Source organism: Garra rufa, chromosome 15 (assembly GCF_049309525.1).
Source record: "Garra rufa chromosome 15, GarRuf1.0, whole genome shotgun sequence".
Lineage (NCBI taxonomy): Eukaryota > Metazoa > Chordata > Actinopteri > Cypriniformes > Cyprinidae > Garra > Garra rufa.
The window spans coordinates 16651563-16704409 of NC_133375.1; the positions used below are offsets into that span (position 1 = coordinate 16651563).

Below are 52847 nucleotides of genomic sequence, written 5' to 3' on the forward strand. Positions count from 1 at the left end.
TGCTTTTGCAGCTTCAACCCAAATCAACACACCTGAACTAGCTAATTAAGGTCCTTACCCGCTATTTCCAGTGTGAATGAACTGAAAGTGCTTTTTCTTATTGGATTCATTAAGTCTTGAAAAAATTATTTATATAGCTAGTGCTTTAGTGTTTCACACTTACATTTCAAGAATTTAAATTCTGTAATATCAACTGCAATTTCTTTAATTGCATACATTTCTGACACTATGGAAGCTCTATACCACAGCAGCACACTATAAAGGCACAGCCAGTTTATTAGCCCATGATCATATTCTCATTAATCATATGTTAAAATTCCAAATCCCCAGAAGTGATAGAGAAGACCTAGAAGAGAACCTAAGAGGGCATTTAGTTGTTTTGCTCGAGGCACACGATCCACCTATGCCAGATTAGACCCACAGTCTGAAAATGTCTGGGTCCTGCCCTGCCACCCTGTTTGTTTTGTCTTTGTTTTTGTCTATGCTTGTCCTATGTGTTAGCACATGGCTTTGTTATTGTTTTTGTCAGTCATGTGCCTTTAGCCCCTCCTCCTTGTTTCTTTTTTTTCCCACGCCCTCCTGTTAGCCCTTGTTGAGTCTAATCACTTTCACCTGTTCCTCGTGTGCTTTCTTCCCTATTTATAGTTCTTGTCGTCTTGTTTTTGCTGGTTCGTTGTCATTCTCACCCTCACCATTTCTGTCTCTGCTTCTGTGGATGTGGCTGAGTATATTTTTCCCTCTTGGCTGGTTGGTCTTGTGCCCTAGTCTTGTCCAGTCCCTGTCTAGTCCTATGTATTCTATGTTTTTGTCTTGCTCCTTGTTTTTTGGGATTGTTTATTTATTATTTTTCTTTTATATTTTAGTATGACTCTAGTCTTGTTTTCTGTTTGCATTTTTTTTTTTTAAGTATTATGTGGTTAATTTGGTAACCATTTTGTTACTTTTTATGTTTCATTTTGTTTATTTTTTTATTTATTGTTTATTCTCCTACCTTCCTTGCAGTAATTTGATCAATATTTTGTAACCCCCTCAGATGTGGAGCTGGAGGGGACATGCATTTAATCTTCTTTGCCCTCCTTCAGAAGTCTCAACCTGAGGGTCCAGGAGGACCTCAGTCAAGAGGCCTCAAGCCTTGTGAGTCCAGAGATGTCTAGTCCGGTGGCCTTGATCTTCGAGACTCAAGTTACAGTTTCAAAGTATTTCCCTGAGCTTCCCAGTCTAATTGACTCTTCTACAGAAGTTATGCCAGAGACTGTTTCTGTTACTTCATGTCCTCAAGTTGTTTTCTGCTAGTTATGTCCAATGAGATTGCTTCTGCCTATCAAGTCACATCCATGGAAGTTGTCCATGTTAGTCAAGTCAGCCCTTTGAGATTTGTTCCTCTCTGTCATGTCACGTCCTCAGAAGACAGTCCTGTCAATTGTGTCAAGTTCACAGAAGATATTCCTGTCAACTGTTTCAAGTCCCCAGAGATCACTTAAGTTTACATAGATGGTTCCTGCCAGTCATGTTCAAGGAGACCATTCCTGTGTCAAGTCACACCTTCAGAGGTTGCCCCTACCTGTTATGCCTGGCTATATAAAGTGTTATACCAACTGCCAGTTGGGTCATGGCCATAGATGGTGTTTCTGCCTGTCAAGTTATGGCCATATAAAATGTTCCTGTCTGTCCTGTTATGTCCTCAGAGTATGGCTCTGCTAGTCACATCCACCTGTGGAGGCTGTTCCCGAGCATCCTGCTCTCCCTGTCATGACCCCTGAAGATGTTCCTGTACAGTCTGTTCCAGCCTGCGAGTCTCTAGAGTTTGCTTCAGCCCTGTGCTGCTTGCTTAGAACACTGACTTCACTCCCCCCACCCACCTCGTTTCCTGTACTATCTGGGCCCCAACTGTTCCTACCCATGTTTGACTGCTGGGATTCGACGCCTGGAGGCGTCCGTTGGGAGGGGGTAGTGTCTGGGTCCTGCCCTGCCACCCTGTTTGTTTTGTCTTTGTTTTTGTCTATGCTTGTCCTATGTGTTAGCACATGGCTTTGTTATTGTTTTTGTCAGTCATGTGCCTTTAGCCCCTCCTCCTCGTTTCTTTTTTACCCCGCCCTCCTGTTAGCCCTTGTTGAGTCTAATCACTTTCACCTGTTCCTCGTGTGCTTTCTTCCCTATTTATAGTTCTTGTCTTTTTTTTTTTTTTGCCGGTTCGTTGTCATTCTCACCCTCAGTATTTCTGTCTCTGCTTCTGTGGATGTGGCTGAGCATATTTTTCCCTCTTGGCTGGTTGGTCTTGTGCCCTAGTCTTGTCCAGTCCCTGTCTAGTCCTATTTATTCTATGTTTTTGTCTTGCTCCTTGTTTTTTGGGATTGTTTGTTTATTTTTCTTTAATATTTTAGTATGACTCTAGTCTTGTTTTCTGTGTGGTGTGTTTTTTTTTTTTTTTTTTTTTTTTTTTTTTTTTTAGTATTTTATGTGGTTAATTTGGTAACCATTTTGTTACTTTTTGATTTATTTTTTTATTGTTTATTCTCCTACCTTCCTTGCAGTAATTTGTGTCCCTGTGGAGCCTTGTTCTGTTATGTCTTGTGGTGTTTGAGTTCCTGCCCTGACCTGTTCCAGCCCACTGGTTCCCTTGCCTTGCATCTGATCCATTTCAGAATGTGCAGTCCACCAGTATCTGAGCTCGGCTCTAAGGTGCCTTGCCCTGTTCCCACCACCTGTCTGGCCTTGCCGCTCCCTCTGCTGCTATTGTATTCTGCCAGTGGCTGTTCCATTGGTCTCCTTAGCTGTCTCTTCGTTTACTGTATTCCTGATGTTGTATTACCTGTGCACCTCACTATCCTCTTGTATCAATCTGTTTTGTCAATAAATCCCTTGTCGTTCTCTCTGCGATTGGGTCCTCCTTCCAGATCCCTGACAGAAAATGCTTTAACTTTAATTCTAAATTCATGCCTTGTGAGAAGATGCAATTTAGTTGACCTGGGATGTGAAAAACCCTTAGCAATATAATTTTTGCCACACTAACTTCCACTCTTTGCATTCCCCCTTGATGGTTCATGTACAAGACATATCCATCCTTGAAACCACATAACAGCCTCACATGACCAGAAGAAAGAGGGTCAAGGAAAGAAATACCACCATCACACAATTTATATCCTGGGATGGTTGGCAACCTCATACACTGAGCGACCTTCAAAACCTGCACACCCAACCTACTGTTGAGGTGTTGGTCATAATGGTCTTGTGGCAACAGACAAAACCCAACAAGTCAAAAACTGGAGTTGTAACAGGGTCTGAGAGCATCTGCTTCCACAGAAAGAGTTTGCATAATTAAATAACAACGTCCTAGCAAGATTAATGAAAAATTGCAGGTGATCCTGCCTGTGCACAAAGTAGTGATAATGACAATGTCCCACCCATTGTAATCCATGGGTGGGACATTTGTGGAGACAAAAAAGACATTCCAGAATCAGTAAGCATTTTTACTGGGCAGGAATGTTAAAAGTCATTTCTGAACTTTGATTGTCAAAGTAAAGTCCGTAGACCCCCTAAAGTGCCCCTAATAACTTTGCCAGCTTTTCCAGTGGTTGGGCATGGATATTGTGGGCTTATCAGAAAGAAGCAAAGCATTCCATAAGAATATGCTAGTAATTATTATAAGACAGGCACATTCACATTAATCTTTTAAAGGAATGGTTCCCTTATGCAGGGTTTCTCGAATCTTAGAGGGCCCATGCGCTGCAGAGTTTAGCTCCAACTTTGCTCAAACTCACCTCCCTGTAAATTTGTAGTATTCCTGAAGTCCTTTATTATCTTATTCAGGAGTGTTTCATTAGGGTTGGAGCTAAAATTGTCAGGAAAGTGGACCTCGAAGTGGACCTTGAATCCCTGTCTTATAGGGAAAGTGCAGTTGCTAATCTGAAGAGTTGTGGATGAATAAGAAATGGTAGAATAGAACCTACCTATTATTCAGAGTTTGCTATTTGTCAGTTTTAGTCATTTCCCTTTAAAATGCCAGAGAATGCACTGAGATTACCCTCTCTGAACCAGCCCTCATTGCAGATAACTAATGAAAACCCCAATTCAGTATCTCAGAAAATTTGAATATTGTGAAAAGGTTGAGTATTGAAGACACCTGGTGCCACACTCTAATCAGCTAATTAACTCAAAACACCTGCAAAGGCCTTTAAATGGTCTCTCAGTCTAGTTCTGTAGGCTACACAATCATGGGGAAGACTGCTGATTTGACAGTTGTCCAAAAGACAACTGTCTTTTTTTGGGGGCAGCTGTGGCCTAATGGTTAGAGAGTCGAACTTATAACCCAAAAGTTGCAGGTTCGAGTCTCAGGTCCGGCAGGGATTGTAGGTGGGGGAGTGAATAACCAGCACTCTCTTCACCCTCAATACCATGACTGAGGTGAGTCCCTTGAGCAAGGCACCGAACCCCCAACTGCTCCCCGGGTGCCGCAGCAATGACTGCCCACTGCTCTGGGTGTGTGTGTTCACTACTGTGTGTGTACACTTGGATGGGTTAAATGCAGAGCACAAATTCCTAGTATGGGTCACCATACTTGGCCTCACTTCACCTCCTTTCCTTTCCTTTTAAGACGACCATTGACACCTTGCACAAGGAGGGCAAGACACAAAAGGTCATTGCAAAAGAGGCTGGCTGTTCACAGAGCTCTGTGTCCAAGCACATTAATAGAGAGGCAAAGGGAAGGAAAAGATATGGTAGAAAAGTGTACAAGCAATAGGGATAACTGCACACTGGAGAGAATTGTGAAACAAAACCCTTTCAAAAATGTGGGGGAGATTCACAAAGAGTGGACTGCAGCAGGAGCCAGTGCTTCAAAAACCACTACGCACAGACGTATGCAAGACTTCTGCAGAGTTTCAGCTGTCGCATTCCTGTCTAATAACTTTTTGAAGATATTCTAATTATATGACCAGCACCTGTACAACTAGAGGGTGATGAGCTTCACCTTCAAGCCCAACATCTATTTGACATCTGAAGACTATGTGGACTAAGATGAAGAGAGACAGTGATGGGCTTTACTGTCACGTCTTACCCAAGATCCTGTCCGCATTACAAGGGCTCAAGGCAGAGAATGCCACATTAAAGCAAGAGATCCAGCTGACAGCAACCGGCATAAAGACTCCTTGTGGATTAGTGACACCAGCATCAGCCCCCTTTACTAATGTGCCACAATCCACACGTAGGCAGCATTCACTGGCCAGCCAGAGTGAGCATCTGACAAGGCAGATGAGGGATCACACTTTAATACTTTCACCCAGGTTAGAGCTGACATGCTAATGTAAGCTATTGTCTCCACCATACAGAGGTCTTATACCTAATCACCACAGCCTCCTGAGGCAGTCTATTATGAGGATGTTTCTCCTGAAACCGGACATGGGCTTTATCCAGGTGAGAAAGAGTTTCACCTACCGCAGCAATGTGAGATAACACCTAGAGCCTTAGATAGTACATGTGCAAAAGAAGATACACCAAAAACGCTTACTATACCCAGCTTACATCAGCAGACCCAAGACAGTGTTTTATGAGGCTGTGGATGGCATTAGAAAATCTTCTCCCATAAAATGCAACCGAATGCATCACCTACCAGGTTAAGATCACTAAGCTGAAAGAAGCTGGATGTGTAGTAAAGCTGGTGCCAAGTAAGGTGGAGATCTCCAGAGAGTCCTGGTACATTCCCCACCATTCTCCGGTACTGCATAATGGCAAAAACAGGTTCTTCCAAGACTCACATTAGGTCTATCACTGCTGGCAGTGTTACTCCATTTCCATGAGCACTCCACAGCCATAAGCAACAATATCCAAGGTATGTTTCATCAGGTGGGGCTATTGCATAATAACATGCCCTTACTCTGAGCAACATCCTGATGTGTATCAGTGAGCTATTCGCTTTGGCACAATGTGCAGTCCCTGTTGTGCCACATACACCCTGCAAAAGCGTAACACGGATCACAACCAGGCTGAGGACAAGGGCAGGAAGGTCACTGAGAAGTCATTCAATCTTGGCAATTGTCTACACCAGGGATCATCACCTCCGCTCCTTGGGAGCTACAAGCCTGCAGACTTCAGTTCCAACCCTGCTCCAACACACCTGCCTGTAATTATCAACTAACCCTGAACAACCCTGGGGCTAGAGCTGAAATCTGCAGGAAGTGTAAATGTAAGACTTACACAAGTTGTGGCTTGACCTTTTCAGCTTCCAGAGTTGTCTGAGGATGACTGATGTCAGGATGCAGACCTTTTGTCAGATGAGAGAATACATAATAAGTCTTGAATGTCCAGAGTGCACGTTGTTACCGCAGTATCCCATGAAAATTAAAAGCAGATGCAGTGTGCATGTGAAAGCAGACTAGCTTCATTTTCTCATCCAGGGAGAGCAGGGTGATTTGAGCCTGTGGGCAAGTTGAGCCACCTCTTGTTTCTTGGCAAGCTTAAACAAAACTGCTGATGTGATCACAAATATATGACGAGTAATCCATTTTACCCACCCTGATGTAGAGAGGCCCATGGATGGAATAAATGGTAACTCTATTTAAGTTTTTTGCTTTTCGAAGTGATTTTTGTATATTCAATGTCTCATGCTTCTTTTGTCTGATCAATTACAGACAAATCTGAAAGATTATCATACGTGTTTGTGCTTTAGGAGGTTATGAGGCTATACTGTAAGCGTGATGTTAGCTCTAAACTGGTGGATGATACAAGTTTGTTAAAATGGTAGCTGTGTGGGGTAATCTGAGCTAAAAGTCATAGGGTAAATTGAGCCAGTTGCTCACCCCTTTTAGACCAAACATTTTTGATTGCCCTTCACTGGGGGCAAGTTAAGCCTGGAGACCACTTTTATTGGATAGCCATATTTTAAAAGCAGGTTATTTTAGATCCAAAAAATCATTCCCAGCGATGCACCACATCCTGAGATGTATGTACATATTTAAGTTGGACCCATTACTGTTATGTGCTCACTTTAAACACACTGTCTATAAAAACTGACTCAACTCACCCCGCTCTCCCCCTACACTCTTAAAAATAAAGGTGCTTCACGATGCCATAGAAGAACCTTTTTATCTAAATGCTTCCATAAAGAACCTTAAACATCTGAAGAACATTTCTGTTTCACAAAGGTTTCTTTGTGCCAAATAAGGTTCTTCAGATTATATTAAGGTAAGCAAGAAATGGCTCTTTAAAGAACTGAATGATTCTTTGTGGAACCAAAAATGGTTCTTGCATGGCATCGCTTGAAGAACCTTTTGAAGCACCTTTATTTTTAAGAGTGTACATAATCAACCAATCATGGTATGTGAGAAGGTGTGATCTACAAAGAGCATTCAGAGCAGTGCAAATATGCATACATACATGTGCATCTCAATAAATTAGAATGGTGTGGAAAAAAATGGTCTCTCAGTTTGGTTCACTAGGCTACACAAAATTATGGGGAAGGCTGCTGATCTGACAGTTGTCCAGAAGACAATCATTGACACCCTTCACAAGGAGGGTAAGCCACAAACATTGATTGCCAAAGAAGCTGGCTGTTCACAGAGTGCTGCATCCAAGCATGTTAACAGAAAGTTGAGTGTGGAAGAAAAAGATGCACAACCAACCAAGAGAACCGCAGCCTTGACAGGCTTGTCAAGCAAAACTGATTCAAGAATTTGGGTGAACTTCACAAGGAATGGACTGAGGCTGGGGTCAAGGCATCAAGAGCCACCACACACAGACGTGTCAAGGAATTTGTCTACAGTTGTTGTATTCCTCTTGTTAAGCCACTCCTGAACCACAGACAACGTCAAAGGCGTCTTACCTGGACTAAGAAGAAGAGGAAATGGACTGTTGCCCAGTGGTCCAAAGTCCTCTTTTCAGATGAGAGCAAGTTTTGTATTTCATTTGGAAACCAAAGTCCTGGAGTCTGAAGGAAGGATGGAGAAGTTCATAGTTGCAAGTTGCTTGAAGTCCAGTGTTAAGTTTCCACAGTCTGTGATGATTTGGGGTACGATGTCATCTTCTGGTGTTGGTCCAGTGTTTTTTGAAAACCAAAGTCACTGCACTGGTTACCAAAAAATTTTAGAGCACTTCATGCTTCCTTCTGCTGACCAGCTTTTTAAAGATCCTGATTTGATTTTCCAGCGGGATTTGGCACCTGTCCACACTGCCAAAAGCACCAAAAGTTGGTTAAATGACTATGGTGTTGGTATGCTTGACTGGCCAGCAAACTCAGAATTTATGGGGTATTGTCAAGAGGAAAATGAGAAACAAGAGACCAAAAAATGCAGATGAGTTGAAGGCCACTGTCAAAAAAACCTGGGCTTCCATACCACCTCAGCAGTGCCGCAGACTGATCACCTCCATGCCACGCCGAATTGAGGCAGTCATTAAAACAAAATGAGCCTCTACTAAGTATTGAGTACATATACAGTAAATGAACATACTTTCCAGAAGGCCAACAATTAATTAAAAATGTTTTTTTTTATTGGTCTTATGAACTATTCTAATTTGTTGAGATGGGATGGTTTTGTTAGATGTGAGCCAAATCATCACAATTAAAAGAACCAAAGACTTAAACTACTTCAGTCAGTGTGCATTGAATTTATTTAATACACGAGTTTCACAATTTGAGTTGAATTACTGAAATGAATGAACTTTTCCACACCATTCTAATTTACTGAGATGCACATGTATGTATGCATATTTGCATTGCACTGAACGCTCTCTGTAGATCCCACCTTCTCACACACCATGATTGGATGATTATGTATAAAGATAAGGGTGCTTCAAAGGGTTCTTCAAGTGCTGCCATAGAAGAACCATTTTTGGTTCCACAAAGAATCATTCAGTCAAAGGTTCTGTAAAAAACCATTTCTTGCTTACCTTTATATAATCTGAAGAACCTTATTTGGCACAAAGAAACTTTTGTGAAACAGAAAGGTTCTTCAGATCTTAAAGGTCCTTTATGGAAGCATTTAGATAAAAAGGTTCTTCTATGGTATCCTGAAGCACCTTTATTTTTAAGAGTGTAGGGGGAGTTTGAGTTGAATTGCTGAAATAAATGAACTTTTCCATGACATTCTAATTCACGCAGATGCACCTGTATAATGTATGAAGACTGTAGATGGACTGTCGACATGAAAACAAAGGCAAAACCTGGGACATTTAGAAATTCCAGCCAGGACACAGAATAAGAGAACTAATGGTCACTCTATGTTTATTATTTATAAAACATACATTTTATGGTTACTAAGCAATTATTTATTCTAATGCAGCATGTACGTTTATTCCCTGTGTTGTCTGCATTTTGCCTTTTGGCCTGAATATACTGTGTATGTCTACTCCCTACAATTTGGAATCTTAATCAGGACATTTAGTGAGCGACTGTAATGTATCCCATGAGCCAGGTGTGATTTCAGTGATGTTTGTCATATAGTAGTAGTGACTGTTGTATTATTCAAGAGCATCTCTAACATCAAAGAGATAAGATTAGACCTAATCTTAAATCAATGTTAGTTAATTCCGTCTCTGGTGGATAATGAAAGTCATGACAGACAGACTCCAATGCTGTTGTGTTATAACTTTCATTCTTCTTTGTTAAAGGCAGTCGAGCTCGGGCATGTAAAATATATAGTTTAAATGTACTGTAAGTTGGTTTTGTAAAGGCGTCTGCTCTATGCATGTATGTAAATGAATGTTGACTAATGCGGAAGTCGCTGACCTTTTGAAGGAGGCGCCGGAATTCCGGTGATTTGCGTCACCAAAATCCCATCCGCCCCCAGCGATGTGACAGACTCAACTCCACTCGAGTTTGCTCAAATCTGATCGCTGTCTGCTTCTGTTTCGTAGTGAACGGCTCTGCTGGATGAGGTATACCTGAAACTGGTTCATGTTGTTATTTCACGGCCATGAACAGCTCGTCATTTATCGCTCATGTAGTTTTGGCGTTTGTTTTGTTTAAATGGTCGTTCTCCATACGGGGCAGTCTCAAAGTTAGACAGGTGAGTCTGATTTTCTTCTAAAGTTACACAGTAACGCATAATGTGCACTGAAGACTGAATGCTTTTAGATGCGCTCAGACTTTTGAATGTTTTTAGTCATTTTTATTATTGTATGCGAGTGTTTGTGTGCCTCCTGTAAGAGCTCATGTGTTTACAGGTAAACCTCACATGGACCTACACATGGAAATAACCAGTTAACACACCAACTGTTGTTCCATATCAAACTGTTCAGTTGCTTAAACTTAATAACTAAAATGTCAGAAATTACACATTTTTGTTTATTTATGTTTTTATTTCAATCATTGAGCTGGGGCAGATAGTGATGGCAAAGCAGCATCATGTGGCCAGTATACATGTTTAAAAACAGGATGCAACTCATGACATTGAGAAGTGATCAGAGCTAGAAAGAACCTCAAATATAAAAATATAATATATAAATATATATAACATTTCTTTTTGTTCAAAATTCCCGCAAATTTCCATTTTTGTCATTTCGCAATTTTATGGTGACTCTACTAGACACTGTTCTGAACTGTGGAAAATAGTAATGATGCTATTGATCAGAAACTATTACACATTGCTGACTCAAATATCTTATACTGGACATAAATTTTATACTGATGAAGATTTGTCTTGAGTATATACAGCAGTTCGATTATCAGAGCTGTGGTTTTTACTAGTTACTCAGATAAAGACACGTTGTAGGAAGACTCAAAGGGTAACTCAAAGAGAAAAATGAAGGGGAGGTTTTGGTCGTCTTCAAATTCCCCCTCACTTTTTTAAATGAATTTGTAGAACTATGAATAAAACCATGTGCAAAAAGCACGGTTCACACGGGTCCTTGAAATCATTGAAAGTTTGTAAATCTGAAAACAAATAAATAAATAAATTCAAGGCCCTATGAAGTTTTTTAAAATAAACATACATAGATGTAGGTCCTTGAAAGTGCTTGCATTTATTTTGTGCAAAATGTTTTCTGGAAAAAAATAATATTTTTCTCCACTCCAATGTGTTATTTGGCCAACACTTCCTGGCCTTTGCACACTAGCGTGCTTTTATGCGTTACGTTAAGTGAAGTTTGAATAAAATGCTTTTTTTGCATAGTTGTGTTTTACCCATGACAACTGTTACAATGTATCTCTCAAGGAAACACAGTGTAACCGTGCTCTCACTAGAAATGTGTCCCCACATTAAGTCCTTGAATTTTAGGTTATTGGACCTGGAAAGTCCTTGAATTTGAAGTTAACCAAAATGTGGGAACCCATTTAAAACATGAATGTCACATTAAACAGAAAACAATAATTTTTCCATAATTTGTAGGCGGAAATATAATGTAAATCACTAAATTGTTTTACAAACAATCTTCTCTTCACTAACTGATAGGAGGTGAATGTATGGCAGGAATCGACACATTCACTCTGTATTTTCCTCTTACCTCTTACATGCATTACATCCTATGATCCTGTAGCAGTTACTTCTTTCATGAAAATACTGTTTAATAACATTACATTCAGTATTCCAATTTAATATAGTAAATAGAAAAATAAAAAACCAAATGTTGTTGGACATTTTCATGCACTCTGTCTTTTGTGCTCTGTGATGCTTTTGAAGGTTTTAGAGGGACTCATTCATCATCCGCCTTTTTACAAAATGGAAACTCTGTCTTTTACAGTGTTCAAAGATAACAGCATAGCATTGAAGTGCTGGGTTAAACAACTTTCAAGTTTGTCAAACAACACTCATGGCACACAAAGAAGCCAAAGAATCAGTATTAAAATGAGTTACTGATTATTGAGCAGGCGCTGTCAAACAATCTCTCAGTTTTTGATTTTTTTTAATGTTGTCTTAAAAGATTTGTTCACATGTTGATTATCTGCCCCTTAAACTGTGTGAATAGTGTGCCAGTCGCTTCAATATGTGTGTGTGTGTGTGTGTGTGTGTGTGCTTATTTGAAAATTGTATGTTGCTCTTATAGAGTTGACTTTTAATAGCATATATAACCACAGTATAATTTCATCTTTTTCTAAACAAACTGGAGAACCAGTTCAGTATTTCTTACTGTGGAGGAAACAATTCTGTATTCTTAAGCAAAATGTTTGGGTACCTAATGCGTTTTTTTTACTGAATTGGTTGCTGTCAGATCATGAGAAAAAAAAGTACAAATGCCTTCCCAGAAGCATTGGAGACTAAGCTCTAAAATGAGGCGTTTAACGGAGCACTTTGCTTTCCAGCATTAGCATCATCACGGAAATGAGTTGTATTTGAGTAAGGTATGGAACCATCTGTTTTGCAGATATGCATTTATTTGATCAAGTGTGATGATCGCTCTGTTTGTTGTAGGCTTTCTCTGGCTGTTCTGGCAGCTCCAAACTCTTTGCTCTTTGTTTGAACAGTGACAGTATGATTGCTTTGGATGTGAATACCTTAGCATTACATTTAGAATCAGCATGTTTGATATTTTTAATGTTTATACACACTTTGGAAACAATATTTTGGGGCAGTTGTTCATTCGAGGAGGTCAGTTATGTGTCTACATGTATCTCAGTTTTTTGTTAGTGTTAAAAAAAACTGGCTTAACAAATAAGGAGGGAAATGGTGAACGGTTCAAATCCTTCAATGTAGAAGTAGTTTGTATTAGTAGGAAGATGCCACTTAAATTGGTGGGAAGTGGAAAGATGTCACTTAACGTGTTTTAGTGTGTATTTATGAAATCAGTAAGGTGTTAAATGTTTAGCTGGTAATTGCAGAATGTGTCTAAAATGAACAGAATTGTTGGTCTATATAAGCTGTGTTAAATATCTAGATCTCTCTCCCATCAGAAAATATCAATATGAAGTGAAAATGGATATGAATATTAGGAAATAAAAGAGAATGATGTTTGTTATTTGGCTGTTGAGTACTTTAACTTGATCACTAGATCTGTGAACTGAACTATTGTGCGGCTGACACTGATGCATCATCTGTAAACATGCTGCTCTATTTGCATTAAGCTAAATCTTTCTTTTCTCTCTCTCTCTCTCTCTCTCTCTCTAAAGGAATGGAGGACTGCTGGTAAGTAAAGACACAATACATCCATTCAGAATGTTTGCATTGTTCATGTTTGTATTTTACAGACACGCTATTGACAGTAAAGTATGTTTTTTAAGTGGGAGCATTCAAGGAAGTATTTTGTAGATTATCATTATACTAAACTGTTTTGGAACATAGCATCTATTTTCTTATAATTAGTACTGTTAACGGGACTACTGGATGAAAACAAAACTTGAACTGAAAGATAATGCTGTCTTCTGTAGAGCAGCTTTATAGCTGAATTGAATTTGTTTGGAAATGACAACAGGGTCAGCTCAACCAGAGGTCTCCAGCTCAAATTTTTGACTTTGCCCATATTTATTCTAAAGAAAGATAGACATGTATAGTGATGAAAGCCAACATATTAAATGTCATGGATGAATATTTACTGAGTAATCCACTAGTTTGTATTTTCACCTGAGATTCAGAGTCAAGTTACGGTGGGATAACATGACTTCAGAAAGATCATAATGTTATTTTGGTAGCTCTATTAGTGAAATCTGTTGACTTTATCAATCTTTGTTGCATTATGTGGAATGGTGACCGTTCAAAAATGGGGAAATAGCACCTTTCAAGTTTTTCTCTGGGACTGAACGATGTAGGGACCTGAAAATTAAGATTCTAAAAGAAAGAAGAACTATAATCTAAAATCTTGTTGTGATATCTTTAATACTTCTTGAGTTATAGGCACTCAAACTTTGGAAAAAGAATAGTTATGGCACTCAGACTGGTATGTTCAATGCCGTTGTCTTGCCAGAAAGAAGTGAGACACATCTCTAGTTTTAACATTATTTGTTCTTCAGACATTCCTTTTTAAAAGAAAATAAGTTTCGTATTTTTTCAAACTGACCCACATTTGGTTTTTGACCACTGAAAATGTTCATTTTAATGATTTACTCCTGGAGCCATGTTTAAGTTACAATGTCTCTGGAACCGAATCTCATAGGGCATTAAAAATAAAGATGTCAAAAGGAAAGTTTAAGACCCAATATCTTAAAATATCTTTAATACTTCTTCCCCCGTTTTCACAGACAAGGCTTAAGCCTAATCCTAGACTAAAATGTAAATCTGAGCTGTTTCAACTGAAAGAAACTTGCACTGACTGATCTTAAAATATATCAGTGCCATTGGTAATTGGTTAGGGTTAGGGTTTTTTTCTAAGTAAGTTTTTAATCAATTAAAAATTACTTAAATGTCCTAATTGAACTATGGCCTAATCCTGGCTTATTCTAAGCCCTGTCTGTGAAACCGGGCCCTTGAGTTACAGGCATGCGAACTTTGGAGAGAAACTTGAAAAGTGCCGTTTCCCCATTTTTGAATGGTCACCATTTGCACATAATGCAACAAAGATTGCTAAAGTCAACAGATTTCACTAATAGAGCTACCAATCTCTGTGTAAAAATAAAATAATGATGCTGCCATCTTTCTGAAGTCATTTTAACCCCCTGTAACTTGACTCTGAATCTAAGGTGAAAATTGTCATTTTGTCCTCCCTCTACAAAATAGTGGTTTACTCCATAAATATTTATCAATGACATTTAACATTTTGGCTTTCATCACTATACATGTCTATCTGTCCTCAGAATAAATATTAGCAAAATCAAAAATTCGAGTATTTGAAATTTGGTTGGTTTGACACGGAATGACCCAACACTGTTATGAACACTGTTTATAACTGCGAAGATGCTTTGAAACAAACAGAATTGTATTTAGTGCTATAGAAATAAATTGGACTTGATATCGGTAAACGGAATAAAATAAATCCCGATTTTTTTTACTCCTGAATTTTTCTTTATAAAGCAGAATGAAACAGTAGTAAATGTTAGTCCTTGCAATCTCCAGAGTAATAGTCCAATAACTGTTTATTCTTTGTTTTAAACTGCTGTGGGATGTAAAATAGGTTGCAAGTCTTAATTAATATTATTACCTGTTTGGTTTAGAGGAATTTGCGTATTTGCAAGGATGCATATATTTAGCTGACATTAAATGTGAAGAAATATCATTCTAATCAGTCAGGCATCTTATCATCAATCCTTCACTAACATCTGTCCTCTTTGTTTTCATGTGTTTGTGTCGTGTTGGAATTAAAAGAGCAACGTCTGCCTGAGCTGAGACTGTCCATGCACCATTGCTGTGTCCGTGTGCGGCTCTCTGTCCAGCCCCTGCGTATGTTCCACCTCACCGCTAGTCTTACAGTGATCACAGCAAATCACACACCACTTACTGACTTCATTGTTTGTGTCCTTTGTTTGCAGTGGCAAATGACACGCTGATGATTGAGTTCAACGACTCTGAAACGGGAGACTCCTACGCGCTGCTTTTGTGGAAACACAGCAGCAACACCGTTGGGGTACGTCTGCGACCGCCTTGGCCAGTGGCAGAACTGGTTTTGCTTCAGGGCTTTGATTTCAAGTCTTAACCCAACACAGTTCCAACCTTTTGCTCATTTATAATAATTTGTTAGCAAGCTGATTTGCTTCAAAAACACTATTCACATTGATTATGTTTGACAGTAGGAGCTAGCATAGTTTTGTTAATGATTTTCAAGGCTGAATGAACGTCACACTCCACCAAGTGAAGATTTGCATGAAACACAGTTGAAGTTGATGATTGATGTGCCACTAATCATTTAGAAGTGTTTCTTCTTTGTTGATGAACCCGTTTATTTTGCCATCCTAAATGCATCTTTATATAGTTATTTGCATTTATCTTTTTTTTTTGGATCACAGTCCAGCAGTTGAGAACCACAGGACTGGGAAATGAATAGGATATAAGAATAAAATATATAAGAATAGACTCATGTGATCTTTACTGCCTGCAATGACATTGGCAAAGCTCAAAGTTTAGTTTACTTTTTTAATGTGTTTTGCAATGTACACTACTGCTCAAAAGTTTGAGATCAGTTAGACTTGTAATGTCTCTCTTCAAGGCTACATTTATTTGATGAAAAATACAGAAAAACACAGTAATATTGCAAAATGTTATTACAATATAAAATAGTGTTTTTTTTAATTAATATACTTTACAGTATAATTTATTGCTGTGATGCAAAGCTGAATTTTCATCAGCTGTTACTCCAGTCTTGTAACATGATCCTCCAGAAATCATTCTAATTTGCTGATTTATTATTAGAATTATCAATGAAGGAAACAGTTGTGCTGCCTATTTATTTATTTATTTTTTTTGGAAACTGTGATTCTCTTTTTTTTAGAATTAAAGTAAAAAAGAACAGCATTTATTTAAAATATAGATCTTTTTTAACCATGTAAATCTATGCCATCACTTTTTTGTATTAATTTAACACATCCTTAGTGAATAAAAATATTAATTTCTTTAAAAAATAATACAAAGTACTGACCCCAAACTTTTGAACAGTAGTGTATATTGTTTTAAAACCTTTCTATGTTAAATAAATCGGTTCTTTTTAACCTTTTATTGATCAAAGAATCCTTAATAAAAGGATCACAGGTTCCAAAAAATATTAAGCGTTTTCCAACACTGATAATAAATCAACACATTAGAATGATTTCTGAAGGATTCAACTTTAATTACAGATATAAATTAAATTTTAATGTATATTAATATGAGAAAAACGTTGTTTTACGTCGTAGTAATATTTCACAATATTACATTTTTGATATTTTTGATCGAATGAACACAGCCTTGATGAGCATAAGTAACTTTAAAAAGCATAAAAAGTCTTACTGATCCTACACTTTTGAACAGCAGTGTGTGTACAGGTTTCGTTATCAGCAAGGAATGCAAACACTGTATAGTGTGGCGACCGCTTCTGTTTGCTCTCGAGGTCAAATGGAGTATACTGTGAAAGGAGAAAGTGTACAGTAATACACAACAATACCCTTGCCACACATATGCAGGATTTTCAGTTTTACTGCTTCTCTCAGTGATTGTAAATCGAATCTGTGGCATTATTATATGTTCTTGTTCACCAGTGGATCAGCAGTGTTGACGATGAGCCTCTCACAGCTAGAATTCGGCGTGAGCTACCCCTGACACCCCATCAGGCTTTTGTGAGTGAACTCTGGTGTACCTCACTGTGTGTCCATGTGAACTGTGTTTGCAGTGTTTTTACTGTGTTTGTCTGTCTCCCTCTAGTGGATCGTGCGCTATGACTGTTTTCCGGCCCAGCCTGGATCCACGGTCGGCGTGTTTGTGCACAACCCCAGTCACACGCTCATCAGCGGATCTTACACCGTAGAGCACACAGGTCTGTCTGTCTGTCTGTCTCTCAGCTGTCATAATGTCCAAACTCTGCCCCAGAATAGAGGAAAGCAGCTGCATTCACATGTGTTGTTTTCATGTGTGTTTCAGATTCTCTCTCTGAATATCCAGTGCCCAAAGCCAGTGTCACGGTGGATGATCGTGCTAAACGCTTCACTGTACGAATGGAAACAAACCAGATGGTGAAGATCAGCCTGTGCTACAAACATTCATACCCAGAGTGTGTTGAATTAATCCATTTCAATCAGGTTTGAGAAATAAGATCTTTTTTAGGAAGGAAAAGTCAATGCAGTGAATTATTTCTGCTGTCATACATTAATGACATGCATCTCATTAATATGAAAATAAAACCCCTTTTGTCTAATAATTTGATCACTTGATTTGAAATGTATGAAAAAGTATTTATACAGTAATTTGTGTTGTATGCTTCTTGCAAATAAGAAAATGAATGTGACCCTGGACCACAAAACCAGTCAAAAGAGTACATTTTTGAGATTTATACCATATGAAATCTGAAATAAATAAGCTTTTCATTGAAGTATGGTTTTTTAGAATAGGGCAATATTTGGTCAAGATACAACTATTTGAAAATCTGGAATCTGAGGGAGCAAAAAAATAAAAATATTGAGAAAATTGTCCAAATGAATGCCTATTACTAATCAAAAATTACGTTTTGATATATTTATGGTAGGAAATTTGCAAGATATTTTCATGGAACATGACCTTTATTTAATATCCTGATGATTTTGGCATAATAGACAAATCTATAATTTTGGGCCATACAATGTTTTTGTGGAAATGGCTACTTAAGACTGGTTTTGTGGTCCATATTAAGAAGCTGTGGCCATCATGAAGTGTTGAAGTCTTCAGTAAGCCATTGAGGTGTTGTGTTTGTGTTGCAGGTTGACCCGACAGTTAATCAAACCGTTAATCTGAGCTTCCCTTACCTGATCCCTTGTGTCTGTGTGCAGGTGTGATACTCGTCCAAACTCTTAATCACACACACATATTCACACACACTTTGTTGCACATTAGTAATGTGTGCATTATTGTGTGTTCACAGCTGTGGTTTACGCTCCCTGATTCCAGAAGAACCACACAGTGTCCCTTAAAAGAGAGAATACTGCCACGTGAGTCTGATATTTGTGGATGCAATTGTGTGTTGTTGTAACTCTCCCATTCACAATGCTCAGAGTGAAGATCATGCACAGTTGTATTAAAATTAGTATGTATACAAATTCTGTAATATCCAATATTTCTAGCAATTGTGCAGTTAATTCTCATTGTATTTTCAGAAAGTTTTGGAATATTTGTCCTCTCCTCTCAAATTTGTCACTACTGAAACTGTAATAATAACTAGAAGGGTTAATAATTAGTAGCTAATTATTAGAACAGTTATATTGACATCTACATTGTAAATATATTTTTATGCTGTTTTATTAGCATTTTTTCAGAGGTAAATCAATGACATTTACATTTGTAACAATATTTCAAGTGTAATTTGAGATTTGTTGTATTTTGAATCCAGTTTTTCTTTGTAAAAGCCAAAAAGTTGATCATACCGATTTCAAAGTTAAGGATTCATTAGTCTGAATATACATTGAACCAAAAAACTATCATAACATCTTAGTTGATAATTCAGTATACTTTTATTTTTGACATAACATCCCATATTTCGGTCATGACAGTGCATTTTCAGTGGTGACAGTAATGCTTTGGTAGCGATCGCATTACATAAACTAAAACATACTAATATACAAAAAATATTGCATAACTGTACTAAAATGTTGTTTATTTCCCCCAAATAAGAGTATTATGTGTTCCCTTTTGTCTGATGGAATCTACTCGCACCATGTAGCTATGAGAGAGGGACAAAAGAATATTTCCTGATCATAAATGTATGGGTTTAGTTAAAATCAGTTTTAGCCAATGGAATAAAACATACTATGTTTTGGTACTGTTTTGGTAGTTTGAACTACACTTTTTTTAAAGAAACTTTTAAAAACATTAATGGAAAAAATACAAAAATTATTTCAATATAATTTATATTAGTTGAAATTTAGGGGTCAGGGTTCAGGATAGCCACCTCCCAATTGAAAGTATCTAATAAATTATGATTTTATATAAATATATTAAGCTTACTAATATTTTAAAATGTATTGTGGGTTTTAGTAGATAATAGAATGATCCAAATAAATATACCTAAATGCTTTTAAAATGTGTTTTTGGGTTCTGGGACAACAGTTTGCGCCAGTTCTGTAGAATGGCCCATATTAGATATTATTAGATTAAAGAAATAATCAAACTGACAACTCAACCAGAACGTCATGTCAACTTCTCCATAGGAGAGAAATTAATTTAGCCTGATCCAAATGAAATCTCCATCTGAGAGACAGGTATCGTGCAGATTAAAATGAATGTGCATTGTGTCTCTCTCCCATCAGTCTTTGTTCCATGTGTGTTTATGCCTGAAATTGCTACAGAAGCTTGTTTCTGCCACAAAATGAAAAATAAAAAATAAAAAATAATTGTAATATGATAAAAGAATTCTGCGATATACGCAATTGACCATATGCACGGATTCCTTCCTTGTTTTAGACAAGCCAGCTCAGTCATTTCTGGTCAACAGTACCGTAATAGGAGTGTACTTTGCTCGTTTTCTCTACATAATCCATTCACAATCAAAGAAAAGTTTGGTTTGATTAAGAGGACCAAATGTATACCGTTTTAAGAATGACAAACGCGAGTTTAAAAAAATATGCGGGTAAATCAGCTAAATATTCGCCAGTCATTGCTATGATCGACAGTAATAACCGGATGAAAAAAAAGAGCTGTGCATTAAATGATTCAGACTACATTCACAGTAACAAAACTACAGCAGTAACAAGTTTGTGTTGGTTAAATATAGGCTATTTAATAGCTTTTACAGTTTAAGATGAAGCTTAAAAGATGTAGTTATTAAATTACATAAAATTTCAAATTCATATTGAGTGCATTATTTAACTCTTATACCATTAATAATTAACTTATTCAATTTGTAGTGGACTATATAAAAGTATTTAAATAATTCACCCTTATTGGCTGTTTGTGTCTGAGCTTATTTATTTTAATGACTTTCTGCACTTGCTATACTATATACTTCAGTGCGGTAAAAGTACTACAATTTATTATACTAGTAATTTTATAATAAATCGAAAAGCAAGACATCTTGAAAAAACTAGGGAGTAGAAGTGGCAGCTGCAATGATTGATCCTCTGCTGCCATCTTCTGGTTATATGGGTCATTTCATGTCATTTTTATCTTAAAAAGATGTTTTCCCTGAAAAGACATTTTTTCCATGTGGTCTTTATGAATGAAAAGTGAATCTTTGAAGTAGGGCTGTGCAATAAATCGTTCAAAATCGAATGCGATTCATCCGCGATTTTGAACGCGATATTGCGCAGCTTTTCAGTGATCTACGGCTCAGTGTTTTAAATACCGTGCCATCTGAACGCACATGATGGAGATTTACTACTAATCACAGAACCGGCTTTACTGATGAGATACGCATGACAATCGCATGCGATTTATTGCACAGCTCTACTTTGAAGTGAATTTTATTGCACAGCTGTAGAGTTGAAAAACAGTAAAGGCTTTAAAATATTACAGGATTTTAAAAATGTGTTGATGACTATGAAGGCAAGTTATTGATTATCAAGAATACGATTAAGGTGTCCTTGTAGAGAAGTATCGATAGCTAGCTAACGTTAGCCTAAACACGTTATGATAGTGTTTAGCTGTCAGCATTTAAATGTACAACTATGCAGGTTCTCTCCTGGGATTACTAGACTCTGCATTTAAATGATATGTTGTTAAATAATACCGGCCCAGTATTCAAACTTACTAAATGTTCAAACTGCTATCATTATTTACAATGTTGCAATTATTATTTTCCTCAGTTTCTGACAAGAACGAGGCAGTAGAGGAGTCTCAAGAGTGTCCACCTATATATATAGCACATAAAATGAACTTCAGCGTAAGTTTACGAGCTGCTTATCATTATGTGGAAGTTTTAAAGAACGCTCCGGCATATGGTCAATTGTGAGAAAAAGTCTGATTTGTGAGAGAAAAAGTTACCCTGCAGTTACCTTTTTATTCCATGGAAGAAACAAACATCCATACAATCTAGCTGAATTCAAAGGCAGCGTGGCATGTATCGAGTGAGCTGCTGTGAGTCTGTACTAGTCTGTACAAGTGTCATTGTTGTCTAATGTAAGCAGTGTCTGTGGTGTGGTTGACTGACAGCGTCGTCTCTGTGCTGCTTCTGCAGATGGAGGTGATATCTTATCCTCGAGTTCAGCTAGAGTTCTTGGCTCAGTTCTACATTGGGAGCCTCTCTGCCCCTCTGACCAATCAGATCCCTCCGTTTCTCTGTGCTGGCGAATCCACACGCAGAACTCTTACTGTGTCCCCGCCCCCAACGCCACCCTCTACGGGACCAAACTGGTACGTGACGATCCCTCCAACATCATCAGTGTAGTGATGAACAGTTATGACATACTGTGTATTGTCTTCTATTGGTTGTTTTTACATTGTTGTCACATGCATTTTGTGTAAAAGTGGCCTTTAACAGTCAAATATAGAAGATATTGCATAAATGCAATGGCACTGCATATACTACATTTTGTCATTGAAGTATTTTATGCATTTTTATGCATACTTTGACCAGTATACATACTAGGGGTGGGTATCTTCAGGCACTTTATGATCCAATTTCGATTCTGGGAGTCACAATCCGATTCCAAAACGATTCTTGATCTACAATTTTTCCCCATTTAATTTTTCTGCTGTGCAAATGCATCTTTACAACTTTGCATAAAAAAAAAATGTAAAATTGCAGTTTCTATGCTTTTTGTTTGTAGTTGGAATCTCTGTATGTCAGTACTGCCATCTTAAAAGTAGGGCTGTGAATCTTCACAATCTCCTTAATTATGATTTTCATTATCAACTAAATATCACGATGCGCCATATTCTCAGTTTTCAATATTATATTTTCATATACATTTTATATCAAATTTATTTTGTGCAAAATTTACTTTATGTAAGCAGACTACTTTTTAAATCAATTACTTAAGTATAAGTATCCAAAGTTTACATACAATAGTGGATTTTCTTTTTTCCTCAGCATTACTGCTGTTTGATATTTACTGATGAGATCATAGACAGTGGCAGCTTTAACAGGCTGCATTCAAATTATTGCACGGATCTATTTCCATCTATCAGATGTTTTGTCCTGCTCTAAAAACAGAACTGACTGTGTGTACATCAAATTCGTATAAAAGTGTTCGCAGATGCAAGTGCATTTAACCGCAGATGCAATCAAGCAATCGACAAACAAACACAAAGCGCATGTGAAAGTCTGTCAGTGCGTGAGTTTGGTGCATCGAATGGTACTTCATTCCAAACGGCCGAAATTAAAGCATATCTAAAGTAAAACACGGCGGGTGGAAGCACACGTGTCTCACAGTGCAAATTCTGTGAATCAGTTCTGAAATATTCAGAATCATTGAAGACAGAATCTCAATGCATCGGAGAATCAATTTTTTCCCCCACCGCTAATACACACTCCATTGAATGGCAGTATGTTATGCTCAGCATTTTTTTCAAAGCATTTTGCTTTTTCAACAGAAATACAATGTGTCTGCTGTGGATCAACACCCTCAGATGTGTGTGAAGGTAACACATGCTCAAGCACAAATTAATGCATGATTTAACTGTCTGTGTTTCTCATGAGTGCATGATGTTTTGGTTGCAGTTTTCTCTAAATGGCAGTCGTCGAGTCTTCTGTCCGTTCGAGTCAGGTGAGCAGTGCAGGAGCGAGTGTGATGTAGTGTGGTGACGTCTGTCCTTCCGTCTGACTCTGTTGTCTCTCTGTCAGAGGGCCGCTCGGAGTGGAGCGTGACGGTCGTTCCTGGATCTCTGCATCTGCATGTGCATCTCACATCCAGTGTCGTCGCTTCTTTTGCTGCTCAGCTGTGCGCCAGAGACGGAGAGACATGTTTATCTCAGGGAAGCGTCATCTCAGGGCGGGTGGTTAGTAATAGATTTCCTGCTGTTTAAAGAGTTACATTGGTGCATCACTGAAGAGCATTGCAAATCATCACTTAATGAAGTTTTTACAACAGAGCTTAAGGCGTTGATGCTGATAATAAAATGTACAGTTTTAGAATGTTAAATAGTTGATATTACAGCAGAAGCAGGGCTCTACACTTTTCTTAAATTTACTTAAAAAATTTAGGAGCACATTCTAAACAATAATTAAACAATCTGATTAAAATTTTTCCTTCCTAATATGAGGTTATATTTGACTTCTTAAAGTGATTTACAGGAGAATTTAGTTTTGACCTTTGTAATGGCATTTTTCTAACTATTAAAAGTATATCGTCTTTTATGTCAAAAAAAAAAAATTTAAGCTTTTTAAAATTTCTAATTAAAACCACAGAATGAGAACGAGTAGGTTAAGAAATTAAAAAAATCAACAAAATAAATCAGTATTAACAAAATTAATTTCTACTACAGATGTGGCACAGAAGAACACAAAAGAGTCTTGTAGGTGTATTTTCATGTTTAATGAGGCTCAGAGGTGGCATGAGTGCAATCTAATTCATAAATTCATGTTGAGATTAATGTTTTAAACATAACATTTTGAATACAGAAATATTAAATGATTTAAATAACTGAAAAGATACTTTAAAATGAAACTAAATCTACCAATAGGTGGCGGCAAGACACTGATTTAATTACTGAATCATTTATTTGATTAGTTCGAACAGCTGATTCTTTCAGGAAAAAAACAAGTGACTCTTTATGAATGGAAAATTGAATCATTTCACTAGATTAGTTTAAAAACGCACGTTCATTCATAAACGAAACACCGCTGTGTTTGAATGGAGATGCACAGCGGCTCAGTTGTGACTTGTTTCAGACCGCTTTTGATGACGACATAGAGCAAAATCAGGAAATAGTGTTATAGTCAGACAGTGTAAGTCACTTAATAATAACTTCTTGTTTAATTAACTGTTGTATTAAATCAATATCTCATTACCAAACTCCCTTAAAAACATTAAAAGCTGTCACTCATCTTGGTTCATCACAATCTCACAAAGTTCCATTATAATCAACTCAGCTTTCTATACTGCACAATCAATCTCTTATTTACACTCTCTCTACACTTTATGAAGTGAGATATGTCTGTGACAAATTACTCAACGTTGCAAAAACGGGTAGAAACCTTTGAAGCTCCCCTCAGTGCAAACAAAATATACCGATGGGGTCAGTCACACTGCTGCTGCTAGTTACACGCAGTAGTTTTCAGTTGCAAATGCGAGTGAAATGGTCGCACTGTAGAGCCCTGAGTAAGTTACTCCTTATAAGGAGTCCACTCTGCAGTACTTCTAATAGTCATTAGGTAATGGCAACATTCTTATATAGCTGTTTTTGCTTTTCTACTCATGATAATTAAAATATTAAATTAAAACTCAATGATTAAAATATTAATTTCAACACACACCTGATAAGTAGTCATGTGATAATGTACAGTTGGTGTATACATGGCAAAACAAACCTTCAGTGTGATCCAATGTGCCTCCTGATGATCACCCTGTAAATGAGCTGTCTGACTGTTGATCATCATCTCACACGCTGCACATACTCGTCTTCACAGGATGGGGGCGCCACAGAGGCTGAGCTGAGCGTGCCTTTCCCCTTCCTCTCATCAGGACTGTGTGTGCAGGTAATGCCGCAGACACACATGCCTTTCATACCCAGTCTGTGCATTCACCTTTTGTTTTCTGTTCACACTCTATCACTCAGCTAGCTGTTATACTAGCTTAGTACTCATACTGTTTCTGCAGTAGATATCGAATGACCTGCAAAGAACACTAAGCTGTATCCCAGAGTGCATGAATGAAGCAGAAGCAATATCAAACACTGCTTTAACAGCTCTTCATTAATTTGAATACCACAATGAATAGAAGTTTACAAAACAACTATTGACTTCAATGTAGAATAGCACTGTTTCACAAACAATGGTTTTTAAATGGTAGGCAGTACACACTACTGGTCAAAATTTTGGGGTCAGTATTTTTATTTATTTATTTATTTTTATCATATTACTTTCTGAAAGAACTTAATTCTTTTGTTCAGTAAGGACACAATAAATGGATCAATCGTGATGGTTAAACACATCTACAATTTGACAAAATATTTCCATTTCAAATAAATGCTGTTCTTTTGAACTTTCTATTCATCTGTGAATCCTGAAAATAACAGTTTTCAACATTGATACTAATCAGAAATGTTTCTTGAGCAGCAGATCAGCATATTAGAATGCTTTCTGAAGGATCATGTGACACTGGAGTAATGATGCTGAAAATTCAGCTTTGATCACAAAAATAAATTACATTTTAACAGATATTCACATAGGAAATAGCTATTTTAAATTTAATAGTATTTCGTAATAGAAATTCAAAATTGTTGTCAGTAATTGCACAGGAAGATGTTACCACCTGCTGGGCATTGCTGCCTGTCGCACCTCTTCCAGTGCCCATGGGTCATCAGCCAGAAACCACCATTCACCAACGTTTCGCTCCTTTAATTCTGGAACGTCTCCTGGTGGCGGAGCAGTGACAGTGACGTCTCCCTGTCACCCCCTGCAGCTGATAGCTGTTCTCCCTGAAGCTGTTGTCTGGGGTTAGATGTTCTTCCCCCAACACCTGTCTTTCCTCCTCAGCCAGAGCCAAAAGCTACCTTTCTCTGCCTCCCCTGCCAGATCCTTTGTTGCCCTCCTTAGCCTCCCTCCGGTCACTCCTGCTTCCCTCAAGAGGCGTATGGTTGACAACCCAAGGAAACCTCGGCATCCGACCTCCACTGGGTAGCTGGTAGTCTTCCAGCCAGCCTCCCGGCACTCAGCAGCGAGCTCTGAGTTCTTGGCCTCAATCCCCTCCTCCAGTGCTACAGTGAGCTCAATGAGGTGCACCGATCTCACCTTGGTTGACCACACCACTATGTCTGGCCGGAGAGATGTGGTGGTTATCTCCGTGGGGAACCGGAGCTGCCTGTCCAGGTCAACCCTCATGTTCCACTCCTGGTTGGGGGAGAAGAGCCTTGCTGTTTCTCTTGACCTAGTGCTTCTCCTTACCCCTCCTTCCGACACAAAGATGGTGGGGTCCTCTGCTGATGGTGGTTGTTTGCTACCCTGTCGACACTCCTCCAGTACTTTGGCTAGCTTTCTCAGGACCTGGTCGTGGCGCCATCTGTAGCGTCCCTGTGAGAGAGCGATCTTGCAGCCTGACAAGATGTGCTGGAGACTTGCGTTGGGGGCATTGCAGAGTGCACAGGATTCTTCATTCCCAAACCACTGGTGGAGGTTCCGAGAGCAGGGAAGCGTGTCGTAGGTTGAACGAATGAGGAAGCCAAGTCTTGCCTGTGGGATCTTCCACACGTCTGACCAACTGATGTTCCGGTTCATGATTCCCTCCCAGGTTGTCCAGCTTCCTTGTCGACCCTGCGACACGGCCTTGATTTCGTAGCGGTCTTCCTCCATCCTCGTCACCTCTGCTACCACCATCTCCTCCCTTTGCTTGCGATTGGCCTTGGACCAAAAGCGTGGCATCTCTCCCCATCCTAGCCCTGCTCTTCCTGCCTGAACTCTCAATAATTTATGTTCATAATTTATGTTAAAATAAATAACGTTTTCCAAAACATTGACATTTCTTACCAACCCCAAAATTATGACCAGTAGTGTATTGCAACATAGGCTCATTGGAAATGCATGCCTCTATATAGATTTTTGCAAAACTGAAAAAATATACCTATATGTACAAATCACTGCAGTTTCCAGTTGAAATTAACACTAGAAGGAGTAAAACTCAACTTTTATTCCTTTTCACACAAAGTATGATTTACACACAGAGGTTGACTAATTTTCACACAATGACTTGCAGAATGTTATATTATGGCTTCAAAATGATTTTAACATCCTGTGCAATTTGAAAACTGATACTTCTAATGTTGTCATCACATGCACATACAGGTTCATACGCACACGTTTTCTAATTCTGTAGGTTTGCTTGGTAATTCATGTGATACGCATTGCACTTGAATGATGAAGATCTCTGGTACAAACCCCGTGAAACTTTGGTTCAACAAAAAAGCTCAAATCTGCATAAGTAAGCTAAAATAGCACGGTTGCCTCAACAAATATGTTTTTATACCACCTTTGCATTTGTTAACACTATCAGGTAGGTTTAGAGTTGGGTTGGTGTAGGTGATATTTCCAACACAGTAGAGCATTAACCTTTAGCGACACTCCCTGGATATCGAAATGCATACCTCAAGCAGCGTAATAAAAACACAGCAAAACGTGCCTGTACCAACGTAATAAAAACGTGCCACGGTCACATATTGAATGTGTGTTTTAGGACTGCCGCGAACTGTGCAGTAATGTACGTAATTACAGTGGTGCAGAAATATATATAGAGCCTGGGTTGATATATTGTGCAGTGTGTAGCAATCTATTCTATGTTGTTGTGAAAATACAGCGGGCTATGTTTGGCTGATCCGCTCCTGTCTGTCTGTAGGTGTGGCGCTTGGATCTCCGTGGAAGACGAATCATCTGCCCTGACTGTAAGTAGAAACATCCAAAATCATTAGAACACACTCGCTGACAGATTGATGTAAATACTCATCCTGAACCTTCAGTCACACACAGGCGATGGGGTCTCATCATTGGCACCGCATTGACTCTTCTGGCTATGGTGACTGTACTGATCTGCATCACATGCTACTTCATAAACCACATCAAATCAGGTCAGTCCGTAGACATTTATCTATAATATGTATTGAAAGCAGGCTGTTGTTCATACTTGTGCTGCATACATACACTATTGCATTGTGATTGTGCTACCAAATCTTTCTAAATGCTCTAGTGGCTGTTACAAATCGCATCATTAACCGTAAGAACACTTTATATTATAGTGCAGTTAGTAAAAGTATTACAATACTAAGAGAAAAGATCAGGTTGTTGACGTTTGCCTGCAAAACCTTTGTGAACGTTCTGATGACGTATGCTGTCTGCACAAACAGGGCGCACAGAGGTATGCAAATATTGACTGGCAGGTACAACAGCCTATCGTAATGTTCAGACCAAACTTTTTGATTGGACGAACATTTCTTGGTCCTAGACCTTCCACAGATTATATAAATACAGATAAATACATTTAGACCACTTAACTAGTATAATAATGATTGCTATCGGGATATGAAGAGACTTTTTTTTAACCAGCATAACAAAAAAGTTTCTTAAGACAAAATGACCTGTTGCACCTTTAAACTCCTGTAAACTGACCTAGTTTAATAACACCTGTCAAAATCAAACCGGTAAAACATGACGAGTAAGGTTTTATTAGTGAGCAGTCAGCTTGGTGAAAGTTATGTTTGTGTAAGTAATGTTTATTGAACTTAAAATGCGTCAACATTAAAGAAGTTGTTCATTTCCAGAACAAAAATGTACAGATAATTTACTCATCCCTCTGTCATGATGTTCATGTCTTTCTTTCTTCAGTCGTAAAGAAATTGTGTTTTTTGAGGAAAACATTTCAGGATTTCTCCCCATATCGTGGACTTCTGTGGTGCCCTAAGTTTGAACTTCCAAAATGCAGCTTCGAAGGCCTCTAAACGATCCCAGATGAGGAAGAAGGGTCTTATCTAGCAAAACGATCTTCAGATTTGCCCTATATCGTTGCAGAAGTATCGACCCAGTGTTTACAAAGTTAACATGCAAAGACGGTCAAACTGCCTTTACAAGCAAAGGTAAAACCATGATGTTGGATGATTTTGAAGTTGGTTTTGAGATGGGAGTTTTTTGACATACCCTAACTGTCACGTTGTCACACAGAGCTAGACAACATGAGCATTTGAGGTTAGAAATGAGAAAGTATAGAAATTATAGATTTTTGTTTTAGAAAATAACTGATCGTTTCACTAGATAAGACCCTTCTTCCTCGGCTGGGATCGTTTAGAGTCCTTTGAAGCTGCATTTAAACTGCATTTTGGAAGTTCAAACTCAGGGCACCATAGAATCCCACTATATGGAGAGAAATCCTGAAATGTTTTCCTTAAAAAACACAATTTCTTTACATCTAAAGAAAGAAAGACGTGAACATCTTGGATGACAAGATGATGAGTACATTATCTGTAGATTTTGGTTCTGTTCTGAAAAAAAAAAAACATGACGTTGAAATGAACTTGAATCAAAGGCCAGTGTATTCAAAATGTTTACTTGACCCTGGTTAATGTCTGTGTTTGTTTCTACAGTGTTGCGGAGTGCTGAAAGTCCTGTGCTGCTTGTCTGCTCATCTAACGACGCGGCACACGTCGCTGCTGTCTGCAGTTTAGCCTCTGGCCTGAAGGGGGAGCTCTTCATGGACGTGAGGCTGGCGCAGTGGGCGCAGTGCCGCCCCCAGTCCTCTCTGGCTCAGCTGGGACCCGTGCCGTGGCTCTATGGCCAGTGTAAGGCTGTGCAGAAGGCGGGCGGTCTCGTCCTGATCGCCTGGAGCCCTGACGCCCATCAGGCTTTTTTGAGATGGAGGAAGAGCGATTCGGTCACCGGATCTGAGCTCTGTGAGACAGGCCTGTATAGTGCTGTTGAAAAGGAAGAGCAGATCTGCTGTGATGGAGAATGGATGGAGAAACCAGTAGAGTCATCCTCTATCACTGCTCCTGTGTTTAACGCCGCTCTCTCCTGTCTGTGGTCGGGAATACGCAGAGATAGCCACGGCCGGGGGTTTGGACTGGTGTGCTTCCAGGGTCTTAATAACAACAACAACAACAGCAGCACTTACATCCCAAAACAGCTCCGCTGTGTGCGTAAGTACTGTCTCCCGAAGGACATGTCCTCTTTAATACACGACCTGGCCGGCTCATGGAACGGAGCTGGAAAAGCCCAAGTGAGTGGGGGATGTTGGCCCCGTCTTCTGTCTAAAACGCTGTCGTTCTTCATGTCGCGTCAGCTCGCGCCCAGACTAAAGGCAGGACTTCCTGTGCCGCTCATTCCCAAGTCCTCACGAAAATCAATGAACGGTACAAAACGAAAGATGTGGAGGCAAAAAAAACACAGAAGTAAAGTTGCATCGTTGTCCAGAAAGGAGTGTTCAGAGAAACATACTGTGCCAGAGCTACTAGAAGCTGCACACACGTAGCAGCCTGACGATCAGATGAAGATCAGACTGAACTCAGACTTGTACTGTTGTCTTATTGCTTGCATGCCACTGGTGCTCAGAGGAAATAAAAAAGTGCATTCAGACAGTCCTGCGGTCTCCAATCCAGGGCAGCTTTACAATCTGTCCAGCAAGGGCCAGAAACATCAAAGTCAGACTCACTCTGTCTTCAAATCTTCCAGTGAAGTTCCTGATAAACCGCTGGAGCTGTATGTTCAAGAGCCCTGGTGTTCAGCTTCTTTTGGCAGCTACCATTATCTTGAGTTGCCTGCTGCTTTGGAGGCCCCACTGTTTCTGTTCAGTGATTTCTAACAGATTAAATCCGTCCCAGTTCTAGTTTGTACTATCCTAGAAAATGCTTGAAACTTTGTGATATTAGCACTTCTTGTGTTATTGCCTGCTTAAGATGAATTGCTTGTTGTATTGACCAAAGTGAGTAAGTCCCAACCCAGATAGCACACGTACGTCTGCAAGATGTCTGTTAAAGATCTCTTGATCTGGAAAGCATCTGCTCTGTACAAACGTCTGGCAGACGTCTGTAAGATGGCAATTTTAGGCAAGGCAAGGCAAGGCAAGTTTATTTATATAGCACATTTCATACACAATGGTAATTCAAAGTGCTGTACATAAAAGGAATTAAAATCATAATAACATAATAATCATACAAATTTATAATAATCACAACAATAAAAACAAAATTTAAGAACATTTAAGATGATTTAAAAAAAAAAAAAGATTTAAAATGAATTAATACAGTAAAATGATTATACATAAAATAATGCAATCTGTTCGGACATAGCACAGTGCTCATTCAATAAATGCACAACTAAACAGATGAGTTTTGAGTCTGCATTTAAATGTGTCTAATGTATTAGCACATCTGATCTCTTCTGGAAGCTGATTCCAACTGCGGGCGGCATAATAGCTAAAAGCGGATTCCCCTTGTTTTGTGTGAACCCTTGATATTACTAACTGACTCGACCCTAGTGATCTGAGTTGTCTGTTAGGTTTATATTCAGCATATCTGCAATGTATGTAGGTCCTAGGCCATTGAGTGCTTTATAAACAAGTAAAAGTACTTTAAAATCTATCCTAAACATAACTGGAAGCCAGTGTAAGGACCTGAGGACTGGTGTGATATGCTCTGATTTTCTGGTTCTTGTCAGAATCCTGGCAGCAGCGTTCTGTATGAGCTGCAGCTGTCTAATGGTCTTCTTGGGAAGGAGACCATTACAATAGTCCACCCTGCTGCTGATAAAGGCATGAACAAGTTTCTCCAAGTCTTGACGGGAAACAAAACATCTAATTCGTGTAGTGATAGTATGCTGATTTAGTTACTGCTTTGACATGGCTACTGAAACTGAGGTCTGACTCCAGAATCACACCCAGATTCTTGACTTGATTTTACACACGTTCTAATTCATAAACATCTTAAAGACATCTAATAGACATCTGATAGACGTCTTGCAGATGGGCCAACATACGTCTAGCAGACGTCAAATAGACATCTCCGAGATGTACGTGTGCCATCAGGGAAGTGATTTACTAATGTAAAGTACATGTACAGAATGAAATGAACTCACAACAAAGACCTGAAGAGTCTAGACAAAGAAAACCTACTGGAAACTGTAACATTACGCTCTTATTTTGTAAATATGATCATTCTGACAGCTGCGGGCAAAAATAAATATACTGTAAGCACTCCCTCAAGGCAAGAACAGTGCTGGCTGAAGATAAGAAATTCTCCAGAAGATAACATCTGAAGTAGAAGAATATATGTAAACGTTATATTTTTGTATAAAGACCTGTTTTGCTAGACTTGCAGTTGTATTGTACCACTGAACTTCAACATCTTGGAGCAGCTGTGAACTAGAATCAGCTCTTCTGTGGTTTAATAAATGTATCAAACATTCAAACTCCAATGTAGCACATATTGTTCCACTGCCCAGTTTAATGTTCTCAAACAAATGTTTTTTTTTGTCTTTTTACTAAGAATGAATCATCCTGACGTTTTCATGTACTCACAATGATCTTATCTTCCTATTTTTTTCAGAATCAGGAACCATCTTGAACAATTTGACCAACAGTGAAATGCATGCAAATTGGTCTGCAGTAGCAAGAGCAAATGTTTACGTATTTCATTAAATGCGTCAGAAATTTCATAGAAGGAAAGATGCATGGAATCATCTACGGTATCATACATTGTTGTGGGTGTCAGAAAGCTCCTTTCCCCCTACAGCTATGCTGCAATCAAAATTGTTTTGGTGCACTAATGTTATGTTAGTGACATGCTACCAAACAAGTTTTCTCAACGGCTTGACATGCTTTGCAGATGCTGCATGAATGTTTCGGCAGGGCGTTACGGCACTCGTCCGTCACAATAACCGAAAGCTGGAGCTTATGCAAAATATTCCAAAGCTCTCATTTCATCAAGGGTATTCATCCATTTGCACACATAACAATGTCCCCCTAACAGAAAGCGTGTTCAGTTTCAGTAGGATTCATGGCTTCTAAAAGTCTGTAGCCAATAGTACAATACAACGCAATGACAGAATAAGTGCTTGACTCACTTGGGCTTTTCAATAATCGATTTGCTCCCCACAATTATTTGGTTGCATCCTCTCCTCGGGCTGCAACAGAAAACCCTACCTGCTATTAAGCGATAATAATGTTCCTGAGAATTGTTGCTAACATGTCAACATTGCTTATGCAGAAAGCACATGCAAGCCAGCATAATATATCTTTGCAATCCATTGTATTTCATATCAATGCAGTGAAAAATGTAGGGACATGTCTGGTGAAAATGGCTATGGTTGGAGAAGAGAGGTAGAAAAAAAAGGAATAGGTGACATCATTCGAAGTTGTTTCAGCAAGTGTATTACTTTTTGACAGAAGGTTACACACACAACCTTTTTTTCTTTGAACTAAGCTGCACAGATGAATCGCTCACAATAAGAAAGGAAATTCTGATTTGATGTTGAACCTGACCTGACCTACTGTATCTCAAACGTAAACATGAAATGCCATTTCCAACCCACTGCACTTCTATATCATGACTTACGCCTGAGGTAAACGGGGGATTCAGCTGAAAGAAATTTGAAGGGATGAAAAGCATTGTTTGACATCAGCTCTTTTCAGAGGTTATCAGATCAAACTGATCAACTGAAGGACTTCAGAAGACTGAACTGGGTGAACTATTCCACAGAAGAAAGAAAATCACATCAGTTCCAGGATACTGTTTCTAACCCTAATCATGGGTTGTATGTTGAGTTTTCTAGCATCCGATCGTTGATAAAAGGTCCCAAAATTTGTCCTAGAACTGAATAAGTAACACAAAAAAATTGTAATACTATTGTATTTATTGTTTCTATGTCTATTGTAAAATGGTGTATTTTGTTTGTAAAGATTTAGTGTGCAAAAAACTTTTATGTCTATCTACCTGAATCTAAATGAGCAACTGATAACACATTTTTTCATTTTGGCCTGTAAATGAAGGGCAGGTGCAGCACAATGCATTTGAAAATCAACTATTTTAATTTTTAAAGTGTATTCATGTCTACATGAAAATATTATCCAGTTAACCAGTTCCTATGACACTAAACAATCACAAACATTGTGTTGGCAAGATACTCCGTGCTCAGTTGGTGTAAATGAATGTTCATTCAGGCAGACGTAACACCATAATTTGGTGCTTTTGTAGCAGCTCCAGATCTGCACATAAGGAAATGAATATTTCTTTTCCCAACTGGCTACACTTTGCACAATGCAAACACTGGGATGGCTAGTTCGTTTTCTGTACATTTGTGCTCAAATGTGGGACAGCTTCAAAGATGTAATATGAGTGCTTCAGGACTGGTTGGTGAATTTGCATAAGACCCACACAGTAAATGCTGTGCGTGACTAACAAACATTAGCATGCAAAACTCAGCACATGATAAACAACCTGATCTTCCTCTACATGGATGTTAAAGCTGCGTGAGAGCTTGTGGACAGTCAGTTCTCTTCACACATGTAAACAGGACTGGTGTTTGTCTTTGCTTGTTTTTGAGTAGTTCTACTCATATCAAAGGTCACTGGCAAACAGTGACCAAAAAAAGACTACCTAAGAATTCAGCCAACAAGTGACTGTTATCGTAAATACCCAAATTATGCTTTATATGTAGTCCGTAAGACAAAAATATCCTTTACGTAGTTAGAAGAGTAAATCATTTTGAATATTGACAATTTAAAGCAGTGACCAGTGGTCTAAAAACAGCACTTGGTGTTTCCCATTCATTTTTACCCTTATGGGGAAACTCTTTTTGCCAATGCTCTCCATTGACTTTGTATTGCGGGAAGCTGACGCCTTGTCACTTCTGACTTATTACAAAAAACAGAACAAGCTGTCGACCCAAAAAATGAGAGTTTAAGGACACATATAGTTGTAGATGTCAGGGTATTTCACGTTGGTCCATTCAGTTGGATCATTTCTCCAACAAAAGGAAGGTAAGGAAAAGGTGCACTGACATAGACCAATACAATTTAGTTTCTTGATATATCTCTTCCTTTCAGGGTGGTGAAATAATCCTTTGACATGGTTAAAAATAATGAATGTTTACTGTGGCCGTTAAATTTCCCTCCAGGGGCGTAGTTCTCAGAGTAATATGACACATTGTGCTCTACTTTTGTGTTCTTAAACGCTCGTTTATTTTAGGTCGACAGCTTATAAAAACGTAGTTCTGTGTTTTTTAGCTTGTTTACTGTACACCTTGTCTCATAGCAGCTTTTAGACATTGTTCTGTCTTTTGACAATGACAGGAGGCAGCTTCCTGCAATACAAGTCAATGGAGAGCATTGGTTTGCTGGGAACAGTTTTTGATTCGACCCATATGTGGCCTGGCTCATGCCGGAAGGCTAGCTGATCATGCAGCGATTGTGGCGTCCATCAACGGACTGGATTCCAGAAGGAAAGTGATCACAATAGATCGCCCTTCCTAATGGAGCATGCTGCACAACTTCTTGTCCAGGCCCTGGTCATTTCTAGGCTACACTACTGCAATGCTCTTTTAGCTGGACTTCCATCATGCACAATCAAATCTCTACAAATGATTCAGAATGCAGCAGCATGACTGGTCTTCAATGAGCCCAAATTCTGTCACACTTTACATGCGATCTATCCACAGAGCTTAGGGGCCTTCAAAGCCTTCCACTACAGTCAGCCAACTAGCACCCCCTTACACTTGAGACTGCCCTACGGCTGGTTTTAGTGTCGGACAAGAGACTAGGCATCTTGCAGCCACTCTTGGTGAGTGCTTCCTGCCTTGATTTTGCGCCTTATTACTGCAAAAGTTGTTCTCAAGTCAAGGCATGGTTATACGCCTAAAGTGCTCTATACTCCGTTCATATCACAGGTTTTTACCGTCTCATCTCTTCCTGCTTCAGATGATGAGCAAAGGGTACACACCTTGTCCAGGTTCTTAGAATATATGTAGAGTGTTCCAGCCAGTTTCTGCAATCAGAGCAGGTCTTTGTGTGCTTTGAAGGCAGCTCTAAAAGGCTGGATAGTAGATGCCAAAGTGCTGGCTCACACCTCAGTGGGCTTACAGTGTCCTATTGGAGTGAGGGCCCACTCCATCAGAGGTATGGCTTCTTCCTGGGCTTGAAACAGTGGAGTTTCAGTTGGTGATATCTTTGCAGCAGCTTCCTGGTCTTCACCTACTACCTCTGCTAGGTTTTATAACCTGGACATTCCTGTCCTTCAGGCATGGATTTTGTCTGCCTAACCAACCTTTGTCTCTAATGGTGGTCAGGCCATTTTTGTCTGAAGACTCCAGCCTAATGGCCTGGGTCTTACTGATTCCAGGCAAGTAGATGTGGCCCATTTTGGCGGGCTGAAATGCCATTTGCTCGTGCAGCTACACAAGCATTATCAAAACAGAATTCAGTATTTTGGAGAACGGAGTTTCATCAAAAGTGTTAAGTGAACACAATGCTCATTCCTGTTATCTCAGGGAACAAAGGTTACTTTAGTAACTGGTGCGATTCTTTGCATTTAACTCATGAAACTGCTGTCCGTGACCATCTGAACATTACAGTACATGACTGACAACAACGCTGCAAGAATTTAACTGTAAATATTAAGGTAATGTCCTAGTTCGATGAATAAAGAAAGATCTAAAGAAATTAATGACAGGAGCTTTTTTGTTAAACTGTACACTCTTAAAAATAAAGGTTCTTTATCAGAATTGATGGTTCCATGAAGAACCTTGAACATCCATGGAACTTTTCAAGTGCAGAAGAGGTTCTTAATAGTCGAAAAAAGGTTCTTTAGATTTGAAAAATTTGTTCTTCAAAATTGTCCTTTTAAGAACTGATCACTGAAAGGTTCTTTGGGAAAACAAAAATGGTTTTTCTGATGGCATCACTGCAAAAACACCCTTTTGGAACCTTTATTATACAGCACCACTGAGATATAATCTGTCACACTTTACATTAGACCGCTAAGCGTACATTGAATAAATATTTTCTAAGTTTTATCTGAGTTAACTATTTTTGAGGTAAATATTGAGTAACCGCTAATGGGAGTGTGAAGTGTTTGCGCTGATGTGCTGCTGTTGGGTGGAGTAGGAAGATATTTGTTATTCCAAACAGTTCCCTGTAAAACAGCTGTAGAGTTCCCCTCACCGCACACCTCCAACCACTCACTCCTGAGGAACACATGGTAAGCCATTTCACTTTTCTAACCCGCAAAACAAAAGACAGAAGGTAGACCTCATTATTCAGTTCCTGATTTACTAATTAATACCTTTATTGTTTCATCCATCTGTGAGCTTTATTTTTTAGACTTTATCTGTTCCCAGGCTCTCTCTTCAGTGGTGTTATCTTGTTTTAAATGGATTTATAAACTGCAATGAAACATTATACATACACATACACAAAATAGCTTTAATTTATTTTCAATAAGTTGTTACATGTTACATGTAGATTATCGGAATCATTCTTTCAAATAGCAGTTCCTCTCAGTGTAAAACATGTGTTGACTACAATTTTTTAAATAAAAATAATTTATTATTTAAAAATACATTTCTACAAGATTCAAACCATTTACAAAGACCATTAATATGTTGATTTTGCCTAAATATTTGATAGTGTTTAAGTATTTTTTTAATATAAATATTAATTAAATGAATTACAACTGGGCAGAAGCCATAGATCAAAAGGCATTTAAGATTATGCGAAACACAGACTCTCTCTCTCTCTCTCTCTCTCTCTCTCTCTCTCTCTCTCTCTCTCTCTCTCTCTCTCTCTCTCTCTCTCTCTCTTTCTCTGTGCGCTTTCAGTCTCTTGTGAACAGTGCGGTGGGAGCTGTGGAGTTTCATTTTGAATCCAGACAGCATCCAGTGTGTGTGTGTTTGTGTTTGTGAGAGTGTCATGAGTGTGTGGACCCTGCTGCTGGTCTCTGTGCCGCTGTGCATCTTCACACGGGCGCTGGAGAGAATCGAGCTCCGCGCGGATCATGCGCTCACCTGTGGACAGGTACAGTACGATCAACACCTCTGTCGTCCTAGTTAGACAGTTCAATTTTTTAATTAATTAATACAAATATTTAAAAACATATAATTGTTTTAACCCGGTTTCAAACCGTTTTTCTTTTCAGTCCTGCTTTCTGGCAGTTAGTGTCACACATGACTCGCCAAAGTTCTAGCTCAGACATGTTTCTACATGGATACAGTTACAGGGAATCTGGCTGTTTGCTGTGGGGCAGTCTGTGCATGTGTGTTTGTGTGTTATGGAGTGTGTGGGTGCGTGTCAGTTTTAGGAAGTTAAACGTTTTCTTGTTTGCTGTGGAGAGTTGCGTGCATGTGTGTAGTTTTCTGCATGCGAACAGAGACCTGCTGTTATCTACAACGATCTATGCATATTAACACTTAAATACCACAACATTTGCATTCATACAAACATAAAACTGTAATACAGTGTTGTTTTATTTAAATTATACTGTAATATAAAAATAATTATTTTAGATTGTATCTCTGTGTATATGTCATTAAAGGATTAGGTCACTTTCGAAACAAAAATGTACAGATAATGTACTCACCCCCTTGTCATCCAAGATGTTTGTCTTTCTTTCTTTAAGGAGATTATTATTATTTTTTTTTCATTTCAGGATTTGTCTCCATATAGTGGACTTCTATGTTGCCCCAAGTCTGAACTCCAAAAATGCAGTTTAAATGCAGCTTTAAATGGCTCTAAACGATGCCAGCTGCGGAAAGAAGTGTCTAGCGAAACGATTGGTTATTTTCTAAAAAAAAAAAAAAAAAAATTTACATACTTTTTAACCTCAAATGCTTGTCTTGTCTAGCTCTGTGCTCTGTGTAGAGATTAAAAAGTATATGAATTGTAAATGTTTTTTAAATAAATAAATTAAAAAAATAAATTAAATGTTTAAATAACCGATCGCTTTGCTAGATAAGATGCTTAATCCTCTTCTTGGATTGTTTAGAGCCCTTTGAAGCTGCATTTAAACTGCATTTTGGAAGTTCAAACTCGCGGACACCATAGAAGTCCACTATATGGAGAGAAATCCTGAAATGTTTTTTGTGAAATGTTGACTAAAGAAAGATAAACATAAAGATCTTGGATGACAAGGCGCTGAGTACATTATCTGTAAATTTTTGTTCTGAAAGTGAACTACTCCTTTAACCATTATTCAAATTGAAATTCAAAATTAGAATGCATAACATTTTTATGATTTCTGTTAGTGTGTTATGTGACTACTTTTTTTTCTCTTTAGGGTATAATTCACTGTGAAGTCAAATCAGGTAACAAAACAAAAGTATATGCTGCATACTGTATTTCACCATGATGGGCAGAACTGTGCACTTCACCGGCCTCAGTTGTTTAATTTTCTTGGTTTAGGTGGTCCTACTTGCATTCAGGAGGATGATCATGTTTCTGTGAGCAGTCTAGACGCCTACATCGTGCAGTGCCAAAAACAGCAGACCTGGAGCTTGTGCCTGAAAGTCCTGGTGAACGTCACAGTCACAGGTACCTCGTCGCAGTATAGGTTTGGGGGCTGAGTTTCTCTGAACTGCAGGATTATTTCTTGAGGTGTGTTGACGCTGTGTTAGATGCAGATCAAGATGTGACAGGTGATGGCAGTGGAGATGAAGAGGCAGAGGAGCCCCACGAGAAAATGCATGGAGGTGCTCATCAAGAAGACCTCCACAACATGACGGTTGCCAGCACTGTTCGTGTGTGTTACACATACTCTTCACAGCACCACTCCAGCATGCTCCGCTTCACAGTCCGTTCTTCAGCATTTGATGACAGCGCTACACAGCAGGTCAAACAGATCTATCTATCTGTCGATCTATTGATCTCTCTATAACATACCAATGGTAGCAAGCAGAACACACTCTAGCAACCACATTTCAGCTTTCAAATCTCTTTCATATCTGTCTTAAATCTGCTCAAGTATTCAGATAAGGCTTGCATACCTTTCAGTCTGCATGTTCTCTCAAGACTAGACTCAAAGCCTCAGCTTCAGACATTTTTTACATTTTGGGAAGTCTTCGGCAAGCTGAGATTTTAATATTTAAACCTTTTTGAGTTTGCTTTTGTTTTGCAAAGTGTTGTCCTGGATGAGCTGATTGTTTAATGTGTGTGTGCCGTAGGTGTGGATGTCTTTAGTCGTGGAGATACCGAAGGCAGAGCTCGGCAGTTCTGTCCTAGTGCATTCTTCATACCTCAACCCTAAAATACATGTTGTTCTTCCTTCAGAAGAGGAAGGTAAATATGCTATAAAACATGCACATCTCTTTCTCTAAGTATTTGAGACACATACATGACTGCTTAACATTTGTAACATTAATGCATGGCACAATGCACTTTTCTCTTTCAGTGTGTTCCAAGAGTTTAGATGCTGTCTTCTGTAAGGGTAAGTTAACAGGTGTCTAGTTTACGTGACTGGTAGAGTGATAGTAATAAAGTTAAAGATCATGGGTTTGATTTCCAAGGCATCGTGTGTCCTGAATGCCAACAAACTTTGTGTAAAAAGCAGCAACTGTACAGTAGCTACCCTAAAATCAAACATTACTGACAAACACCAATCCAATTATGGAAAAGTTTACCCAAAAGAGAAAATTCATTCTTATAGGGCAACTCAGGGGAAAGTCACGGGTTACTGGCTTATTGGTTATTGTTTCAGCAACAATAAAGTGCCACACCCTGGCAACATATCACAAATATATCCTAAGAAAACATTAGTGTTTTGTTTAAAAAGTTTATGCTAGTTGGCAATTGGCTTAGGTAGCACCAAAGATCATTTGGGTGGCTCGAGAAATTCCTTTGAATCAGTAATTGATAATGTATTTACATATCATACAGTATCATCCACAGTTGATACTCTTGGCAAATGCTGAACAAGTCATAGAAAAATGAACCTTTCAATTAAATATCTTTATATCTCAAAAAAAGTTTTTTTTTTATATAAGTACTATAATTGAAAAAAAAAATGTATGTGTAACTAAAAAAAAAAAAAAAAAAAAAATATATATATATATATATATATATATATATAAAGTCGGAAAAAAGAAAGAAATGTTCTCTCAATTTCAACTGTTTTTTCCTGCTAATTTCTTAACTTGTGTAAATATTTGTCTAAAAAGAAAAACATAAAAGTTAAACAACTGACACATTACCTGAACAAGTTTCATAGGCATGTGACAAACAGAAAGGGAATAATGAGTCCCTGCCCAAAGGTTGGGGGAAGGGGTGCGCATCTCATTCCTCATAGATGGCACCAGATTTGCCAGGCCTTTCTGTGAGATGTTACTCCACTGTTTTTGTACCTCTTTCACACTTGCAAGTTCTCAAACACATCTGGAGGGACTAGGGTTGCAAAGGGGTGGAACATTACTGGTAAATTTCTAGCATCCAGGGTCAGGATAGTGCAGTGGAGCAAGAGATCAGGGAGACCAGAACTGTCACAGAAAGCACAGAGGGGTTAGTAATAGTCTCTTTGGTCATAAAAAAGGCAGAGATTTCAGGAACTGCCTTTGTGGCCATTACAGGACAGACAGAGGGCTCAGAAACTCTCCTTGGGAAGTACTGTAGTGGACGTTGCTGCCTTGAGAGGTTTTGAAGCGGACATGCAGCCTCGAATCAGGATCAGGAGAAATGTGTGCAGCCCAGACGCACAAAATATCAACCATCTGCTTGCACATTAGTAGTGGGTCAGCCAAACTGGAAAACGCCTAGAGATTTCCCGTGTAGCCTTAAGGTCCAGGTATACTTTACTTTCCACGTTCCGTTCCATCTTGTGCGCAGCCGTGCGCGCACAGCTTTTAAAGCAGAATCCCTGTGGATGAGTGCGGAGTGTAACACATGCGCAGTACAGTTGTTTGTACTCTTGCATCTCTGCTGCCTTTTTTGTGCATGTGCTGTTGTACATGTCTTTAGATGCTATATTAATGACAAGGGTAAATCGTTAGGGTTTTTATGATATTGATGCCAAATCGATACTTTAAAAATAGCACCAGAGCCTAAACAGTGCCTGAACTGATACTTGGAAAAAATGACCTAAACTAGGAGGGATTAGTCATTAGTCTAAATTACATTTAATGTCCGTTTCGTTCATAGTGGAAGCCAGAGGGCACCCTTGTGCAAAGATTCCACATATGTATCACAGAAGTTATAGAACTGATGATGCTCCAGGAAATCCCTTATATGGTCAAAGGGATTGCTATCACTGTAACTTAGTAAAAAGAAGATATAAACATTTTGAATGATAAAACACAAAGACATTCAAACACAATAAAAAGTGAAGCATTTGACTCATGTTGTAGAATAAAAACCTGTTATAATGTTCTCTTTTGCTAGACAACAAATTTAGAAACGATTCCCTTTGCTACCCATTACAAGGGAAGTTTAGCTTTAGTACAAAGTAAAAGCCTTCTTTAGTGATCCAATGTGTTTTTGTACAAAAAATATCCATACTTAAAATGTAAAAATCACTTTAATCTAGCTTGCGGAGTTGTACACAGAACTTGCTGCTTTGTGAAGGGGCGTGGCAGGATTGAAATGCTGTCTGAGCTGTTCACCAATCGCAGCGCAGTGGGACAGCTAACTAATCACAACACATCTAGTTTTTCGGAAGGTGGACCTTCATTAAACCTGGATCTAATCAAGCCATATGTGCCAGCCTGGGGAGAAAGCTATTGAAATAATGTAAATTATGTTAAAATGAATGTGTTTTTGAACCACCAAGCATGAGAGCATGTTCTAGTGCACCCCCAAAACAAAAAAACTTTGTAAAAGAGCATAATACGTTTAACTAGCTACGGTAGGTGTAATTGCTGCATTCACACGCTCCTCGGATGGTCTCATTTCTCAAGTAATATGAACTACTAATCATGTGTGGTGATGATCCATTATATGTCCGTTTTGGAGCTCCAGATGGCAACTTTTTTAACCATATTGGTACCAGGGTTTGGTACCCAACCCTATTCATGACACAAAAACACTGGTGTAGTGTCCATGAAGGCTGAAGACTCTAGTGTGGTGTCCATGTTGTGACGAGACACCGCCACAATAGACGCCAGTCTCAACACCCTGAGATAGGTCCAGTGGCCGTGATGGTGCAGGCTGATAGCATAGCTCCACACCAAAAAATGCTTAGGGGACAAATCCTCTTTCATTTTCCCCATAGTAAATGGGGATATTCTCAGTTGGATAGTGTGCTCCCCAAATTGCTGAAAAGTTTCTTAAGGACCAACACAGTATAGTTGTGTAGTTAGTGGTTCATTAAGTACAGCATGATTAAAGGTTTTGAGTGAATTGTCTAGAAAGCGCATGTGGTAGACTGGGTCCAAAAACTCGCAGATGTGGTCCTTGAGAAAACTCCATCCCAAAGAACCTGAAACACAGATAACCAGGAACAAAAACAAGGGCAATCCGAACAACTATGTAGTGATGTGACATTAGAACCAAGGCATCGAAGCTTGTGCCAAGAGTAAATGGTCGTGCCAGATGAAGCCTTGATTTGAGGCTAGTGTTGTTGGAAATCATGTGACCAATGACAAGTGAAGCTTTGAATCTTTTATTTATTTCTTATTTTTTAAGTTTTTTCATTGAGTTGCTGGACTCAGACCCATCAATGGCCCACTATGAACTCCTCTCTTTGACTTTGTTTTCCAGTAGCACCAAAGCTGCAGAAGAAAACTGACCATGTGACAGGAGCAATAATACTGTATGTGGCCAATGCAGATAAAGAGAGATACCAGGATTTTAACGCGTGCCAGAAGCTGGACAGGAAGGGGCGCTGTCTTAAGGTGGAATGGGTATGTCACGCTGCTTTATATTACATTTGCATTTAATTGGTTCATTTAAGTTTTAACTTGTTTGTCTGTCTTTTCCTTAATGTAAAGAATAATGCCAGCCATGAGTTTGAGATTTCACGCAGCTCTGTCACCCCCTGTCTGTGCTTTGAGGTAATGCCGCCAAATGTTTATTTACTTTTACATTCATTCATTTAGCAGACACTTTCATACAAAGTGACTTATGTGGAATACAACAAGTGATTTATCGTAAAGATGCAATAAATGACAAGAAGTGTTTGTAATACAATGGAATAATAGAAGCTACAGGGAGGGATTAAGGAAACGTTTAATTATTGAATTATTAAACAGATAAGTAGAAAAACACCATATATTAAACATACAGAATAAATTTATATAAGTAACACTGACCTAAAGCTAATGTATAAGTGACTAAAGGCTAATACAGTGATGTTTATACTAGAACATGCGAAAGTAATGTAAAAAAAAAAAAAAAAAAACTTATGTAATATTAGCTAGTAATATTATTGTTTTTGCGTTTTTTTTAACTGATGTGTATTTTGTTTTTACTTTTGCATAGATTTGGGGAGAATTTATCCGAACAGAGTATTGTCCATTTTTTAACGAAACAGGTATGGCATTGAAAAATATTGAAAATATTTAGCTGCACCTTTGAAAAAAATCAAGGAGTTTACAGGCTCTTTGAAGGAAATACATGTTTCAGTTGAAAACCTCCATCTCAAAGGCTCTATAGATTTCCACTGTAAGCACCTTTACTGTAAATTGGCTGACTTTTGGTTGTTTTGACAAACTGAGGAAAGCATGGAAATTATATTCTTTGATAGTCATGCATGCTAGTACAGATACTGTTCAACTCAGGAATGACAATACAGTCGATGCAAACACTATAACATTGTGAGAGTTTCGCTCTGTTTTGGTTCTCAGCTGTCTCAGGCTCCAGCCTGTCTGTGTCCTTGTCAGAAACTGAAACTCGTCACAAGCAGACAGCTCTGGTCTGGAACATCAGTGCCCCCTGCAGGCTGGAGGCTCAGCTGTGGTTGTGTAGGAAGAGTTCAGGACTGGACAGCAGCTGCCACACTCTCAATGGCAGATCTCAGGTCCACACCCGCCTGAACGACAGCTGGATAGAGACTGACCACAGACAATGGGTGCGAAAATGTGCTTGAGATATTAAATATGGTCAAGGACAAGTTACATGTTGAAGTTTAACATTCTGGGTTAGGGGTTCGTTCAAATCACAAGAACAAAAACCGTAAGCAATAGTAAATATGGCGAGGCTTGACTTACAGTATAAGAAAAACTGTTTACTTCTCTAACACTTTTTTCTTTTGTTGCAGCAGTTAAAAGGAGAGTTTGTACATGTGGCACGTCATCCTTCATTGTGTGTGCAGGTACCTAATATGTATTTCACCATGTTTGCAGTTCGTTGCTGACATGCTTGTTTGTTTTGGGGAACTGGCAGTGTTGTCTTTCTTGTCCAGGTTAAAGTAGCCGGAATGGATGGTTTCCTGGGACCAGTATGTCCTTTTGAAGGCAAGAACCCACATTCGTTAGTTCTGATTAGAGAGTAGTTGCCATAAAACTTTAGCACTACAGCAATAATGCATTGAGATGATACAGACTGTGATGTGATGAATAACAGCTCATTGTTTCACTGCTGTAGTGGAGAGGGTTCGCTGGAGTGTCCCGCTGGTGCTGTGTGCACTGCTGGTGTTCCTGTCAGTGCTGGGAGCCTATGCAGTGCAGGGTACTCTGAAGAGTGAGTACAACACGGATTACACAATAACATCCACATTTAGAACTGGAGAAAGACATCCTTGTTGAAAAAACCAGCATACGCTGGTTAGGTATGTTTTGAAGCATGGCAGCTGGTTTGAGCTGGTTTAAGCTGGACCTGAGCAGGAGCTAGTTGCTTAGGACCAGCACATGACCAGGTTAAACAAGCTCATAACCAGCTCAGGACCAGCTCAAACCAGTTAATGACCAACTAAGGACCAGCTCAAACAAGCTGCCTTGCTTCAAAACGTACCTAACCAGCTTTTTTCAACAGGGATCATGATAATTTCACAGCTTTTTGAAAAATATGTAGTAAATAGTTAGTCTCTTGAACTGAATATCTTAGAGGGAGTTGAAGTGTTGTCATGCTTAAGGGGAGGCACTGCAGGCAAAAACACAGTTTTTTCACGCACCTATCAAGTTTGAGATTTTGGGCTTTTTGTTTTTTTATAAAGTGTTTTTTCAGACTAGTTTTCCAAAAAACACTGTTAAGTGTTTCTTTTGTAGCACTTTATCTATTTGTGTCTATAGGTTTCAATTAAAATGCATATCTTTAAAGGCTGTTTTCTCAAAATTAGTTTTTCTTCCAACACTGAGCAATAAATCTCCACTTCAGTAGCACTTACACACACCAAACTTTAAATTTTATTCCTGTCTATATCCTGTTTTTTTCATAAATGATTTGCTTGATTTTATGCAACAGTTTATTCCCCCCAATATGGTAAAAAAATATATAGTTTTATAATGACGAAATGAGATACCCAAATTTTTTTGAATCTGACTTAGATTTTTGTAGTAGAAATGTATGCAAATTAGTTATTTCATTAAATAATGCCTCATTTGCATATTTAAACCTAACATTTTAGAAAACTTGTAATACAAAAAATGTTTGCAATTATCAATGTAATCAATCAAGTGGGTAAGTAAGGTCATAACTATTAGTTCTTTTTTTTTTACCCTATTCACCTGCAGTATCTCGCCTTAATTGTTTCCTGTAGATCTTGTTGATTATTTCAGGTCTAAACCAACTACTCCACCCCGACTTCCATCTGGTTCTGGAGTTATAAGGGTCTAAAGCCACAATTTTTTTTTAGGGAGCTTTCGACTTAGGGATGATTGGGTCCAGTAGGGCCCTCAGAGGTCTAATTTCTTCCAGAGTTTTGGACTGTTGAAATTTTAACTTTGGGGGGCTGTATCTCAACTGGGGTCAGAGGAGTCACATAGAGGGTCAGAGTTTATTCCCAGCCCGGGTTAGTTATAGGAGGTCAAAGTTTCAACTTCTCTATCTCCGCCCCGTGGGGGGCTAGAGGTGCGGGGGCAGTCACGTCGCCAAGCAGACTCGGAGCTTTGGCAAGATCTGTTGTTAGTCCATTTTTGGGCTCGGGTCAGACTTCCAACCCCTTCAGAGCTTCTTTTCTAGGTGGGGAGGGTGTGCTGTGGCCGGGTAGAAGGAGTAGATCCAAGGGGGTGGATGAATAAGTTTTTTTGCTTAAATCTTGCGAGGTGGAGGGATCGTTAGGGCTCCCGGGTTTCTTCCGAACACGACCACCCCCGACTTCCAGCGACCCGGACTTCCTTATCTTGGCTGCCCAGGGGGTTATCGACTCAGGGTCTACTGCCCTGGAGGTCTACTGGGAACCTGAGTTGCGCAGAGTTTGACCCCGGCCCAAGCGAGCTATAGCTTGTCAAATTTTCTGCTTTGGGGGACGCTATCTCCAGCCCCAGAGGGCTATTGACACAAGGGCAGCAGCGACGGAAAGGGGCCATCAAGAGCTATCGTCAACCCGAGTTAGGCCAAGAAGACTGGGCTTCCCCCCCACTCGAGGCACCTTTCCAAGCTGGGGACAACAATTTAGTTGTTTTTAGACACTAGACACTGACCCCAGACCAGCAGACCACCCTTACTGCATCCCACAAAACCCCAACTTCATGAAATATAACATATCAGCTCTTTTACATTACCGCAAGCCAGGTGTAGAAATGTATTCAATTGTAATGAAAATGTCACAATACAAAAAACAATTCTATGTGCATTATTTTTAATTTATGTGTATTATTTGTATTTTTTGTTTTTTTGTGTAGAATGTGTGAGTTTTTGTGAACTGAAGCACTAATAACCCTTCTCTCTTTGTAACAGGCTGGGTGTCCAGATGGCTGAAGGTGGACAATGTGAATCGTGAGTTTTCTTTATGCTCTCACCTCTCATGCTGGTCACTTCCTGTAGTTGTAGTGTTCTTGTGACTGAAGCTGATGTGTTTTCAGCTGCGGCGGGTGGTGTGGAGGTGCTGCTGGTGTGTCCTCCTGACACCGACTGCTCCGTCACTGAGCTGGTGTGCCGCCTGTGCTCCAGTCTCTCCGCTGTGGGCTTCAGTGTCTCTCTGGACCTGTGGAAGCACTCGGAGATCAGCATGCTGGGTCCCGTTCCCTGGCTGCACTCCTGTCTCGACCAGGTTCAACGGTGCGGAGGTAAGGCGGTGTTGGTCCTGACCCAGGCGGCCTGCGAGCGGGCAGAGGAATGGGCCTGTCGAGTTGCCAAACAGAAACCAGAAGAGGGAAGGAAGAAGTGGGTAAAAGGTGATGTCCAGTCACCAACTTGCTCCGAGGTCTTTGATGCATCGCTGAGCTGCATTTTGGCCGACTATCTGCTGGGTCGAGCAGGAGAGAGGTTCATGCTGGCTCAGTTTGATGGGCAGAGCCCTGTGATGGTCCTGCCGGAGTTCTTCAGGGAACTGCCTTTGTTCAGCTTGCCTTCTCAGAGTCTGGACTTCATCATGGAGCTCACGCAAGGGGCTCATAAGGGACAGAAAGTATCAGAGCGGTGGGTGCGAGCGGGGGCGTCGAGAGCAGCATCACGGCCAGTATCAAGGGCGCTCCGAGGGCTTGCGGGAGCTACAGGACACACGTGTGCAAGGCTCCCTCAGGACCCTGTTGAGTCTGGGACGGAGAAAGCCTGGGAAACTGTCCCACTACAGGCAGACCAGTCGAGCCCTGCTCTCCACACTGAAACAAGCACTGAAGGCTGTGTCTAAACTGGTCTAGTCCTTGCTGTGCTTTATTCTGGCCCAAAACAAGCCTCTTACAGGAATAGTTCACGCAAAACAGCTGATCAAAACATCACAATAATCCATAAGAAATCCACACCACTCCAGTCCATCAGTTAACATATTGAGAAGACAAAAGCTGCATGTTAACTTGCAATTGAGTGTTGTTGATTATTGTGATGTTTTTATCAGCTGTTTGAACTCTCATTCTGATGGTACCCATTCACTGCAGAGGATCCATTGGTAAGACACTGATGGAATGACACATTTCTACAAATCTGATGAAGAAACAAACTCATCCTAATCTTGGTTGGTCTGAGGGTGAGCACATTTTCAGTTAATTTACATTTTTGGTGAACTATTCCTTTAATGTGTGCTCACATGTAGTGCAGCTCAGCAACATTTCACAGGCCAAATCCAGTCATTTCAAAAGGAGTCCATGTGGTCTAGAGTTTCACATGAGGATTTTGCTTGTGTTCATGTTGATCATGTGGATCACCACTTTCACTGCTCAGCTGCTTGGTTTGAAAGTGACTTCTGTGTGAGCTGTGCTTCATATATCACTATTGACAACAGACAATGGAGCTTTTTAACCAATGAAATCTTGTCTTACTTTTACTGATATGACACGGTGTGACCCACATGTACATGCTGGATGTTGTTTAGGTGGCAGGTTCATCTAAAATACATGAAAACTATCTACTGAACAGAACTGCAGTGACAGTGTAGGAGGTGATTTCAGAAACTGCCCAGGTCTGGCATTGATGTAAAGATGTATATATGATGTGTAAATATATGTCTCATCTTAAGATCAGAATAGAGTCTGCAGGATGGACCAGATCTTGTTTTACATAAGGAACCACAACAGAGCAGCTGGACTCTCTCTTGGAAACATGAAGACAAACACAACATGATAAATCCAAACACAAATGAAAGAGAAGGTCAAAACTGTGGGAGAAGTCAGTTTTTTCCTCTGACTAGTGCACAATTAAACTGCCGTGTTTATGGAGGCACAAAGGCTGTAGAAACACAGAAGGCAATAAGCTATATGTCTCATATAAGATGTAACATGTAAGCTTTCGAGTCAGGTGTCCGGTTACATGAATGATTTGTCCTTTTTCAATAACTTTTTTTGTAGCTTCAAGTTGTGTGTCTATACAGTAAAAAGTGTGACAACTAGCCCCAGTCTCCCCTATTGGTTTATTTGTATAATAATGTTCAACAACTTTCAGCTAAATTGTGTTAACAGTTGTGTACAGAATTATTGACACCCTTGGTAAATGTGACCAAAAAAGCCTGTAAAAATCTGTATTGTAAGTAAAATGGGGTGAAAATCTCATTATGAAATCAATGTTTTTCTCAAATGCATGTTGGACACAATTATTGACAACCTTTTATTCTATTTTTTTTTAAATCTCAATTTGGCAAGATAACAGTTCTGAGTTTTCTCTAATAATGCCTGACAAGTTTGGAGAACACCTGACAAGAGATCAGAGACCATTCCTTTATCTAGAATCTCTCCAGACCCTTCAGATTTCCAGGTCCATGTTGGTGCTTCTACATTTCAGTTCACCCTAGTCATTATCTATAGGGTTCAGGTCAGAGAACTAGTTTGGCCATGACAGAAGCTTAGTTTTGTTCTCAGTGACCCATTTTTGTGTTGGTTTTGAGGTTTGTTTTTGGATCATTGTCCTGTTGTAAGATCCAAACATGGACTATTATAAGATCTAAACAACATGTCTAGGATCTCCAGCAGAAAAATAAGCCCAGAACATCAAAATTACAGCATTATGTTTCATTGTACACATGGGATATTTTTATCCCTGTGTGCACCAAACCCATTTTGAGTGTTTACTGCCAAAAAGCGAATTTTTCAGTTCCATCTGTCAATAGAAGCCAGGCCTGTTTGAAGTTCCAGCCGTGTCTGACAACAGAATATGCTTGGGTTGGAGCATTTTCTTTTCTTAATTTTTTTTTTTTGAAATCCTCCCAAACAACATGTTGTGATGTAGGGGCTGTTTCATTTTTTTTTTTCCGGCTTTCTGACCCCAGACTCAACTAATATCTGCAATTCTCCAGCTGTGATCTTTGGAGAGTCTTTGGCTCCCCTCAGTGTGCATTAGGATGATATAGACCAGGGGTCCCCAAACTAAGGCCCGGGGGCCGAATACGGCCCGCCCTCACATTTGGACCGGCCCTCTGAACAATGCCAGAGACATATTTTGAAAATGTAATTTTAAATATGTTTTACTTATATCATGTCCGTATTTGATAATAAAGGTTGGCTTTCGAACTAAAATTTCCCCTTAGTTATTAACATAGCCTAATTATTTATTAAATTCACCAACAGAATGGTACATTCAACGTAATGTGTCATCGCGATCGAACAGGTGATGCGCGAGCCAGCTAGAAAAATCAGAGCGATGACAAAATGACTCAATAGCATTTGAGGTGAAACTAGCACTGCTTGTGGGACAAGTGCAAAAGCAAGACTTCACTCATCTCCCAGTTACCTAAAGTTTTTCAGCTGAGAACCAGTTGAAAAGCCTGTGGAAGCTCTGAAAATGCTAAAGGCGGAATTTGACGTGTGATTCAAAAAACACAGTGGACCAACACCAGCAGATGATATTGCACCCCAAATCATCACAGACTGTGGAAACTTAACACTGGACTTCAAGCAACTTGGGCTATGAGCTTCCTCCAGACTCTAGGACCTTGATTTCCAAATGAAACACAAAACTTGCTCTCATCTGAAAAGAGGACTTTGGACCACTGGGCAACAGTCCATTTCTTCTTCTCCTTAGTCCAGGTAAGACGCCTTTGACGTTGTCTGTGGTTCAGGAGTGGCTTAACAAGAGGAATACAACAACTGTAGACAAATTCCTTGACACGTCTGTGTGTGGTGGCTCTTGATGCCTTGACCCCAGCCTCAGTCCATTCCTTGCAAAGTTCACCCAAATTCTTGAATCAGTTTTGCTTGACAAGCCTCTCAAGGCTGCGGTTCTCTTGGTTGGTTGTGCATCTTTTTCTTCCACACTCAACTTTCTGTTAACATGCTTGGATACAGCACTCTGTGAACAGCCAGCTTCTTTGGCAATCAATGTTTGTGGCTTACCCTCCTTGTGAAGAGTGTCAATGATTGTCTTCTGGACAACTGTCAGATCAGCAGTCTTCCCCATGATTGTGTAGCCTAGTGAACCAAACTGAGAGACCATTTTGAAGGCTCAGGAAACCTTTACAGGTGTTTTGAGTTGATTAGCTGATTGGCATGTCACCATATTCTAATTTGTTGAGATAGCGAATTGGTGGGTTTTTGTTAAATGTGAGCCAAACCATCACATTAAAAGAACCAAAGACTTAAACTACTTCACTCTGCATGCATTACATTTATTTAATACACAAGTTTCACAATTTGAGTTGAATTACTGAAATAAATGAACTTTTCCATGACATTCTAATTTACTGAGAAGCACCTGTATATCTTTTGAAAAGAAATGATAATTTGTCTGTCTGGTGCATAAAAAAATAATAAACTATTATAGCATTAAAAGGTATAATAAATACAGGTAAAATCATAATAAAATAATAATAAAATAATAATAATAATAATAATAATAATAATAATAATAATAGTAGTCAGTCCGGCCCATGGAATTTTCTTTTATAAACTGACCCGGCCCCCCACTAAACAAAAGAAAATATGTGGCCCGCTCAGAAAAAAGTTTTGGGACCCCTGATATAGACACACATCCTCTTTCAGGCAGATTTGTAAAATTTTCTGGAAATTCTTAATTATTGCTCTAATGGTGGAAATGGGAATGTTCACTGCTCTAGCTATTTTTTACAGCCACTTTCTAAATTGTGAATCTAAATGATCTTTTTCTGCACATCAGAAATATATTCTTTGATTTTACTCATTATGATTGACGATTCAGGGAATTTGGCCTATGTTTTCCTCATATTTACATTCCTGTAAAACAGGAAGCCATAGCAGGATAATTTCATCATGTTCAGAATTACCTCGGTGTGCCTATAATTATAATTATTAAGTGGGAATATACTTCAGAGATACTTTACTCATAATAATTTCTAGGGGTGTCAATAATTGTGTCCAACGTGTATTTGGGG

General features: G+C 39.1%; 2 protein-coding genes across 2 annotated transcripts; both read left to right on the forward strand.

Moving 5' to 3' along the window:
• The first annotated feature begins 9804 nt into the window (after nt 1–9804).
• LOC141287191 (interleukin-17 receptor C) lies at nt 9805–32484 on the forward strand. The gene is made up of 17 exons (XM_073819326.1): nt 9805–9995; nt 13031–13046; nt 15156–15230; nt 15320–15414; nt 17018–17095; nt 17181–17292; nt 17397–17554; nt 18209–18277; nt 18370–18436; nt 21616–21791; nt 22974–23021; nt 23101–23146; nt 23224–23378; nt 25009–25077; nt 27926–27971; nt 28047–28154; nt 29661–32484. The coding sequence occupies exons 1-17, from the start codon at nt 9903–9905 to the stop codon at nt 30542–30544; spliced, it is 2295 nt and encodes a 764-aa protein (XP_073675427.1). The 5' UTR covers nt 9805–9902; the 3' UTR covers nt 30545–32484.
• Nucleotides 32485–37905: 5421 nt separating this feature from the next.
• On the forward strand, nt 37906–50801 carry LOC141287401 (interleukin-17 receptor C). The gene is made up of 15 exons (XM_073819552.1): nt 37906–38077; nt 39336–39363; nt 39461–39589; nt 39673–39887; nt 40219–40333; nt 40446–40481; nt 43742–43884; nt 43972–44034; nt 44462–44513; nt 44827–45050; nt 45240–45293; nt 45384–45435; nt 45566–45661; nt 47816–47854; nt 47941–50801. Exons 1-15 carry the CDS (start codon nt 37973–37975, stop codon nt 48705–48707), a joined length of 2118 nt encoding a protein of 705 aa, XP_073675653.1. The 5' UTR covers nt 37906–37972; the 3' UTR covers nt 48708–50801.
• Nucleotides 50802–52847: the final 2046 nt, after the last annotated feature.

What these genes read in the sequence shown, in the direction of transcription:
- LOC141287191 (XM_073819326.1), top strand. Translation starts at nt 9,903, where the DNA reads ATGAACAGCTCGTCATTTATCGCTCATGTAGTTTTGGCGTTTGTTTTG. An exon ending in ACCCTCAGATGTGTGTGAAG is followed by an intron (nt 23,022 to 23,100) that starts GTAACACATGCT and finishes TTTTGGTTGCAG; the next exon opens with TTTTCTCTAAATGGCAGTCG. An exon ending in CATAAACCACATCAAATCAG is followed by an intron (nt 28,155 to 29,660) that starts GTCAGTCCGTAG and finishes TTGTTTCTACAG; the next exon opens with TGTTGCGGAGTGCTGAAAGT.
- LOC141287401 (XM_073819552.1), top strand. Translation starts at nt 37,973, where the DNA reads ATGAGTGTGTGGACCCTGCTGCTGGTCTCTGTGCCGCTGTGCATCTTC. An exon ending in AGATGCTGTCTTCTGTAAGG is followed by an intron (nt 40,482 to 43,741) that starts GTAAGTTAACAG and finishes TTTGTTTTCCAG; the next exon opens with TAGCACCAAAGCTGCAGAAG. An exon ending in TCCATTTTTTAACGAAACAG is followed by an intron (nt 44,514 to 44,826) that starts GTATGGCATTGA and finishes TTTGGTTCTCAG; the next exon opens with CTGTCTCAGGCTCCAGCCTG.